The sequence below is a fragment of the Spermophilus citellus genome, assembly GCF_964194105.1.
Source record: "Spermophilus citellus genome assembly, chromosome: 15".
NCBI classification, from domain to species: Eukaryota; Metazoa; Chordata; class Mammalia; order Rodentia; family Sciuridae; genus Spermophilus; species Spermophilus citellus.
In genome coordinates, this window is record NC_138195.1 from 54414847 (window position 1) to 54486935 (window position 72089).

A 72089-nucleotide genomic window follows, 5' to 3' on the forward strand; every position below is an offset into this window, starting at 1 on the left:
ATTGATATATTTAAAATAGTTATTTTAACATTCTCCTTTGTAAACTTCTATATCTGAATCTCTTTTGGAATTTTTTCTCTTGTTGATTTCCAGTCAGCAAGCCCTGTGTATTTTATTGTGCTTTATCATTTCTTATGGAATGTCAAATATGTGAAATCATGAATAAAAATTATAGAGATTATGAAATATTCTATTCTCCAAAGTAAGATCTTCTTCATTTTTTCGAGAGTTTTTTTTTTCAGGCTTCAGTAGAGCTGATATATTAATATTGCCGGTAGTCTTAGGGCTGAGGCTGAGTTTTCAATAAAAACTTGAGTTGTTTCAAAGCCTACCAACTTTGTAGGCTTTGAACTCTCAACATTTCCTTTCCCATGCTGAGCAGAATTAGAAATCTCCATTGTGCTTCTTAGCTTTCCAGCTGTGACTTTCCATTGAATTTTTAGAGCTGTACCTTGCACTTGCATAGCTTATGGATCGGACAGGAAGGGACAAGAATTTTCATGCACACTTTGGGTTTCCCTTTTGTGACTCCCTCCATTTCAATATTTAACTCCATTCTCACCCCTACTCCTCTCAAGTTCCTGCTTCTCTTGCACTCCTGACATCTGACTTCTTTCTCCTCAGTTTAGTAAAACCATCAGTTTCTACCCAGACTTTATTATTCTGAACACAGAGTACACAATCCAAATACACGTGAAACACACCATGGGAAGTTTTTGTGTTTAGAGGATCATATTACCTACAGTTTTGTCTATTTTGATTGGACTCCATGTCTTTAATTTGGGCTTTTAGTTTTTTTCTCCATAATTTGTTAGCTTTCATTATTATCACCATCAGGATTTCTCCAAAAGCCTCTATTTCTAATTAGTTGACATGTTTGATTTATCATGCTTGTGTAATATCTTCCAAAAGATCTTTGGAATCTCATCCATCTCACTCAATTCACTGTCACTCTCCTCATCAATACTTTTGATCATCAGCTCCTGTCTCCACTGATGCTTCTCTTTTTTTGCAGCAGATACCATCCTACAATTCACTGGACAATCAATTTGGAAATGATTTTTATCCACAGTGTACATTGTAATCAAATTCATTTAACTCAATTTTAGGACACATGATATCCAATAACCTGGATATTTTAGATATTTCTGGGATACATGATAAATAAGATCAAATTAGGGGACAGAATCATCTGGCAGATGTTTAACCCAGCCCGAGTGGTGCTCCTAAGTAGGAAATGAGTAACTATCCCAAGGAAGTGATACCAAATACCATTTAGCTAGAAGGAGCAGCAGTTGAGCTGAGAAATGAAAGTTAAAACTGGAAAGAATGAAAACAGGTTGGGAAACCATATTCTGCTACCTATATACCTGCTGGAAATCAGAATAGTGTAAGAAGGTAAACATGGATAATCTCTTTATGATGGTCTTCATTCAACCAATGAAGAAGAGTTGCAGAACTCAGTTTACTTCCTTCAACAAAGATGCAGAAAATGTATGCATTTTGCCAAATGGTACACCTCTACATGATTTTCAGCTTTCTCCACAGTAGCATTTATGACGGACACAGTTTAATTCTCATAATCACTAGGGTTGCAAGAATGTGTGGCTGAGAAGACAGGTGATGCTGAGAAATAATTACTACATATTATAGAAATAGCATTGGTTGGAGTACTACACTAGACAAAATTTTAAGCTTTTTTTCCTTGTTAGTGCATTAAGAAAATCTGATATCTGAAGACCAGCCATATCTTCTTATCAGGCAATTAATACTTCAGACTATAAAATGTTCCTTTTATATGTATGGTCTTGAAAAATACAAAATCTTTGAAATAATCTGCCTGATGTGACTATAACCAAAAAAAAAAAACCACTTAAAAATATGTATTAGAGAGACATACTACCCAGTTGCTAAGAGCATTACTGTATTTGATGTCTTGTCTTAACTTAAAATAAGCATGACATCTTCAAACCAGAGAACTTGCTGAATCTGTAGAAAATATTCATAAGGTATTGTTTCATTGAAACTGAAATTTTGTCAATATTTGATCCTATAACAACAAAGTGACTTTTAAAAATATATTTTGTATTTTTAGGGGAGTTTTTCCTTCACAGAAATAGTGAGCAGAAGGTACAGAAATCCCTCAAATCCTCCTGGCTTCCATATATGTACAACACCTCCCTCCTGCCCCCTTAACAATAGCCTGCATCAGGGTGGTTGTGTATTTGTTACAATCAAAAAACATAGAGTGGTATATTTGTTTTATAAATATACTAACTGGCATATTTGTACAATTATTACTGACACATCATCATCACTTGAAGAACATATTTATATTAGAATTCACTACAGTTAGTATGCATTCTATGGGTTTGGACAAATGTATGACATAGATCCACCATTGTGAAATCATACAAAGTGGATCTTCTTCCTTAAACTTCTCTGTGATCCTCTGATTCATCCCTCTCATATCCAATCCCTAGCATCACTGATCCTTGTACTGTCTCCATAGTTTTATCTTTTCCAGAATGTAGTATATCATATTTAACATTTTGAGATTGGCTTATTTTACTTATTAATATGCATTCAAATTCCTCAATGTCTTTTCATGACTTGATCACTCTTTAAAAATAATTTCAGAATAATATTCCATTATTTGGATATACCACAGTTTACTATTATAGGAGATCTTGGTTCCTTCAAATTTTGCAATTATGAGTAAAATTGTAATAAACGTTCATGTGCAGGTTTAAGTGTGAAAATAAATTTTCAAATCTTATGGGTAAATACCAAGAAGTTATTGCAGAATCATATGGTTAAGAGTATGTTTAGTTTCATAAGAAAATGAAAAACTTTCTTCCAAAATGTTCGTACCATTTTGCATTCCCACCATCTGTGGTTGAGAGTTCTTAATGCTCCACATCTTTGTCAGAATTTTTTTTTATGTCATTGTTGCTGTGGCTATACCACAGTTCATTTAAGCATTCACCTGTTGAAGAATATGTGGACTTTGTATAGATTTTAGTTATTGGAAATAAAGCTCCTTTAAGCTGATTTATTTTTATTTTTCAAATAACACCGAGCCTACTGTCTATTGTGCATAAATAAAATTGTTTCATTTATATATATTATTTGTAGAAAATTAAAACAATACAGATATTTGATGAAGACTTTTGGTTCTCAATAATTGCATTATAATTTACTAGGCTCCCCAACCCTCAAAATGAAGTTCTCGGTTCCATCTACATTTTGAATGTAAAAAGTTATATCATGAAATATTTTTAAAAAATCTTAAGGGGAGCTGAGAACAGGCAGAGATGATGATTGCCCAACTATGGCTGACTGATCCATTTGCAAATGAAACTTTTAATATCTTGACCATCTCAAATTTATAGAATCCACTTAGTGCTGGACATTTTCTCAACAAGCGTGTGAAAAGAACTACCTCTTATTTTCCTCCTCAGGGGCTCAGAAAGATTGATCATCACTTGTGCTCTTTACCATGTGAGCATGGCCAAGCAGTGTGACATATGAAATTTAAATAGGGCAAGAGTCCCTTAAGTTCACACCGCCCACCATATCCACATTCCACTTGGTGAAACACACTGACAATAAGATCAAGAATAGAGACTAGCATGCTGCGTATACTTTTATAGCTGATGCACCTAGGCCCATTTTCAATAGAAATGCCTGCTGGTAACCTTGTTTGAACTCCACTTCTTTTCACTGCCCTCTATAAACTGATTGAGATTTACATGTGAGCATAAATTTTCACTCTGGGATAAAAATCCAAAAGCTACATCCTTATATCATATGATAATTACATGTTCAGTTTTACAACAAACTGCCAAAGAGTTTTTTAGAGTGGTTGTACTATTTTATACTCCCAATAGTAATGTTGGAGTCATTCAGCTTTTTCACAATCTTATCAGCATTCAATGTTGTCAGATTTTTAAGCTATTCTGATCCATGCATAATGATATCTCACAGTGGCACTAATTATATTTTTCCTGGTCAATAGTGATACAAAAATATTTTTTTGGCTTACTTTGCCATCTACATATCCTTTTAAGTGAACTATCTCTTCATGTTTCCCCCGCTTTAAAGGGATTGATTCTTTTTACAGTTGAGATTTGAGAATTCTTTATGTATTCAGTATGATCTGAGTGTGTTCCCCCCACCAAATTCATATGTTGAAACTTAATTACATGGATCAATGGTATTAAGAGGTGGGGCTTTGGAAAATTTGTTAGGTCATGGAAATGGTGCCTTCATAAAAGGGATCAGTGATCTTTTATAAAAGAGGCCTAAGAAAACTTCCCTCCCCATGTACCATGTGGGTACAAGGCAAGAAGACATTGTCTGTGAACTGAAAAGGGGTTCCCCATTAGACTATGAATTTGCTGGTTCCTTGATCTTGGGCTTCTTCATATATAGAATTGGTATAAGTAAATTTCTTCAGTTTAGGGGCTGTGGCTGTGGCTCAGTGGTAGCGCACTTACCTGGCATATGTGAGGCACTGAGTTCATTTCTAAACACCACATATAAATAAACCATAAATGAATAAATAAAATAAAGGACTATCAACAACTAAAAAAAAATTTCATCAGATTATAAGCCACCAGTTTACGGCATTTTGAAAGAATAACAGCGCAAATGGACCACAGCATATATTCTGTTTACTAGCTCTTGTTTGGATGTGGTTTGATAACATTTTCTCCCAGTTTGTAATTTGTTTTTAAATCCTCTTAACAGCATTTTTCTCAAAGAATAAATTTTTAATTTTTATGTACTCTAATTTATTAAAATTCCCTTATCAATTGTGCCTCAGGTTCCAAAAGTTTTCTTTTATGTTTAATTCTAAAATCTTGTAGTTTTACATCTTACATTCAAATTTATGATCATTTGAGTTAATATATGCATGTGGAGTAAAGTTCAAGGGTTATTTTTTCTACCATAGATGTTGAATTATGCCAGAATTATTTGGTGAACTTCTGTGGCATCTTTGTCAAAACTCAAATGGATATGTTTGTGTCTTTTTTTTTAGGTTTTATATTCCTTTCCATTAATTTTTGTTTTTTCCACTGAAAACATATAGTGAACCTTAATATAAATGGATTATTATTGTATTCTTTTTATCAAGATTGTTTACACTATACTTGGTCTTCAGTATTTCCAAATAAATTTCAGAATCAGGTTATCTATGTCTACAAAAAAACATTCTATGATCTTGATACAAATTAAAATAACTCTACAGATGAATTTGGACAACAGAATTGACACAGTTGCTCTTGAGTTATTCAATCTATTAACATGGTAGTTCACTCCATTAATTCACATTTATTTTAATTACTTTCAACCACATTTTGTAATTTTTGGCAGATATATTCTATCCTTGATTTTAAATTTAAACCTATTTCATTTTGTTTGGCTAATTGTTAATGATAATGTGCTTTAAATTTTTGTTTCTGCATTTCATTGTTAGTATGTAGAAATGTGATATTTGTGTGTTGAAATTGGATTCTACAGCCTCACAGAACTCACTTATTATTTTTGCATATTTCTTAAAATATACTAATTTTAACTTACAACCTATTGAAAATGATAATACTCTATTGTTTATAGTTTTAGATGATAATTGCTGGCATTTCATTTCTATGTTTAGTCACTTTTACAAAATACATTGACACAGGGGAGTGGGGTTGTGGCTCAATTGGTAGAACACTGACCTAGCACACAAGCAGCACTGGGTTCAATCCTCAGAACCACATAAAAATAAAATAAAGGTATTGTGTATATCTACAACTAAAAAAATAAATGTTAAAAAATACATTGGCATGCTTTAAAATACTTTCTACACTCCAGAAAAGTTTACAAACAATAGGAATTAACTTTGTAATTAATATATTACTCTAAAAAGTTTTGAAACTGAAACTTTGGGAAATGGTATTTCTTATTCTATTGTAACCACTTTTTTGTGTTGTCATTCTATTTCATTTGTTGACTATTGGAAACTGTTAGGATTTTATAATTCCTAGGTTGGTGATTTTTGTTTTTGTTGTTGTAGTTTTTCATTTTGGTCTTTCAAATGGCAACCATTCAAATAGTTGTACATATTGTGGTACAATTTTAAATTTAATGCATATGTTTATACTCTTTTTAACTTACAGAATTATTGTTATTTTTTTAATCTATAGAGTTTGTTCATTCCAAACCCACTAAAAAAGCTATGAGTCATTTACCAAAGAGATGACAAGCTGGTAAACACTCCACTAACAGTTCATATGTAATTGCTAAAGAAATATTTTATTTTTTTTATTTATTTTTTTATCTTTTTAATATCTTTTATTTTTTATTTTTTTTAAATTGCTTTTATTTTTTAAATACACGACAGCAGAATGCATCACAATTCTTATTACACATATAGAACACAATTTTTCATATCTCTGTTTGTATATAAAATATGCTCACACCAATTCATGTCTTCATAAATGTAAAGCTGCTTTTTCCTTTTTTTTTTTTGATAGAATGCTAGAATTCAATCTATATTAAGAAAAATCTGGATTACAGAGGTAACTTTCATCCTCTTAAATCAATAACTTATCATTATTTTGTTGTTGTTGTTGGTCATTCAAAACATTACATAGTTCTTGATATATCATATTTCACAGTTTGATTCAAGTGGGTTATGAACTCCCATTTTTACCCCATATACAGATTGCTGAATCACATCATTTAACTTCCATTGATCTACACATTGCCATTCTAGTGTCTGTTGTATTCTGCTGCCTTTCCTATCCTCTACTATCCCCCCTCCCCTCCCCTCCCCTCCCCTCTTCTCTCTCTACCCCCTCTACTGTAAATCATTTCTTCCACTTGTATTACTCTTCCCTTACCCCTCACTTCCTCTTGTATGTAATTTTGTATAACCCTGAGGATCACCTTCCATTTCCATACAATTTCCCTTTTCTCTCCCTTTCCCTCCCACCTCTCATCCCTGTTTAATGTTAATCTTCTTCTCATGCTCTTCGTCCCTACTCTGTCCTTAGTTACTCCCTTTATATCAAAGAAGACATTTGGCATTTGTTTTTTAGGGATCGGCTAGCTTCACTTAGCATAATCTGCTCTAATGCCATCCATTTCCCTCCAAATTCTATGATTTTGTCATTTCTTAGTGCTGCATAATACTCCATTGTGTATAGATGCCACATTTTTTTTTTTATCCATTCGTCTATTGAAGGGCATCTAGGTTGGTTCCACAATCTTGCTATCGTGAACTGTGCTGCTATGAACATCGATGTGGCATTATCCCTGTAGTATGCTCTTTTAAGGTCTTCAGGGAATAGTCCTAGAAGGGCAATAGCTGGGTCAAATGGTGGTTCCATTCCCAGCTTTCCAAGAAATCTCCATACTGCTTTCCAAATTGGCTGCACCAATTTGCAGTCCCACCAACAATGAACAAGTGTACCCTTTTCCCCACATCCTTGACAGTACTTGTTGTTGTTTGAATTCGTAATGGCTGCCAATCTTACTGGAGTGAGATGGTATCTTAGGGTGGTTTTGATTTGCATTTCTCTGACTGCTAGTGATGGTGAGCATTTTTTCATGTACTTGTTGATTGATTGTATGTCCTCCTCTGAGAAGTGTCTGTTCAGGTCCTTGTCCCATTTGTTGATTGGGTTATTTGTTATCTTATTGTCTAATTTTTTGAGTTCTTTGTATATTCTGGATATTAGGGCTCTATCTGAAGTGTGAGGAACAAAGATTTGTTCCCAGGATGTAGGCTCCCTATTTACCTCTCTTATTCTTTCTTTTGCTGAGAAAAAGCTTTTTAGTTTGAGTAAGTCCTATTTGTTGATTCTAGTTATTAACTCTTGCACTATGGGAGTCCTATTGAGGAATTTGGAGCCTGACCCCACAGTATGTAGATCATAGCCTACTTTTTCTTCTATCAGACGCCATGTCTCTGATTTGATATCAAGCTCCTTGATCCATTTTGAGTTAACTTTTGTGCATGGTGAGAGAAGGGGATTCAGTTTCATTTTGATGCAAATGGATTTCCAGTTTTCCCAGCACCATTTGTTGAAGATGCTATCCTTCCTCCATTGAATGCTTTTAGCCCCTTTATCAAATATAAGATAGTTGTAGATTTGTGGATTGGTTTTTGTGTCCTCTATTCTACACCATTGGTCCACCCGCCTGTTTTGGTACCAGTACCATGCTTTTTTTGTTACTATTGCTCTGTAATATAGTTTGAAGTCTGGTATCACTATACCGCCTGATTCACACTTACTGCTTAGCATTGTTTTTGCTATTCTAGGTCTTTTATTTTTCCATATGAATTTCATGATTGCTTTATCTATTTCTACAAGAAATGCCGTTGGGATTTTGATTGGGATTGCATTGAACTTATAGAGAACTTTTGGTAATATCGCCATTTTGATTATGTTACTTCTGCCTATCCATGAACAGGGTATATTTTTCCATCTTCTAAGATCTTCTTCTATATCTCTCTTTAGGGTTCTGTAGTTTTCATTGTATAAGTCTTTATTCTCTTTTGTTAGGTTGATTCCCAAGTATTTTATTTTTTTTTTTGAGGATATTGTGAATGGAATAGTTGTCCTCATTTCCATTTCAGAGGATTTGTCCCTGATATACAGGAATGCCTTTGATTTATGCATGTTGATTTTATATCCTGCCACTTTGCTGAATTCATTTATTAGCTCTAATAGTTTCTTTGTAGACCCTTTTGGGTCTGTTAGTTATAGAATTATGTCATCTGAAAATAGTGATAATTTAAGTTCTTCTTTTCCTATTTTTATGCCTTTAATTTCTTTCGTCTGTCTAATTGCTCTGGCCAGTGTTTCGAGGACTATGTTGAACACAAGTGGTGAGAGAGGGCATCCCTGTCTTGTTCCAGATTTTAGAGGGAATGCTTTCAATTTTTCTCCATGCAGAATGATGCTAGCCTGTGGCTTAGCATAGATTGCTTTTACTATGTTGAGGTATGATCCTGTTATCCCTAATTTTTCTAGAGTTTTGAACATAAAGGGATGCTGTACTTTGTCAAATGCTTTTTCCGCATCTATCGAGATGATCATATGGTTCTTATTTTTAAGTCTATTGATGTGGTGAATAACATTTATTGATTTCCATATATTGAACCAGCCTTGCATCCCAGGGATGAATCCTACTTGATCATGGTGCACAATTTTTTTTGATATGTTTTTTAATCCGATTCACAGAATTTTATTGAGGATTTTTGCATCTAGGTTCATTAGAGATATTGGTCTGTAGTTTTCTTTCTTTGAAGTGTCTTTGTCTGGTTTAGGCATCAGGGTGATGTTGGCCTCTTACAATGAATTTGGAAGTTCTCCCTCTTTTTCTATTTCCTGAAATAGCTTGAAAAGTATTGGTATTAGTTCCTCTTTAAAGGTTTTGTAAAACTCTGCTGTATACACATCCGGTCCTGGGCTTTTCTTAGTTGGTAGTCTATTGATGGTTTCTTCTATTTCCTCAATTGTTATTGGTCTGTTTAGGTTGTCTATATCCTCCTGACTCAATCTGGGCAGATCATATGACTTAAGAAATTTATAGATGCCTTCACTATCTTCTATTTTATTGGAGTATAAGGATTCAAAATAATTTCTGATTATCTTCTGTATTTCTGAAGTGTCTGTTGTGATATTGCCTTTTTCATCCCATATGCTAGTAATTTGAGTTCTCTCTCTTCTTCTCTTCGTTAGCATGGCTAAGGGTCTGTCTATTTTATTTATTTTTTCAAAGAACCAACTTTTAGTTTTGTCAATTTTTTCAATTGTTTCTTTTGTTTCGATTTCATTAATTTAAGCTCTGATTTTAATTATTTCTTGCCTTCTACTTCTTTTGCTGTTGTTTTGCTCTTCTTTTTCTAGGATTTTGAGATGAAGTATGAGATCATTTATTTGTTGTTGTGTTTTTTTTTTAAGTAATGAACTCCAAGCAATGAATTTTCCTCTTAGAACTGCTTTCAATGTGTCCCATAGATTCCGATATGTTGTGTCTGTGTTTTCATTTAACTCTAAGAAGTTTTTAATTTCCTCATTGATGTCTTCTAAAACCCATTGATCATTCAGTAACCTATTTTTCATTCTCCAAGTGATGCATGATTTTTCCTTCCTTCTTTTATCTTTGATTTTCAGTTTCATTCCGTTATGATCAGATAAGATGCATGGTATTATCTCTACTCCTTTATATTGTCTAAGAGTTGCCCTGTGACATAATATATGATCTATTTTTGAGAAGGATCCATGTGCTGCTGAGAAAAAAGTGTAACTGCTTGATGTTGGGTGGTATATTCTATATATGTCAATTAAGTCTATGTTGTTAATTGTGTTATTGAGTTCTACAGTTTCCTTATTCAACTTTTGTTTGGAATATCTGTCCAGTGGTGAGAGAGATGTGTTGAAGTCTCCCATGATTATTGTATGGTGGTCTATTAGACTCTTGAACTTGAGAAGAGTTTGCTTGATGAACATAGGTGCTCCATTGTTTGGGGCATATATATTTATGATTGTTATGTCTTGTTGGTCTATGGTTCCCTTGAGCAGTATGTAGTGTCCCTCTTTATCCCTTTTGATTAACTTTGGCTTGAAATCTATTTTATTTGATATGAGTATGGACACTCCTGCTTGTTTCCGCAGTCCATATGAGTGATATGATTTTTCCCAACCTTTCACCTTCAGTCTATGTATATCTTTTCCTATCAAATGCGTCTCCTGTAGGCAGAATATTGTTGGGTCTTGTTTTGTGATCCATTCTACTAGCCTGTGTCTCTTAATTGGTGAGTTTAAGCCATTAACATTTAGGGTTATTATTGAGATATGGGTTGTTCTTCCAGCCATATTTGTTTATTAATGTTACTAAACCTGATTTGTTTTCTTCTTTGATTATTTTCCTCCCTTTATTGTCCTACCTCCCACTGTTGGTTTTCATTGTTATTTTCCATTTCCTCTTCCTGTAATGTTTTGCCAAGGATGTTTTGACGAGATCATTTTCTAGCTGCAAATTCTTTTAACTTTTGTTTATCGTGGAAGGTTTTAATTTCATCTTCTATCCTGAAGCTTAATTTCGTCGGATACACGATTCTTGGCTGGAACCCATTTTCTTTCAGTGTTTGAAATATGTTATTCCAGGATCTTCTAGCTTTCAGAGTCTGTGTTGAGAGATCAGCTGTTATCCTGATTGGTTTACCCCTAAATATAATCTGCTTCCTTTCTCTTGTAGCTTTTAAAATTCTCTCCTTATTCTGTATGTTGGGCATCTTCATTATAATGTGTCTAGGTGTGGATCTCTTATGATTTTGCACATTCAGCGTCCTGTAGGCTTCTGGATTTGGGATTCTGTCTCATTCTTCAAGTCTGGGAAGTTTTCTCATATTATTTCATTGAATAGATTGTTTATTCCTTTGGTATGGAGCTCTGTGCCTTCCTGTGTCCCGATGACTCTTAAGTTTGGTCTTTTAATGTTATCCCATATCGCTTGGATGTTCTGCTCATCGTTTCTTAACTGTCTTGCTGAGCTGCCTATGTTCTTTTCAAGTTGAAATACTTTGTCTTTATTGTCTGATGTTCTATCTTCTAAGTGTTCTACTCTGCTGGTAGTATTCTCAATTGAGTTTTTAAGTTGGTTTATTGCTTCCTGCATTTCTAGGATTTCTATTTGTTTGTTTTTTATTACCTCTATCTCCCTGTATAATTGATCCTTTGCTTCTTGGGTTTGTTTATGTAAATCCTTGTCAAAGTGATCTTTCATTGTCTGATTTTGCTGTCTCATGTCTTCCTTGAGACTCCAGATTATCTGAAGCATGTATATCCTGAATTCTTTATCTGACATTCCAACTGTTGCAGCTATTACCTCTTCTAAAGTTGAGTTGAACTGCATTGCTTGTGGTCCTTTCTTGCCTTGTCTTTTCATACTTCTAGCGTTTCTTTCTGCTTGGTAAAACTGTTGTGTTTTTTAAATTTTCCCCCTATTTATTTATATTGGTCTTGTATAGTTGAAAAATCTCCCTTACAGAGCGGGTAGTGGCTGTGCTCCTCCTCCAATTGGGGTGATCTGTCTACTATGCTGGCGGGCCGCTAGGCCTGCTCTGCCGGTCGGTCGCAGATCTGCCCACCCTGCGGGCGCGGGTGGTGGCTCTGCTCTGGCCCCACACCAATTGTGGTGACCTGACTACCACACCCATGGGTCGTTGGGCCTGATCTGGATGCGGGCGGCGGCTCTGCTCGGCCCCTACTCCAATTGGTGTGAAGTGTCTACCACGCTGGCAGGCCTCTGGGCCTGTTCCGCCGGTGGGTCGCAGGTCTGCCCACCCTGCGGGCTCGTGCGGCAGCTCTGCTGGGCCCCCACTCCAAATGGGGCTACCTGACTGTCACTCCGGCGGGTCGCTGGGCCTTTTCCGGACACGGGCGGCGGCTCTGCTCCGCCTCCACTCCGACCAGTGTGACGTGTCTATCTCGCCGGCAGGCCGCTGGGCCCGTTCCGCCTGTGGGCCGCCGGTCTGCCTACCTTGAGAGCTCAGGTGGCAGCTCTGCTCGGCCCACACTCCAAATGGGGTGACTTGACTGCCACGCCCGGTGGGTCGCTGGGCCTTTTCCGGGCACAGGCAGTGGCCCCGCTCAGCCCCCACTCCAATCTGTGTGACGTGTCCACGACGCTGGCTGCCCACCAGGCCTGTCCCGCCGGTGGGTCGCAGGTCTGCCTACCTTGCTGGCTTGGGTGGCGGCTCTGCTCGGCCCCTACTCCAAATGGGGTGACTTGACTACCACGCCATCGGGTCGCTGGACCTGATCCAGGCGTGGGCGGCTGCTCTCTTCGGCCCCAGCTGCAGTTGGGGTGACGTGATACCACGCCGGTGGGTTGCTTGGCCTGTTCTGGGCGCAGGAGGCAGTTCCACTCTGCCCCTCTGGCCCCCACAGCACCCAGCAGGACCCGGACCGAGAAGCAGTTTCCGAGGGTTCCCCCAGCCCTGGGCCAAAGCAGCTCCGGGAGCCAGAACCTGGCCGCCCCAAGCTCGGTGCACGCTCTGCTAGGAGCAGGCTCCAAGAAGCAGTCTCTGTGGGTTCCCCAGCCCTGGAGCAAAGCAGCTCCAGGAACCAGAACCCGGCTGCTCAGAGCTCGGAGCATGCTCTGCTAGGGGCGAGCTCCAAGAAGCCGTCTCCGCGGGTTCTCTAGCCCTGAGCCTGAGCTATCTGTCTGCGAGACGCAGGCAAATAACAGCCTGAAATCACCTGTTCCGTAGCTGAATGAGCTGAGATCAGTAGAAAACAGGGAAGATTACATCAGCTCTCCAAGATGGCGGCCGCTGGCCTCCTCCGTGGACTGACCGGTGTGGAGAACCGAACTGGACTGCTTCCCTCCTCCGTCTCAAACCCAGAACTAAGCACTGAGCACAGCCATTCCACCGCTGGCAGAAGCCCACAGAATCCGCAGCACTGCACCTCCTCGCCGCCACCTCTCCGCTTCCCAGCGTGCTCCGCAGACTCTGGCTGCGGGCCAATCCGCCGAACAAGCCGTGCCACCCTCCGTGCGGAGAAATCGCCCGCGACTGAGCCCCCGCCGCCAATCCTCATGCGACGCTGGAAATTCCCAACAAGAGAGCCTTCAGCTGTTTTAACTCGTCATTCTCCTGCACAGTGACGCGGCACACAGGGGTGATGCACTCCCTTCACCGCCATCTTCCCCTCCCCGCTAAAGAAATATTTTAAAAGGATGGAATTCAGAATGTCTTTACTGCTTTCTGACAGACTTTATAATTTAATATATAGACAGAGAAGTAGGTCTGAGATCTTGCAAAGGTAAAACATGAAAACCCCACCTGATTATTCGTAAGTTCATTTGGAATGATGCTCTCTGTGAGCAAAGATGCTCCTGAGCATAGTAAACTATGCTGTGTTGTCAAATTACCCCTTTGTGATGAAGAAATATGTAATAAAATATGCAAACCCTCTGTAGCTAACCTTTTCATTCCCAATAGAGCATAGGGACTTGGGCTTTAGTTTGAAGGAAAATTTTCACCAAGTTGGGGTTATATAAAAAGCATATCAAATTTCCCATAGAAGAAAACTGAATGGTGGTTAATAGAGCGAAGGATTTGGATTCAGCCAAGCCTAGCTTCATTCCACTCTATGAGTATTTTAGTTTTATAACTAGTTCAACTTCAAATTGGAATTTTAAAATGTTCCTCACATGGTTATTTTGAGAGTTAAATATAGCATACCATATTTGAGGCTCTAGTGCATGGCACATATAGGTACTCAATGAATAGCCAACTTGCTATTCTTTTCAAAATTATTGGTATATAGTGGATTGGACAAAAATTAACTCTACTATCAATTGCCTGCTTATATGAAACAACTTACATACATTATCTCTGATAGTATGTGGCTATATACAAAACATTTGCCTTACAAAAACAACCTGGATATCTCACATATTGGAAAATTTCCTCATTCCAAAATGATCAAAATTTTTTGAAATTTATTTTTAAAGCATATCAAATAAATTTACTTAAAAACATTTAAATTAATACTTTCATTTGCATCTAACAAATTGTTTTAATTTTTATGTTATTTATAATAATTTTTTATATGTGACAGCAGAATGCATTTCAATTCATATTGCATATATGGGGCACAATTTTTCATGTCTCTGGTTGTACACAAAATAGAGTCACACCATTTCTGCCTTCATACATGTACTTAGGGTATGATGTCCATCTCATTCCACCGTCTTTCCTGTACTCAAGCCCCCTCCCTTCCTCTCTCTCTCCTTTGTCCTAACTAAAGTTTGTCTTTTCCTCCCATGCTACTCCCCCCTCCATTCCCATTATGACTTAGCATGCTTATATCAGAGAAAACTTCAACATTTGGTTTTTGGGAATTGCTTACTTCACTTAGCATTATATTCTCCAAATCTATCCATTTACCTGCAAATGCCATGATTTTATTCTCTCTTATTGCTGAATAATATTCTACTGTGTGTGTGTGTGTGTGTGTGTGTGTGTGTGTGTGTATATATATACACATTTTCTTTATCCATTCATCTACTGAAGGGCATCTCAGTTGGTTCCACAGTTTAGCTATTGTGAATTGTGCTGCTATAAACATTAATGTGGTGTGTCCCTGTAGTATGCTGTTTTTAAGCCCTTTCAGTATAAAACCAGGAGTGAGATGGCTGGGTCAAATAGTGGTTCCAGTCCCAGTTTTCCAAGGAATTTTATACTGCTTTCCATGTTGGCTGCACCACTTTGTAGACCCACCAGCAATATGAGTGTGCTTTTTTCTGCACATCCTTACCAACACTTATTGTTATTTGTATTCTTAATAGCTGCCATTTTGACTGGAGTGAGATGAAATCTTAGAGTAGTTTTGATTGGCATTTCTCTAATTGCTAGAGATATTGAGCATCTTCTCATATATTTGTTGATCAGTTGTATATTATCTTTTTTCTTTTTTATTGACTTAAAAAATGATACTGGAGTGCATTACAATTCTTATTACATGTACACAGCACAATTTTTTTATATCTCTGTTTGTATATAAAGTATGTTGACACCAATTCGTGTCTTTATACATGTATTTTGGATGATGATGTCTATCACATTTCACCATCCTTGCTAATCCCCTGCACCCTCCCTTTCCCTTCCACTCCTCTGCCCTATCTAGAATAGTGTCTGTTCAATTTCTTTGCCCATTTATGGATTGGGCTATTTGTTTTTTTGATGTTAAGATTTTTGGGTTCTTTATATAGCCTAGAGATTAGTGTTCTATCAGGTGTGCATGTGGTAAAAATCTGCTCCCATTCTGTAGGCTCTCTATTCACATCACTGATTACTTCTTTTGATGAAAAACTTTTTAGTTTGAATCCAATAATTGATTCTTGTTAATTCTTGCCCTATAGAAGGCTTAGTAAGGAAGTTGGGGCCTAATCCCACATGATGAAAGTTAGGGCCTACTTTTTCTTCTTTAGATGCAGGGTCTCTGGTTTAATTCCTAGGTCCTTGATCCACTTTGAGTTGAGTTTTGTGCATGGTGAGAGATAGGGATTTAATTTTGTTTGGCTGCATATGGATTTCCAGTTTTCCCAGCACCATTTTTTGAAGAGGCTATCTTTTCTCCAATATATGTTTTTGACAACTTTGTCTAATATGATATAAGTGTATTGGGGTTTATCTCTGTGTCCGCTATTTTGTACCATTGGTCTATAACTCTTTTTTGGTGCCAATACCATGCTGTTTTTGTTACTATTTATCTGTAGTATAATTTAAGGTTTGGTATAGTGATGCCACCTGCTTCACTCACTTTTTCTTGGTTTTGTTTATGCAGCTTTTTGTTGTTTTTGATAAATTTGAATCTAATCTTAATTTTCATATTCTTGAAATCTCCTACTTCTGAAATGGATTAGTATACCTTGGAGCATTGTCCTCAGAAATAAATTTAATAAGTGAAAATTCAAAAAGAAATGAAAATTAATGTTTACTTATTTACCACTGAAACCATGTAAGGCTCAAGTTTCTGGAAGCAACTCATCTAATTATGTATTTCATTATAGCAAGAAAAATTCAATAATTCAAATTTCTCTATTTTGCTTAGGAGCAATTTTAGTAACTTGTCTTTAAAATAATTTTAAAAATTTAATCTAATTTTTTGTATTTCTTTCTTTGAAATTATTCAAAATAATTATCCCATAGTACCTATAGGGCTTGGTTCCAGGACCACAACCACCCTCACTCAGATTCCAAAATCCTTGTATGTTCAAGTCATTATATAAAATGGTGGATATAGGATTTGCAGATCACCTACGCCCTCATTTACTCTAAATCTTCTTTTTATTACTTGTAATACCTAGCCTAATGCAAGTGCTATTTAAATAGTTGTTATAGTCTATTGTTCAGAAAATAATATAAGAAAATGGCTCTGTACATATTCAGTAGAGGAAATAAAAACATTTTTCTTTTTGTTTTTGATTCATGGTTGACTGAATTCACAGATGTAGAATCATGGATCCAGAGGGCTAATGGTATTCCTGTTAGTTATTTGTATTTATCAAGTTTACATTGATGCTCCCGTTTTATGGGTAATTGTTAATTTTATCTGTATCCAAGTATTTCTTAGATTTTGGATTTCTCTAGCTCTACGTGTCACTTTCCCATATAATTATTGACATGTATTGTTACTTCTCTTTTAGTCACAGAATAATATTTTCAATTTTTGTACAGTCTATATTCATATCTTACATAACTTACATAACTTTATTTACATGTCACGCTTTCGGTTAGTCTTCACTTCTCTCTACTTTAAAGAGGTGCAATCTGCAATCTTGGTTCATTAATAATATTGTAGTAACTGAATTACATTGCCATTAATATTTGATTCAAATCTATTGCAGCTATACAGGTGATAATCTCTCCCTTTAAAACATTTCTTTTGTTAGTTCCTGAGAGAAATTTTAATTCGATTTTGGAGGACATTTTCATTGACCACAGGATTCTAGATTTAAACTTAAATGCTTTCATCCTCTTAAAGTTATTTTCCCATTATATTATTTTCCTTTCTTTCTATTGACAACAGCTTTTAGTTGAATTTCAATGGATACATTAATTATAAGTATTTTAAAGCCAATATCTAATATCTCCAATATTTGCACCATCTAAAGGTATGGTTCTATTGTCTGTTTTTTCTCTTACTTTATTAATGAGTAGTTTTTAATTAGCTCATGCCACATTGCAGGCAACACCAGAACTGATATGCTTACTATTGTTCTTGAGTCTATCAATCATCTCATTTGTAGTTCTTATTTCAGATGGGCTCATGCTCCCACCAGCAGTCATCTGGGTGTAAGGCTGGTGTATCTGATGATTATGGCTTGATTCTTTCATATATTTATGGTAAACTTAAAACTTCTCTCACCTGTCCTTAACCAAAACATATGGACTGTCTTCCATGTGGTGTCTCATTCTCAACATTGTAGCTCAGGTCATTCATTTGGTGCTAAGAAGAATCACAGAGAGAAAAAGATAGAAAGAGGCCTAAATATTCTGAATCCTAAACTTTGAATTGATGCACTATCACACCTAATATATTTTTATCAATCTCAGCCAAACTAATCTCAAAGTCTACCATGATTCAATGGTGTGGAAATTTACTCAACCTCCATATCAAATTGCAAAGTAATATTGCAAGAAACATGGATTTAAGCTGAAATATAATTGGGGTGATTTTTGTAACCATAAATCTCAATATTTATGTTAATTTTATTGAATGCTAATCATTATATATCAAATATTGTAGGGCCATGGGTGTTATCTTCCCACAGAAAGTTTTAACCCTATGTTCTCAATGGCAGTAGAGCAGTGGATTATATCTCAATCCAATTCAGATTTTAGTTCACTCATGGTTGCTTTTCAGCCTTTGAAAGGACATGCTTACTTCTGTTTTTTTTTTTTTTTTTTCCTACTGATAATAGATATATGGCTTTCTGGGATTCTGAGTTGATAACCTGGAGCAGTTCTTGGAGCCAATCTTTTTGGTTGAGTCTGAACTAAAATTTTTGTCTCACTAAAAGATAAAGATTATTAAAAAATTTTTTTTTCAGCACCTTTGTGTTTGACTAGTTAGCTTCAAATCCTTTGGACTTTAATTGCAAATGACTAAAGTTGAAAACCTATGTTGAGTATCACTCTCATTTCTCTGCAATTGCATTCTCTTTCAGATCTTGGCCTCCTAAATCTTGACTGTTTTGGCAGCCCCTAAAATGTAATTTTGGTCTCATAATGCCATAAAATTGTCCCAAACTCTAGTGTCTTTCTCTACTTATTTCTATTGCCCTTAACTCTCTTGCCCAGCTCCTACTCTCATGAGTATACCAAGACTTGAAAAATGTCTTGAAGTATTTTCAGTGGTATATAGGATGTTTACTTATTTTAATGTGCTTCTCTCCAGCATAAGGCATCTAAGGTCCAGGCTGCCTTGCCAGTTCAAAGCTGATGACTTCAAACAGATTATAAAAAATAAATAAAATAAAACCTGTTTTATGCAGCTTTTCTAACTTTCTTCAATAGGAATATTGGCCACCTCCAATCAAACAAACCATAATTTAAAATAATGTATTTTCTAAAAACTATGTTATTACATATAGGGAGAAGCTATAAAATATATTAACATTAATATAGGTTACTCTAATAGATTAGAAAGAATAAAATACAATTATTCTGGAAGAGTTATAGAGAAATAAAGAGAAACACTATAAAACTACAAAGAAAATGGGGTCAAGGACAGTAATGGAAGGTCTCTCTACAATTCTTGAAATTATTCTGTGTGAGATTCTATTCTAAGATTCTTAAGTTTTTAATGTAAACAAATAACTTACTGGAGGCAAGGTTTCATATCAAAGCAAATTAATGGAATTAGTTCATTAAGAAATTAATTTAATTAAGATATTTTCTGGATTAAAACAGTAATCCTAGACATAACACTAAAAACATAAAGGAAAAAAATAGTTTAGAATGCATCTAAGTTTAAAAGTTCTGTTCTAGAAATTAGATCTATTAGAAAAAAAAAAGAGAAGCTAGAGGTCAGGATAAAGTATTTGCAATCACATTCCTTGCAAAAAACTTGTATTCAGAATATAAGAATCCTCAAAACTTAACTCTAATGAAGATAGTTTTTTGTTGTTGTTGTTGTTGTTGTTGTTTTTTTAATGAGTGAAAGACTTAAGCAGATACTTCCTCACCAAAAAAGATACACCTTTTGTAGGCAAATAAGCACTTCAAAAGATGCTAATCCCTGCAAGGATAATCCTCCCCTGCTGAAGAACTGACTCCAAGTTAAATTCCCAAGGTTAAGCGAACCTGATGCAATCCAAGATGCCAAGGCCCACATTCTTCTTGTCTCAAATAGTTATTTCCATCCAAGGCACTCAGGAGGAATCAGTTAACAAGAAATTCAAGGCGCTGAAGCCATTTACAGGTCCTTGAGGGTGAAAGCAATGATTCCCAAATTGACCAATCACCTGAAAGAGTAGAGCCATTCCATTAATTAGCAGCCATTGTAGGAGTAGAAATACAGGATGAGAGGCAATTCCTGTCTGGTCTCCATGGCAATTCCTGGTTGGTGGTGTTTGCTGGGAATCCAGGTGTCAGTCATACTGGTAATGCTAGAGGTGGGCAGGGAGTAGGAGGAAGAGGGGTAGAGGGGAAGAGGTGGGGCATGTAGGGTATCATGAGGGGCAGAGAGGACACTAATAAGTGGACAGAGAAGTATTTAGAGGGAAACGTTTTTAGGAGAACAGGGAGAGTATTCCAAGTGGATGAAGTTGAAAGGGTCAGCAAGCTGGTTTGGGCTAGAAAGAAGGGTTTGAGGAAGTCAAGACACAGATTTATAAGGAGATAGGGAAGAAGTTATGGGTAGAAAGGGAGAGGAGTCAGAGTTTATAGGTGGTTGAAGAATGTCTTAGAGAAGCCAAGTGAGGGGCTTGATGGGGAGTTTAGGAGTTTATGGATGAAGAGTAAAAGGTACAAGACCATGATGGATTCACAGGAAAAAAGTGTATGTGGGGGGGTGTATTCTAAAAGGGGATAGTAGAGCTAATGTGAACTTCAAAGTTTTTTGAGAATTTCAAAGAATAATGTTTATAATGAAAGCATTACAGATGAAAAGTGATAATGTAAGCATCTTATATATGGGGCAAAGAGAAGGCTACTCTGGCGACAATAGCAGTGTTATAGTAACAAATTATTTTGAGAGGTCAATAGAGGTTTTAGGGAGTTTAAGAGTCTTCAGAGTTAGGAATTGTTGGGGGGGTGGCGGGCGGGGCAGTGCTGCAGTAGAAAAGGCCAAGTAAAACATGCTGGAGGAGATCTTCGAAGCAGTTGTAGAGGACAGGGCACAGAAAAGGGTTCTAGGAAAAGAGGGATTATAGGACTCAGAAGGTGGGGAGTTATATAGACAGGGAAGTACTAAAGAAAGGGATAGAGAAAAGTTAGAGATGACATGGTGACAACGAGAGTTTTAAAGGGAGTTCTGAAGATTTTATGTGAAGCAAGAAGAAATGTGTTAGGGTGAATTGTCCAGGTATAGACAGACACCCTTTGTAACTGGAATAGAAAGAGGTGGTAGAGTCCAGAAGCCATACTCAAGTCTAACCCATTCTCTGCTCCCAGGTGTTTGGATAAATGTCTAAATATAAGATCATGGAGGACAAGGGTGAGGAACAGGAAGACTCCAACCCCTATTTGTGGATGTCCCTCCTTGCCCTCTGTATTTGCTGTTCCTTTGACTTCCCAGCCTTAATCTTTATCTTACAAGGTATGACTTTGCAAATGGCAATCCTTACCCTCCCTCTCCATCCTGTCCCTGAGTCTGACTCAGCTTCTTCCTTATTCTCTTCTTGTGATAGGAGTCTGAGAGGTGGCACCTTCTGTAGGTTCAGACCCCTAGGCTCACTCCATACAATAATTCCCTGAAGCTCATCTTTTCCTGTTTCCTGTCTCAGGCGAGAAGCTACAATGAAGAAAAATGCTACAACAAGGCAGCCAAGATCTCTGAACAAGCCTACTGTTTGGCCCTCACAGGCATTATTTTGGGACTTTTCCCAATCCCATTAATACTCCTTAAACTGCATTTTCTAAGGTAACCTCTGTCCTAGCACAGGAAAAAAAAAAAAAAACACCAAATATATGAAACAATGAAACTTTACTCTGGCTGCAGAATCTACTTCAATGTCTACAATTCCAGGTTACCTGAAATCAGGAAAAAAATAAGATTTTGAGATTCCTGTTTTAGTCAGCTGTTCATTACGTGGTGGAAAGACCTGACGAGAACAACTTAGAGGGGGAAAAGTATGTATGTTTTGTGTCATGGTTTCAGCGGTTCAGTCCATGTTCAGCTGACTCCATCGCTCTGGGCAGGAGGTGAGGCAATATATCATGGTGGAATGGTGTGGTGGAGGAAAGCAGCTCAGGTCATGGCAACTAGGAAGCAGAAACAGACTTGTGTTTATCGAGGATAAAATACAAACTCCCAAGGCATTCCCCTAATGACCCATGCCATCCAGCCACACTGTACCTGCCTAGAGTTACCAGTCGGTTAATCCATTCAAATAGTCTTATATCGTCTCACATGTGAGATTTGGGGGAATACCACATATGGAAACCATACATTTTCTTAACTGTTAATGAGGGCTTAAAAATAACAAACAGATGGCTTAAATTATTTTCAATTTGATGAAATTACTCACTCTTTTTGCCTTCAATTGTTTTTATTTCTCTAAATAGCTAATGTTTCTTCATTAATACATTATAGACATAACATATGAAATCAGGCCTGGTGTCCACTCAGGCCAAGACAGTTCATACTCAGCTTGGAATTAACATGTTCTGGCTCATTATGTCTATTCACAGACTTAGTGGACATGTTTGTTTTTCACAAATAATTTTTAAGCCAGTTTGGTTTCATTTTCTTAATGTTCGATTATTAATTCCTAAAACAACATAGCACAATAATAAAATGAAAAAAAAATTCTCTAACCCCCTCTAAAGAAAAACCTTTTCATATCTTCATTTCATTTTTTATAGAGTCTTCAAAATATTCACTGTTTATTGATACATAATGTTCCATCAGGTTGATGCCCCATGGTTTACTTAATAACTGCTTTTGCTGGGCAATAGGTTACTTACAATTTTTAACAATCATGAATAATACCTCACTGATTTCAATGCAACTTACGTGAATAAATATAATTTTAAGTCTTTATAAATGTGCCTCTGCTTGGAGAAAGCACATATTCTTCTTCCCGTATTATTCTTGTAACATAGAAATGGTGGATGAACAATTTGGCTGTACCTCAGAAAAGCTCTCAGCATACAGAAGAGAGTGTCACAAAAATATAAACTGCTAATCTAGTCTTCATTTTGTTGACAAAATGTGTTGAATTTTAAGTAACTGAAATGTGATCGAACACGTGAAATTATATATGCATTTCCAATCTGATAGGCCTCACATTTATTACTTTTTTGTTTTATTATGGAAAAATATACAAAACAAAAATGTCCAATTTATAGGGTACACTTCTATGGCATTCAGTATATTCATGAAGTTGTGCAACCCTCACAGCTATCTATTTCCACAACTTTTTTCAACATCCCAAACAGAAACTGCACAAACACACATGATTCTACTTTTGGTCTTGATGGATTTGCTTAGTCTAAGTAGCTTACATAAGCAGAATCATACACTATTTGTTCTTTCGTGTCTTACTTCTTTCACTTGGAATATTCTTTTTAGGGTTCATTCATGTGTCTCAAAATTTCATTCAATCCTTTGTTCAAGGATTTAGAGTATTCATTGTGTGGATATGCTACATTTTGGTTTGTCCATTCATTTATCACTTGGGTTGTTTCCACCTTGGTTGTTGTATATAATGCTCCCATGAATATTGTTAAAGTCCATGCTTTCCAATCTATTGGGAATAGATCTAGGAGTGAAATAGTTAGATTTTGTGGTAATCATCAGTTTAACCATTGAAGGAAATGCCAAAGTGTTTTCCATAGGGTTGTACTATTTCCCATACAATGAGAAAGTTTTCTAATTTCTTCACATCCTTGCAAACACTTATTACTTTCAGTTTTTTTTAAAAATAGCTATCTTAATGGGTATGAAGTAGTATATTATTTAAAATTTTAATTTGCATTTCTATAATGAATAATAATGTAGAGCATATTTTCATATGCTTCCTGGCCATTTGTATGTCTTTGGGTTGATACCTATTCAAATCCTTTGGAGGACAGAAATTTTTGAAGTTTTGTTTTCAACAGTGAACCTCTGGTGTTTGTGACAATGCTGGTACATATTAAATGCTCAATACCATCTGATAAATGAGTCTTTTAAAAAATGGCTGATCTCTCTCTTCCATTTAAAACTATGCAGTGAACACACACACACACACACACACACACACACACACACACACACTCACACACACTCACACACACCTTGGTGAAATTTAAGACTAAGATGGAAAAATAATCAAGATTTAGATAGCCAGATCTGGTGAGAGAGGTAGCATTTCAGGAGAAGGTTCTATATAGTCAGTCTCAGAGACAAAATAGGGCTTCTTCCTGGCTTGAGATATTGAATAATGCAAGGAGATGGAGGGATCTGGGACAAGAGGCCAGTAAGACACAGGCCATGCAAGGCCAACCAGTATAGGATGCAGTATCTGCACTTCCTTCTTTGGCAAAGGAGAACAAATGTGACTGTTCAGTCTGTGGAGGAACTGGACAGAATTTTATTTGGAAGCACAGTCTGAAAATCTAAAATATATAGCTCATATTTAGTGATTTTGCACACATTAAAAAATAACCCCAAGCATTGTTTTATAAAATGTAAATGAATGTAGCTTGGTAAAAATAACTCATATCCCCATCACAGACACAGCAAAACACTACCCAATGAGGAGGTGTGTGACCCTCAGCAAATCCCTAAAAAAAATTAGTCTATCATCTTTCTAAGGTGTGTGCCTATGTATATCCTGCTTCAAAATTATCAAGAATAAGTGATGCTTCCTTAGTAAAGAGACCTGAGAGCTTTCCATCTCCTACTTCTCATCTTTGTCCTTCTCTAAAAGATCCCTCATTGGGTCCTTAGGGTCTGGCCTTTACACTCACACATTTCTTCACATTATTTCGAGTATTTGCCTCGATATTCTATGTTACATGACTAGCAGAACCCCTTTTCTCCCCTATACTGGGGTACTGAATTCAGTATTATTTCTTATTACTCCTGGGCTTCATGTAGTTGCTGTGTTGCTTTCTGACATCTTTAACCCAATTGTGAATAAAGAGAACACTTACCCACCCCCCTATGAGCTCCAAACTTGGTAAATAATAAGACTCAGGAATAACAAAATAAGATTTCTCACAGTAATTAACTGAAAATCATCTACTAATCAGGATGCCTTTTGATGTCCATAGGATCCTGAAATCCTTCAAAGTTATCCCCTGTCCTGACTGTAGGATGTCTTGATTGGGTAGAGGGCATTTATTTTCAGCATCAAGGAATGCTGAGTGTCCTCCAGCATCCCTAGACTTTTTGGAATATAGATCAAAGATAAATAATTTAAAAAGAGTAAGTTGTTTATCTGGGATTGTATCCTGATGTGAGTAAATCAGGTATCTCTTAAATGAAATAATAAGGTAAATTTGAAAACTGATCATGTATTTAATGACTTCAAAATTTGTTCTCATTTATTTTAGGTATAAGGATGGTATTTTGTTAAGTTTAAAAAATAACATTTATTTTATAGTGGTATATATTGAAATTTTTTATGAAATTATGTTACATTTGGGAATTGCTTTAATATATTCTAATCAGAGATTGGGGGAGAATCAATCAATTGTATATACAGGTGAAACTAGATTGGTGAATATTGATAATATTTGAAATTGGAGGAAGAATACATGAGACCTATTTTATTTTATAAATGTTTATATAAAATTATTTTCTGAATGACTATCATCTCTTTTCAACAGTCTTTGTCACATATGGTAGACACCACATAACCAACCCTTAATATCTACTAATTTCAGCTATGCAAAATGAGAGTAAATTCTTCTATTACTACCTCCATTACACAAAAAGACATATACATTAAAACGTGGGCATCACACTGTCCTCATTCTCCATTATATTGCAAGCTGGCAGTAATAAGATATGCATACAGTATTAAGAAATGTAACTAAATTCAGGATGAATCAACGGTTACACACAGATCATAATATTCTGTAACTACATTTGCCACTGCACAAATTGACAAACTTTGCTTTTCATGCTGTATAACACTTTAGAATTTTTTGTTATATGGGACTTTTTTCAGGTGACCATTGATAATCTAATTAGATAATATGACAGCTTCAAAGTTTACAGGAATAATTGTATTTAATTATCAAAATAGCCTTGAAACAAGTGGAAAAGGTAAATAAAATAGAGACAAGAGGTGAAAACCGGACAAGGTCACTGAGCCAGCTCACAGAGATGAGAGACCATCTTAACAAAGTGAGTTCCTGCTATTCCTGACAACAGTTACTTACAGTTACATTTTACTTCTTCCTACCTTCATCCTCCCACCAAACCTACTCTCCTTTTTTAAATTAACAAATTCTTGTAGATCTGCAGGGCTCAGTTAGAATTTTCTGATTCTCATGGTTTCTTTCTCCTCTATTAGTTTGGAATTGTGAAACTGCCTATTGGTAATAAATAGGCTACCATTTGATTTTTCATAGATTGCAAATCTTCAAGTAGAGTCATCTAGAGTCTAAGTTTGTATAAAATATTAACAAGCTTGTTTTTTTGATTCATTTTTTATCCAGATTAATTTGGAAAATTGTTGTCTATGAGCTTGCGGGGGCACCTGGAGGAGCTAGGCAGATCAGGATCCAGGTGAAACAAATTTCAATAAATTTGTCTCTGGTGTGATTCCTTTGCTTTTCTTTCTCAGGACTCCATCTCTATTTGTGTTGTGTGCTTTAATTTTGTTTGCTACTGGGTCCTAAATTTCTTTTCTTTCTCTTATAAAAAATAAGTTGATATATTTGATGTTAAGAAAATGCTTCACATCTTTAATTAGAAAGTGTTATATATATCCTTTCATATATTTAATTGGCATGTAAATTTTTCTCATGAATTCATATTCATGTGTCCATCCATTTTTACGTTTGAATTTTAAATAATATATTTCTACAGATTTGCAAAAACACCTAATGAAACTTCAAATTCCAAAACTCCCTATTTCCTTAGTCAACAAACACAAATAAAACAACTACACTTATCTAAAGCAGGAATCTGACATTTGCCTCTACACTGTTTTGTATATACCATGTATATGTATGTATGTATGTGTGTGTGTATGTATATATATATATATATACATACACACACATGTATGTATACAATATTTATCTTTATTTCTCTAATATAAATAGAATTATGAAGTTGTTGCTTTTTTTTCAAATGTGCTTTGGAGAATGACATCTTAAATGCTATTGGTACTTCAAAATATGGTTTGTCTCTCAGTTTCTCTAGGGTTTTACACTGTTTGTTAGTGATGTTGTAAAGTGTTCTACTTCTGCATTTCTTATTCCCAAGTTACTAACCACTATGAGTCCCATTACTTTTTAAAGTAGAAATAACTCTTTTCTATTTTTTGTTATTTACTATTGTTATTACTTTGACCTAAAATTCTAATTGATTTATAAATATTCCTCAAACATAAAATAATAAACTGTCCCAAGAATTACTGCAACTGGCTTGCTTAATTAACAAATTTAATTTGAACATTTAACATTGTTTCTGTTTAATGTAAAGATGTTTAACCCATTGAATGTCTGATTTTCCCTATGTATTTATTCTGTATTTTCATTCTTATACAGTATAACATGAAAAAGCAAAGTGAGCAAATCATAAGGATATAAGTTTCAGAACAACCTATAGAACTTGCTGGAATTGGAAAAGAACTTGTAATTTTATCCTCTCAGGTACCAATATCCTAAAAAAAAATGCTATTCAAAGTTTTAAATTCATAAATATTTATAACAGTGTATGAATATTATATGAATGACTTTTTGTTGTATGTACTCTATTGTGGATTTTATGTTTGTTTGTTTTCATTTTTCTTAAGGTTTAATAGTGATATTTGTCCCTGAATATGCATATTACAAATTTGTTTTCTTTTACAACTGTATAATAATCCATTTTATAACATAAAAATAAAATATTTTATATCTTCTGTTAATGCATGTTTGAGTTGTTTGCTTCCATTTAGTCAGTATTAAAATTTTTACTGCTCCAGATGTTCTCTTACATGCATTTAGGTATATATGTCTCTGAATTTCTCTTGATAACTATCTGGTAGTGAAACTGCACCACACCCTCATCAATATTTTTAATATTTTTCATCTTGACCTTCCTAACAGATGTGTCAAATTATTTAATAATGGCTTTAATTTTAATTTTCTGATGACTAAAGAGGATAAGCAAATTTCTTAATTTTGGTAAAATCTTATTTATTAATATTATATTTTCCTTTACAAGTTCATATAGATATTTTCTAAGGTATTCGTTGTTGCTGTTATTTTGTTTGCTTTACTTTTATGCTTTTATGACTTACTTATTATTTTGTCTTTCATATGTAGATTTGCATGCCATGTGGAATTTATTTTGATGTATGGCATGAGATAAGGTCAGGATTATTTTCTATATCAATATACAATTGACCGAATACATTATCAAAAGAGCAACCCATCTTCCCTGCAAATCAGTGTCATTTTTACCATAAATCAAGTGAATATATTTGTGTGAGCATCTTCTTGATCAGTGTTATGCCAATGCCTCTGTAGTTATATTAAATTCATTCTATCTTAATTACTCTAATTTATATTAAGCCATGGCTTCTGATAATTTAAGTCACTATTTTGCTCTTCATGCGAATAGAATATACCAGCTATTTCTCATCCTTTATATTTTCAAATAAATTTTAGAATAAATCTATTTCATTTTTAAAAAAATCTACTAGTTAATTGACTGTTTTTTTTTAATACTTTAGATTAGTTTTAGGAGATGTCACAATTTTACAAAATTGAGTCTTCCACTCCATGAGCATATTTTATCTTCCTATTTATTTATGTATTCTTTACTTTTCTCAGTAATGTTTAATATTTTCACCACAGATGTATTGGCAGATATTTCATAACATTTAGTCTTTGATATTTATTATTTGATGCTATCATAATAGTATCTTTCTTTAAATTCTATCTTCTTTTTATTGATGAGACAAAAACATCAATTTATTTTTTATAGTCATATCTTGTGAAACATTACCAAGTTCATTTATTAATTCCATGTTTGACCTATAGTCTTTTATATTTTCTATCTAAACAATTGTCATCAGCAAATATTGATATCATTTGTTTAACTTTCAATTTTTTTCTTATCTCTCTTTTTATTACTAGATTTACTATTTTTGTTGGATTCCTTAAATACGACAATGACATTATAATTTACTGTTATTATTTTTTCATTTTCTTACAAGCAATGACTTTGAAATTCATTAGCTTCATTTACCCCTTTACCATTGCTGTCATACATATTAAAATATGTATATTATATTTCAATCTTATTAAATGATTATTATAACTTTAATTATTATTGTTTCATATAATGAATTATTATTTTTATACAGTTGATATTCATATTTACCATATGCTCTGATCTTCAATTTTTTATTTTTGTGTTTTCTTTGGGATTTTTTTTAATGAAAAATTCCCTTTGTCATTTTTTTGAGTGCAAATATCTTGTTCAATAACACATCTTAGTGAATAAGATATTTCCCCAGAAGAAAATTTTTTAGAAATTTAAACACATGAAACATGTTAGCCCCTTGTCATTTTGCTTCCAATTTTTCTTTTGGAAGCCTAACATCAATATTATTAAAATTTCTATTTCTTTTTAGTTGTCACCAGTTTATATAATATACACTTAAATGTAATTGATTATTTTCTGCAGTCACCTTGCTTGGTTCATAGAATTTTTTGGATATATGGCTTGTTCTTTTTTAACAATTTTAGAAAGTGTTTGGTTATTAATTCTTAAAATGTATCTTCTCTTTTCAGAAGATACATATACATATCCCATATGCTCTTTTCTAGATTATTTCAGCCAATGTATGGTTTAGTATGAAAATTGGTGCTGATCCCTCTTCCAGTTTTCTACTGACCCATGAAAGTTAATCACTTATCTCTTAATTTCTTTATTGTAGCTATTGTATTTTTTGTATTAGAAGTCTGGTTTCATATTTTTATGGATTCCAGTTTTCTGTTAACATTTTTCATCTTTTTATCCATTGACTTATGCTGAATTTTCTTGAATACATTATACATAACAAATACAAACTCCTTATCAGATATCTCCAAAATTTTGATCATCTGCGATTGTGTCCCTAACATTTGTTTTGATCATGAAGTCTTTGGCAATGTTAGTGTCCTTTCAAACTGAATGTTGAACATTGTAAACTGAAATTGTCTGCTGTAATGTTGTTATATTCTTGCAGGGACAGCTCATTCCTCCCTTTGATAGGCAGATAAAATAGAAGTTAATCATTTTAATTTAGTCCGAGGCTGAGCTGACATGAAGCTGGGTTTTAGAAAAGCTTGTCTAAGCTTAATTTGCCTGTTGTTTGCTTTTCATCTTGGGTCATGAGGTTTTCAGAAGGAAAGCCAAAGACAATCCCCTGAGTTTTCCTCCTGAACTTGAATTTGTATCTCTCATTGTAAGACTTTTGAAACCTTATTCAATGCATAAAGATACACTATTGAATCATGTGATATATGTTTTAAAAATATAGCGTCAAGTTATTAGGATTCTTATTAACACAAAAATAGCAATAGCAGTATGTTCTTAATGTGTAAAAATGTGCATTAGCTGATAAATGGTTAAGTGAATTGTGATGCATTCATACCATGGAACCCTACTCAATAATAAAAAGGAATAAAATAATGATTTGTGTAATAAGTTGGGCAAATTTTATTGAAATTTTACTGAATCAAGAAATCACAACCCAAAAGGCTTATTTATTTCATGATGACACTCATACAATATTTTGAAATGAAGAAAGAACAGTAATTGCCATGTGTTGGCAATAAAGTGGGTGGAGTCAGGACAGAGTTGGGTGCAGTGATGGAAGGATGACACCAGAGATCTTTATAGTGATGGAACTACACAGCACCTTGACATTGAATAATCAAATCTGCAAGTGATAAAAATTTACAGAACACAGACACACACAAACATGCACACAATGAATAAACTAAAACTGGGAAACTGAATCCTATTGGTTTATTGTATCAATGTCAGTATTGTGATTGTGATGTTGAATTATACTTTTGCAAAATGTTACCACAGGGATAACTGGAAAGAGGGTACACAGGATTTCTGTGTATTTGCTACAGTATCTGCAAGCACATCTACAATTAGCTCCATATATTTTCAATTTAAAAAGCTGAAATGAGAATTTTTTTTGAATTTTACCTCTTGAAAGGGCCAGACAAATCCATTAGGTGGAAGAGATTGAAGAAGGTTATTACACAGAGATTGGGAGAGAGCAGTGGCATAGAGCAAGGTATAAGATCTTGATCAGAGTGCAAAGCATTCCCTTGGTGAGAAGTTTGAAATAAATTGGTGTCAGAGAGTGAGCAAAATGTGGAGGGCTTCCACACAGGGAATAGCTAGTGTGGTGAGCAAAGCTGAGGGGCATAAGCCATGGGTGGGTTCACAGGCAGGGATGGCCTGGTGTGTGGTGTCAGAGCACAGAAGGTTGAGGAGGTCATACACATTGAAGCATGCCTAGAATGGTGAATCAGAGGTCACAAGAGGTATAAGAAAATTGTTACATATTAGGAATTTAAAAGAATAGAATTTAAATAAAAGTTCTATCTTCATCTGTTGTAAAACATGCAACAAATATGAAAAAGAAAATGTAGAAATGGAAAAAATATATATCTAAATGATGCCCTAAGGAATGGACTTTGAACTGAAGTTCTCACTGGAAACTCATAACTTTTAATGTGCATATAGAAAGAGAAATAACTATAAATGAAAATGACTTTGTCAGGACACGGAAGCAGTGACACTTAAATAGTGATACCATACAGTGTTCAGATATTGGCTTCTAAGCATCATTCATCATTTAAAGGTACCAGGGCTCTGGAGAAATGCCTAATTCCATAAAGGAAAACTACAAGATGTGCTTGGAACACTTTTCATGCTAGAAAGTAAGAATGTGATCAATGAGCAATTGAAATACTTCAAAAGGACAGAAGAGCCACTTTATTTAACCTCCTCCTAGACAAATCATAGTCAATATGTCTATCAAAATAATGATAGTAATGAATTATGGTTTATTAACTAAAAGAGTAATCCACGAGGACACACACACATATGTAAATATATGTCAAATGTTTGCAAGAAATAAAATATTATCATCGTTTAAATTATCTTCCCCAAAATATCCAACTAATTACAAAGTACAAAAGCTTAACTTTTATAGTGAAGAATTCTGGAAAATATCAGTTGATCCAAGTGGAAATAACCAGTAATTGGGAAGATTTAAATCTTTTTTTTTTTACTAGATAGGCATTAATGTAAAGAACATCACATCATACTTGTGGAATCCTTGCCAAATAGATAGAACTTGAGTTTTATCAGAAGATAACCCATGAATAGAATGAAAACTGAGGGCCATTCTAAAAATACCTAACCTGTAATCTCTCAGGTGTTAAGGTATGGAAACTGAAGACTGAGGGATTGTTCCAGATGGAAGAGAATAAAAGAGACATATCAAGTAAATTAAACCAGTCATTCATAATTATAAAAAGTTATTGATATAAATTATTGGACAAGTGTAAAACTTGTTTGGGGTATGAGGTTTGGATAGTACAATGGCTAATTTCCTAATATCATTTGTTTATCTTGGTTATGTAGGAGGACATTCTTACTTGTAAAATATTGGGGGATGATTAGTTATCAGATTATAAACACATACCCAAATATTTCAGAAGAAAGAGTTCTTCATACTAAAATTATAAAGTTTTTGAAGCAATCAAAAACTTGTAAGATAAAATATAATGTGTAATGTCCAAATTAACAAAAATTGCAAGTGAAATCATTGAAGTGTGGTAACAAGTTTATAAAGAGAGAATGCGTGTTCAAGGAACTCAATGAAGAATGGCCTCTTTTCACTATTACATGGTTAATTAATGTAAAATGAGTCAAAAAGTTTTATGCATCCACCATTCCTTACTTGCTCTGCCTGACACCCTGATGCTTAAAAGAAAATCCTAGATCTGGAAGGAGGCAAAGCTCCTCATGATTGGTTGCTTTTGAAAGCTAACTTGAGTCTTGATAGGGTGCAATCATGATAGCATCAGCCCTGATTGATCTCTCCTATTCCTGCCGCCACCACCACTGAGAACAGATGGCCAAAATATTTACACAAAACAGGAAATCAACAGAGGTAAATAAGCAAAAGCCCATCCTGAAAATAGGCAGGATTAGTTATTTGATATTGTAACATCTTGCCTTTGTTAGACTGATCATTTAATCATTTTTTCTTTGTAAAATTTGTAAAAAAAAATGTGGCATTTATACACCATGGAGTATTACGCAGCACTAAAAAATGACAAAATCACGGAATCTGCAGGGAAATGGATGGCACTAGAGCAGATTATGCTTAGTGAAGCTAGCCAATCCCTAAAAAACAAATACCAAATGTCTTCTTTGATATAATGAGAGCAACTAAGAACAGAACAGGGAGGAAGAGCAGGAAGAAAAGTTTAACATTAAACAGAGACATGAGGCGGGAGGGAAAGGGAGAAAAAAAAGGAAATCACATGGAAATGGAGGGAGACCCTCATTGTTATACAAAATTATATATAAGAGGTTATGAGGGGAATGGGATAACAAACATGGAGGGAAATGAATTACAGTAGATGGGGTAGAGAGAGAAGATGGGAGGGGAGGGGAGGGGGGATAGTAGAGGATAGGAAAGGTAGCAGAATACAACAGTCACTAATATGGCAGTATGTAAAAATGTGATGTGTAACCGATGTGATTCTGCAATCTGTATTTGGGGTAAAAATGGGAGTTCATAACCCACTTGATTCTAATGTATGAAATATGATTTGTCAAGAGCTTTGTAATGTTGTGAACATCCAATAAATAAAAAAAAATTATATATATATATATATGTGTGTGTGTGTGTGTATATATATATATATATATATATATATATATTACAAATATAAATACTTGCCATAATATATCAAAATATTTCTATTATTCTGGTAACTTATTCTTTAATTTTAACACACAATAGTTTGTGTTTATATTTTCTCAATATGTAGACCCAGACAGGAATGGAAAACAAAAACATTTACCACATTTTAATTTTCCTTCTCCCAAACATTTCTCGACAGAAAATTAATATCTTTTCTTATTCTCATGAGGATATTAATCATTACGTCTATAAATCTCTTGTGTGTTCTGCTAAGTCTGTTTCTTTAGATGTTATTATGATAAATGATGTATTTTAACTTATTTCTAACACGGCAATTTTTGCTTTGTGTTTACTCACTGTTTCATGATGAAATAATCACTCTTTCTTTCTAACTTCTTTGTCAAAAATTATTGAGCCACCTAAAATCAATGCCGATTTTTTTCTCATTACTGATTTTGTGTCTCATATACAGTATTTGTATTTCTGAACACTTTATTTTGCAAATAGGTTTTGTTTGTTTGTTTCTGCTTTCTTTCTTTTTTTTTAATTCACAAAGGCAGAGAGAGATTCTTGCTGCAAAAAATAGTCTTTAAGTGTTCTAAAACTGTTTACTTTGACCTCTTACTTCAGTTCTCTTACCTATATAAAATGCCAGATTCAAAATGTTTCCTCTATTGTCTTCCATACTTTCTTCTAATTTTCTTGCTGCTAAGAGGTCTAATGCCAATGTGATTTTACTTTCTTTCTACATCGTATTTTTTTTCCTTTGGGGTATTTAAGAATATCCTCTTTACCTTTGTAATTCTAAAATTTTACCCAGCTTTTCTCAATGTTAAGTCACTTTACTCATCTACATCAGATATAAGTGGGACTCTTCAATCCAGAACATGTGTCTTCAATTGATGGAGAATGTTTCTTTAAATTCTTGATAGTTTCTTTCCCTCTCTGTTCTGCATACATATTTTCCTTAATTCACACTTTCATTTGACAGTATTCTCTTTGGCCTTCAAATCTCTTCATTTTATCACTTTCCATTTTTGACATCTTAGTTCAGACTTCCGGATCTATTAATTACCTCCTCAACAAAAGCCATCCTAATATTTATCTACTATGATGACTTTAAAACATGTTACAACCGTATTTTAATTTATATGGTTATGAATATTTTTCTTTCTTCATATCAACTTGCTCTGCTTTTGTGATTATGATCTTCTTTGTTTTTCCCAAGAATATACCCATCATGCCTGGTTTTAATCTTCCTATTGTGCATCTACTAATGTTGACTATTTGAAATTATTAGGATTATGACATATACTGTCTTAGTTTTCTTTATTTTTTTATTTTCTAATTATTTTGCATTTACAAAGAGTTTCCATTATCCTTCAAACACTGTTAATGTTTGACATAGCAATAGAAAAATGACCAACACCAGAAAATTGTCACAATATTGATCTAATGCTATTATTATGACAAACTTCATTCAAACTCTACTAATATCCATAGTAATTATTTTGTCTTAAATTGATTTAGCTGAGTGCAGTGGTGCCATTTTCTGTAATCCCAGTGGCTCTGGAGGCTGAGGCAGGAAGATCACCAGCAGGAGGATTGTTCAAAGCCAGTCTCAGCAAGTTAAGGAGGTCCTAACCAATTTAGTGAGACCCTGTCTCAAAATAAAAAAAATAAAAAAGGCTAGGGATGTGGCTCAGTGGTACCAAAAATAAATAAAAAATAAACAAATCGATTTGATAGTACCTTGCATTTAAATCTCCCAACCTGTGGTGATTCCTCAGTCTTTGGCTTTCAGGACTTAATAATTGCAGTTTATTTTGTTTGTTTTCTCTCTCAATTGCTAATTGTCTAATGTTTTTACAATACATTAAAGTTATCTATTTTGGTAATATTACAACAAAAGTGATGATTTTCCCTTCTCAGTGTAATGTATGAAGGTGAACATGACAGCCCTCTGGCTCATTACTTCTGGTAGAAACTTTGATCACTTAATTTAGTTGCATCCTCTGTGAAGTCGTGACCTTTTCCTTTATGGCTAAAAAGTGTCTAATGGGAAAATTATTTGAAACTATGTAAATATCCTGTGTGGTAGTTTTGCCCACTAATTTTAGCATCCATTTATGAATTTAACCAGAAATAATTTTAACTGTGGCATTTGCTTAATGGTTATTTTCTATTTTCACCATCCTTCTTACATCTATTGTTTGGAATTCTATCAGGAAGAGCTGTCTCTTCCCTTACTCATTTATTTTTTTATTTATTTACTGGATTTCCTGTACCATTGAATTAGTTTTATTGTTGCTGGGTAACAAATTAGCACAAATTTGGTGGTTTTCAGATAACACCGGTAATCCCACCCACTCAGAAGGCTGAGGCAGAAGGGTAGAAAGGTTTGAGGCCAGCCTCAGGAATTTAGTGAGGCACTAAGCAGCTTAGTGAGAACCTATCTCAAAATAAAATATAAAAGGTACTGGGAATGTGGCTCAGTAGTACAGCATTTCTGGTTTCAATCCACAATAACAAAACAAAACTTACAATAACCAGAAGTTATATCTCACAGTTAGTTGCCAGAGGTCAGAATAAGGTTTCACAAGGCTATAGGCAAGTTTCAGGCTACCTTCTAATTTTCACCTGGAGATTTAGTAGCAGAATAATCCATTTCTAAACTCATTCCAGTTATTAGAAAAATCCATTTATTTGCACATGTCATTCCAACTCTCAGTCTATGGTCAGCTCTTTCTTACTCTTGGCTGCAAACCACCCTTAGCTCCCAAAGACTGCTGGATATCACTGTATATTAGTTTAAAGATATCTTCCTCATTTTTTACAGCTGCATTCTATTTCAGTGTATGGGCTAACTATATTTTATTAGTTAGTTATCCTTCCATGGACATTCAGGTAATTTCCATTATTTTACAACAACAAAGAGTGCTGCAATCCTTAAATGTGCATATGTATTTCTTATTATTGGCGGTCCAGCTCCAGAAAGGATACTTAGAAATAGGATTAGAGGGCCAAAAGAAAGCAAAATGTGTAGTTTTGATGGGTATTTCCAAATTTTCCTAATGCAGTGTTGTTATATTCCCACCAGAATTCTATGAAAAGCTTCTGTTTCTCACAGCTTTGACAGCAGAATCTGTTACAAATATTTTTTGAAATTTGTCAATCTGGTGTATGAGATACAGTATCAGTATTTTAATTTGCATTTCTCTAAACTGTAAAAGTCTGTGGACATTTTCTATATGTTTAAGATTTTAAGATGTAATTTTATACTTTTCTGAGAATTTTTTCTATCGTATTTTTTATTAAATATCTCAATTTTAAGAGTTTTTAAATATTAGGAATATTAGCACTTCATAAGTATTTTATCCAAGTATGTCAATTCTTTTACTTTGTTCTTGGAGATTTTTATCTTGAATTCTAAAAAAGTTTATGCATTTTAAATTGTTTCTTTAAACACTGCCTTTGAACTTTGAATCACAGCTAGAAAACTTTTCCTCACATCAAATTTAAAGAGTAAGCAATCCATGTTTACTTCTACTATTTGTTAAACTAGGTATGTTGTATCTATTTATTTTAATTTTTTAGTTTTAATTTGTTATATATGACAGCAGAATGCATTAAAATTCATATTACACATATAGAGCATAATTTTTCATATCTCTGGTTGTATACAAAGTAGAGTCATACCATTCCTATCTTCATACATGTACTTAGGGTAATGATGTCCATTTCATTACACCATGTTTCCTACCCCCGTACCCCCTCCTTTCCCCTCCCTCCCCTTTGCCCTATCTAGATTTAATCTAATTCTCCCATCCCTCCCAACCCCATTTTTAATCATCATCCTTAAGTAAGAGAAAACATTCGGCATTTTTTTTTTGGGGGGGGATTGGCTAACTTCACTTAGCATTATATTCTCCAACTTCGTCCATTTACCTGCAAATGCCATGATTTTATTCTTTTTTAATGCTGAAGAATATTCCATTGTGCATATACACCACATTTCCTTTATATATTCATCTACTGAAGAGCATCTAGGTTGGTTCCACAGTTTAGCTATTTGGAATTGTGCTGTATAAACATTGATGTGGCTGTGTCCCTGTAGTTTGCTATTTTTAAGTCCCTTGGGTATAGGCCGAGGAGTAGGACATCTGGGTCAAATGGTGGTCCCAGTCCAAGTTTTCCAAGAAATCTCCATACTGATTTCCATATTAGTTGCTCCAATTTGCAATCCCACCAGCAATGTATGAAAGTACCTTTTCTCCACATCCTCACCAAAACATTGTTGTTTGTATTGTTAATAGCTGCCATTCTGAATAGAGAAAGATGGAATCTTAGAGAAGTTTTTATTGCCATTTCTCTAATTGCTAGACATGTTGAACATCTTTTCATATATTTGTTGGTTGATTTACTATCATTTTCTGAGAATTGTCTGTTGGGTTCCTTGGCCCATTTATTGATTGGGTTATCTGGTTTTCTGGTGTTAATATTTTTGAGTTCTTTGTATATCTTTGAGATTAGAGCTCTATCTGATGTGCATGTAGTGAAAATTTGCTCCCAAAATGTAGGCTTTCTATTCACCTCACTGGTTGTTTCTCTTGCTGAGAAGAAGCTTTTTTAGTTTGAATCCATCCATTTATTGATTCTTGATTTTCATTCTTGTGCTATAGTACACTTATTAAGGAAGCAGGGGCCTAATTTGACATGATGGAGATTTGGGCCTACTTTTATTTCTATTATGCATAGGGTCTCTGGTTTAATCCTAGGACTTTGATTCATGTTGAGTTGAGTTTTGTGCATGATGAGAAATAGGGACTTAATTTCATTTTGTTGCTTATGGATTTCCAGTTTTCCCAGCACCATTTGTTGAAGAGGCTATCTTTTCTACAATGTATGTTTTTGTAACCTTTGTCAAATATAAGATAATTGTAGTTTTGTGGGTTATCTGTGCCCCCTATTCTGTGCCATTGGTCTACAAGTCTATTTTGGTTCCAATAACATACTATTTTTGTTATAATTTCTCTGTAGTATAGATTAAGGTCTGGTATAGCGATGCCACTTGCTTCACTCCCTTTGCTAAGGATTGCTTTAGCTATTCTAGTCCTCTTATTTTCCCCAATGAATTTAATGACTGCTTTTTCTATTTCTATGAGGAATGTTATTGTGATTTCGATTGGAATTGCATCAAATCTGTATAGTGCTTTTGGGAGTATACTCATTTTGACAATATTAATTCTGCCTACCCAATAACAAGGGAGATCTTTACATCTCCTAAGGTCTTCTTTAATTTCTTTATTTAGCATTCTGTAGTTTTCATTGTAGAGATCTTTCACTGATTCTCAAGTATTTAATTTTTTATGCTATTTAAATGGGGTAGTTTTCCTCATTTCCCTTTCACTGAATTTGTCACTGATACACAGAAATGCCTTTGATTTATGGGTGCTGATTTCATATTCTGCTACTTTGCTGAATTTATTTATTAGTTCTAGAAGATTTCTGGTGAATTTTTTTGGATCTTGTAGGTGTTGAATCATATTGTTAGCAACTAGTGCTAATTTGAGTTCTTTTCCTATCCATATCACTATAATTTCTTTTTTAAATGCTTTTATTTTTTAAATACATGACAGTCAAATACATCACAATTCTTATTACACATATAGAACACATTTTTGTACCTCTGTTTGTATATAAAGTATGTTCACACCAATTCATGTCTTTATACATGTACATTGGATAATGATGTCCATCACATTCCTCCACCATTTCTAACCCCCTGCCCCCTCCTTTCCCCTCCCACCCCTCTGCCCTACCTAGAGTTTGTCAATTCCTCCCATGTTCCCTCTCCCTACCCAACTATGAGTCAGTCACCTTATATCAGAGAAAACATTGGCCATTTTTTGGGGGGGATTGGCAAACTTCACTTAGAATTATCTTCTCCAACGGCATCCATTTACCTGCAAATGCCATGATTTTATTTTCTTTTATTGCGAGTAATATTCCATTGTCCATATCAGTATAATTTCTTTCATCTAATTGCTCTGGCTAGTGTTTCATGTTAAATTGAAATGTTGAAAGAGGGTATCCCTGTCTTGTTCAAGTTTTTACAGAGAATGCTTTCAATTTTTCTACATTTAGAATGATGTTGGCCTGGGGCTTAGCATAGATAGCTTTTAGGATATTGATATATGTTTCTGTTATCCCTAGTTTTTATAGTGTTTTGAACATGAAGGGGTACTGTATTTTGTTAAATGAATTTTTTAAGCATCTATTGAGATGATCATATTGTTCTTATCTTTAAGTCTATTGATGTGATGAATTACATTTATTGATTTCTGTATGTTGAACCATACTTGCATCCCTGGGATGAACCCTACTTTTTTGTGGCACACTATCTTTTTGATATTTTGTATTTGATTTGCCAGAATTTTTGCATTGATGTTCATTAGATATATTGGTCTGAAATTTTCTTTCTTTGATGTTTCTTTGTCTAGTTTTGGAATCAGCGAATGAGTTTGAAAGTGCTCCCTCTTTTTCTATTTCACAAAATAATTTAAAGAATATTGGTATTATTTCTTCTTTAAAGTTCTTGTAGAACTCAGCTGTATATTCATCCTGTCCTGGGCTTCTCTTAGTTGGTAGCTTCTGATGGTGTCTTCTATTTCATCATGTGAAATTGATCTGTTTAAATTGTGCATATCATCCTGATTCAATTTGGGTAAATCATATGACTCTAGAAATCTGTCAATGCCTTTGATATTTTCTATTTTATTGGAATACAAGTTTTCAAAATAATTTCTAATTATCTTTTGTATTTCTGTAGTGTCTTGTGATATTTCTTTTTTCATCACATATGTTAGTAATTTTAGTTCTCTCTGTCCTTCTCTTTTTTTAGCATGGATAATTTTATTTATTTATGTCAATTTATATATAATTTTATTTCATATATATATATATATATCAATTTATGTATAATTTATTTATGTCAATTTTATTTATTTTTTCAAAGAAGAAACTTTTTGTCAATTTTTTTGTTTTTTTTGTTTCAATTTTATTGATTTCAGCTTTGATTTTAATTTTTTCCTGTCTTGTACTGCTTTTGGCTTTGATTTGTTCTTCTTTTTCTAGGGCTTTGAGATGTAATGTTAAGTCATTTATTTGGTTGACTTTTTCTTCTTTTAAGGAATGAATTCCATGCAATGAACTTTCCTCTTAGAATTGATTTTATAGTGTCCCAGAGATTTTGCTATGCTGTATCTGTGCTCTCATTCAACTCTAAAAATTTTATAGTCTCCTCCTTGATGTCTTCTGCAACCCATTGTTCATTCAGTAGCATATTATTTAGTCTCCAAGTGTTGGAGTAGCTTTTATTTCTTATTTTATCATTGATTTCAAATTTCATTCCATTATGATCTGATAGAAGGCAGGCAGTATGGCAGTATCCCTGATTTTTTATATTGCTAAGAGTTGCTTTGTGACATAATATATGCTCTTTTTAGAGAAGGATCCATGTGCTGCTGAGAAGAAAGTGAATTTTCTCATTAAAGGATGAATTATTCTATGTATGTCAGTTAAGTTATTAATTGTATTATTGAGTTTTATTGTTTCTTTGTTCAACTTTTGTCTGGAATATCTATTCAGTTAGGGTTAGGGTTAGGGTTAGGGAAATAAAGTCATTTAGAATTATTGTGTTGTGGTCTATTTGACTCTTGAACTTGGGAAGAATTTGTTTGATGAACAGAGATGCTCAATTGTTTGGGGCATATATATTTATAATTGTTATGTGTTGTTGGTGTATACTTACCTTGAGCAGTATGTAGTGTCCTTCTTTATTCCTTTTGATTAACTTTAGCTTGAAGTCTACTTTATTTGAAGTGAGAATGGAAACCCCTGCTTGCTTCTGAAGTCCATGGGAGTGGTATGATTTTTCTAACCTTTCACCTTCAGTCTGTGGATGTCTTTTTCTATGAGATGAGTTTCTTGGAGGCAACATATTGTTGGGTCTTCTTTTTTAATCCAATCTGCCAGTCTATGTGTTTTGATGGTGAGTTTAGTCCATTAACATTCAGGGTTATTATTGAAACATGATTTGTTCCCAGCCATTTTTTTTTCACTTTCGGTATTTAATGTGACTTGGTTTCTCCTTTGATTAATTTATCCTTTAGTGTAATGCCTCCCTCTGATGATTTTCACTGTTGTTTTTCATTTTTTTTCATGGAATATTTTGCCAAGGTTGTTCTTTAGTGCAGGTTTTCTAGTGGTACTTTTTTTTAACTTTTGCTTATCGAAGAAGGTTTTTATTTCATCATCAAATTTTTAATCCAGCTTAATTTCGCTGGATATGAGATCCCTGGTTGTTGTTCCAGGATCTATTGACTTTGAGGGTCTGTAATTGAAAACTATGCTGAGATACAAATTGGTCTCCATCTGTATGTGATCTGATTTCTCTCTCTTGCAGCCTTTATGATTCTATCTTTATTCAATATGCTAGGCATTTTCATTATAATGTGCCTTGGTGTAGATCATTTATAATTTTGTACATTTGCTGTCCTATAAGCCTCTTGTATTTGATTTTTCTATTCTTTATATTTGGTAAATTTTCTGATATTATCTCATTGAAAATATTGAGCATTCCTTTGGTTTGAAACTCTGTGCCTTCCTCTATCCCAATAATTCTTGATCTTTTAATGCTATCTCATAATTCTTGGATGTTCTGATCATGGTTTCTTATAATATTCACTGTGTGGTAAACTTTATTTTCTAAATTATATACTTTTTCTTCATTATCTGATGTACTGTCTTCCAAGTGATCTAATCTGTTGGTGATGCTTTCTATTGAGTTTTTTTTTTTTTATTTAACTTGACTTGGTTTCTCCTTTGATTAGTTTATTTCCTTCATTTCAAGTATTATAATTTCCTTCATTTCAAGGATTTCTGATTTTTTTCAGAATATCTCTTTCTTGAAGTAATATTTGGCTACCTTTGTGTGTTCCCTTATCTCTTTATTGATGTCATCAATTGTTGGCTGTATTTGCTCACTTATCTCTTTATTGGAGTGATCAATTTTTGCCTGTATTTGCTCATTTAGGTCACTATTTAATTCAGATGTCCTTTTAATTATGAACCTTCTGAATTTCTTCTTTGACATTTCATCAACTGTATTGTCCATCCATTTTTATTGGTACATTATAATGCTACATGGTGGTCAGATTTATTGTAATATTCATACATGGGCACAGTATAACAATGAAATTTGGCCAATATCATTCCTCAATTCTCCTTTTCCTCCCAGCCTCCTTTCTCTTGGTCTCTTTCTTCTACTCTCCTGACCTCCCTTTGATTTTCATAAGATTCTCCCTCATCTTTCTTTTCCTTTTTCCTCTCTAGCTTCCACACATGAGAGAAAACACAGGGCCCTTGACTATCTGAGTTTGGCTTATTTTACTTAACATAATCTTCTTAAGTTCCATCCATTTTCCTATAAATAACATAAATTCATTCTTCCTTATGCCTGAATAAGGAACTCCGCTTTGTATATATAGCACATTTTCTGTATCTATCAATCCACTGACTGACACCTAAGTTGATTCCACAGTTTAGCTATTGTAAATGTTGCTGCTATAAACATGAATATATATAAATTACTATGGTATATTGACTTGAATTCTTTTGGATAGATACCAAAGAGTAGTATAGCAGAGTCATATTCCACCAAAAAAGAAATCATATATAATTTGTGGTCTTCTGTGGCTGTATAGTATTTATTTAACATGTTTTTAAGTTTTATCAATGTTATAAAATGTTCAGTATTTCATCCCTGATATGGCCACATATTTCACTGTATGAATGCACCATATTTTGTTTATGCATATTTCCAGTGATGGACATTTGGTTGGTTTCCACATTTTGGCACTTGTGAATTATGCTGCTATAATATTTATGTATAAATTTGTGTGCACATATATATTTTCAATTCTCTTGACCATATGTATAGTTTTTGGAAAACTTCCATTAGGATAGTTTGACCATTTTAAACTAGGTATTTCATGTTTTTATTATTGAGCTGTAAATGTTTTCTATTCTAGAAACAAATATTTTATTAGAAACATGATTCATAAATATCTTATCCCATTCTATGATTTGTCTTTTCATGCTCTTAATGGTGTCCTTTGAAGTACATTTTTCTTTATTTTGCTGAAGTAGAGTTTATCAGTTGTTTTTGTTTTCTGGGCATGATGTGTTACATCTGAGAATCCTTTGCCAAATCCAAAAATATGAAGATTTACCTCATGCTCTCTTCTAAGATTTTATAGTTTTATCTTTTATATTTAATCCATTGTAGTTAATTATTACATACAGCATGGTATGAGGGGATTTAACTTCATTCTTTTGCATGGGAACAACTAATTGTCCACAACAACATTTTTTGAAAAGATGACCTTTTGTATTCTTGATATATTTACACATATGGTTATATTTTACATATTATAAAATATTTATTATATATTTATGTGAATATATATATATAATGCAATATTATATATGTGCATATTTTTTACACAAGCTGTATGTGTGTATATGAACATTCCATTGTTTTTATTTTTCTGGGAAATTACAATTAAAATGTCTTCTTTTCCTAGTTTCTTCAGTGTTTTTACTGTAAAAGCACTCTATTAATCTGAATCTTCTACTTTGTTTTCTTGTGATGATGGTAAAGACTTGTAAATGTGATTGAGTTTTTAATTTTCTGTTATCTATTTTATTAACAACCAGTGTAATCTTTATTAATTTCCTTCATTTTTATTCCTTTAGGATTATTTCCCCCATCTTTATACACTACCTAATGTAGAAGGTATATTTATTGATCTCTTTGTCACTAAGCATTTATAGCTATGAATCTTCCCCTAAACACTGCTTTTGCTGTATCCCATAAGTTTTGATATCATATCTATTTTTTTATTAATCTCAGAAATAATTCAAAGTTCTTTTTTTTTAAATACATGAGGGATTCCAGTATTTAGACTGAGGAGAAGTGAAGATTAGTGACAGAGGCAGTGAGTAGCTGGGAGGTAGAAAGGTAACTGAAAATGACCTGTCTCACAGAAGTCTAGCAATGCTCATCATAAAAATTTGTTGGCTTTACTTTATCCAGATTAAGAAATAGTAAGTTTATGACCATCTGACATCCTTCATACTTCATAAAGATGGATTTTCTGCCGCTCAATTTATAAAAAATTATTTTCTTTAAAAGAAAGAAATTCATAATCTTTTGATGGAATAAAACAAAATAAATAACTGTGTAGAAAACTGATTGATTAGATGTTAATTGCTTACTAGACATGATCTTAAAAATGTTTCTGTATGTGAAATTTACTGACAAATTTTGGTAAAATATTTAAAAATAAAAATCTTGAAGACAATGCTTTTTTGCCCACATTTAAAACTGAAAATCAATTTACTATTGACAGGAAGAGAAGTTCTGTGGAGTGTATGAATTCCTTTTATTTAAAGATCAAATGGCCATCCAGGATGGATGTCATGTTCCACAGCATTATGTTTTAATCACCCTAAAGTTTTAATGTTGGAACCAAACTTTAATGTTCTGTGCCATGTAGTAATAGGGTCATTGGTTTCACACCATGGCTTAAGAAAATACTGGCATTTTGATTTTTGTGAAGTAAGTTCCATTTTGTGCATACAAGTTAACAGGAAATTAGGGGAATGCTTACAAGCTTTTTAAATTTGTTTTGAAGACAATATATTGAAGGTAAAAATATGGAGCTTCAATAAACTCAAAGAAATATATTTGCTGGCTAATCACTGATTAATACATGCTATAAAACAATTCTATAAATAAAATCAATATGTCACTTCTCAATCATAACCCCATTAAAAACAAGCATTTTATAATTATTTTTTCAATATCAAATGTATACCCTAGAGTTAACATTTCACTTTCATTTTATAGAGTTACTGCTACCTCTTAGGAGCCAAATTAGATGTACTCTTGTCATTTCTCTGAAGTGTAACAGTATACCACTACACAAGAGTGTCCATTTTAATCATTAATGATAATGGAAATCCTTTAGGGAAAAAAAAATCAAACTCAAAATCTAAAAATATTTCTACTTTCTAATAAAAAACACATAAAATTACAGTTTATTGCATGTATTTCAGCAATTTTCATATCCACCTCAAACATCATGCTGTTTATTGTTTACCTATAAACTGTGTCTGTGAGAGACTGAATATCATAGGTGAGATGAACAGTGAGACTTTCAGAGTTTTCTATTTTTTTAAACCCTAACTCAATTACTCACATAATGGGAAATTTATCCTTGTCAGGATTTTCTGTGGGTGCTGGAGATGATTGGGGATTCACATGAGCCAAGTGTAATAAATGCATTCTTCTCCAAACTTCAAACCAGGATTCAGATTTTTTATTCCACCAAGCTCACCAATTCTAGGTATTTTTTTTTCTGTTGGTGCATTTGCTAAAAATAAAGTATAATGCTTGTAATTTTGAAAGACATTTGGAGCTTCAAATAGTTTGGACTACTCTATAACATACAAAATTTCATCTGTGATAGAAAGACATTTTTTAAAATTCTCAACTGTGATCCACCATGTTGAAATGGACACGTTGTATGTGAAGCTTTGTTGTGAGTAGCTGGTGTAATTAGAGACATAAGATGGTACTTATTACTGGCATTTATCCTAGTGTCCCATATAGGTATAAATTTAAGATTGCATTCTTCAGGCTTTTTGAATAGCACTGGATTTGGACATTCCAATTTAGAAAATACCAAGAAAATGTTTTTTTGCAACAGTTGATGCTAGTATATTTGGATGAAGCTGGCAAGTTCTTGCTACTAGTACAGCCCGGAAAATACCACCAAGGATATATATATATATATATATATATATATATATATATATATATATACATACATACATACACACACACACACACACACACACATAGTTGCATTTGGCCCATAGTTTGATAACTGTCAGAACTAACCTGAAGCTGTCAAAATCTGGTACTAGAGTTAAATTTCATCAGTTACCCTGCCACCATTAAGACTCCTTAATGGTGGCAGGGTAACTGCAACCATTGTCATTTCTCTGAAGTGTAACAGTATACCACTACACAAGAGTGTCCATTTTAATAATTAATGATAATGAAAATCCTTTAGGAAAAAAATCAAACTCAATATCTAAAAATATTTCTACTTTCTAATAAAGCATTGTATATCTATAATTTTTAAGTAGACTGTCATCTCACAGGTCCATGTCTTCTGGAATAATCTGCAGGGATAATCTTGTAAATAAAGTATTTATCTCTATCCCATTGAAACAGAGTTTAATAACTGGTAGAAATGCTTCTTTGAAAGCTTTTAAATCTTTTGCTTCTTCCTGTAATTTTAATTTATCATAGAATGGGGTAAAAATAAAACCACTCCAATTAAGAAGTCTTGGTGCAACACACAATGTATCAATATCAGTATCTTTTGTATGTACTCCTAATCTGTAAGATCCAAAAGTAAACGTTTTTTTTTTTCCTCCAACATTTTCATTTACCGATCACAGAAGATTAAAAGCCAATAAACTCAGTTCACTTTTTCTTGTTTCAAAATAACTTTCTTTCACTGATCTCTCTTACTCTTTCACCAGCTTCTTTAATTTACCTCAAAATTGAAATTCTGTGCTGCAGCCCCTTCCTTGTCTTAAAAAAACCTCAAAGTAGTTTCTGTGTAAGGATGCAATCAGTCTTCTTGGGGGCTGCTAAACTGTTAGAAGTAATACCATAGTACTTCTGTGGCCGCTGTTTGTTGTGATCTTACCCAGTTACCCCTAACCCCTGCTTGACCCTACATAAAGCCTGGGCTACCATCCTGGGTATAATTTCTTGAGGCTGAAGAGTCAGCTTTGGGTCCAACCCATTCCTGCCTTTGCTCAGGAATGGGTTTTTCCTCTTCCCTCTTTGTCTGAACCCAGTGCCTGAGCAATACCACAGCAACATTCTAACGGTATTTTAATTCATTGAAGTTTGTTTTATGTAATTAGTAAATGTTCTATCACTGAGATTGTGCACTGATTGATAGTAGATAGCCCTCTACTTTGTAATTCTTTCATTTTTTTTTAAATTCATCATTGAAACTGGCATATCAAAGCCTCAACCTCATGACTTGTCTATTCCTCCCTTCATTTCTGTTAGAATGTTCTATGGATTTGGGGTTTGTGTTATTGAGTTCATATGTGTTTATAGTTGTTTTATCTTCCTAATAGATTAAATATTTTAAAAAATAAATTTCATTGTGAAAGATGTTAGGTATACAGCAAATTAAAAAGTTACTATAGTAAAGCAAATAAACATACCCATCATTTCACATAGCTACCTTAGTGTTGTTGTTTGTTTATTTTTAAGAACTAAAATTTACCAATCTAGCATGAATCCTGTATACTCTACAATTTAATTAGCTTTATCAATGTTTTTGCTTTCATGTGGATTCAAATGATCCTCTGTTGTCACTTGTTTTCAGCCTTAAAAAATCCCTTCATTTTTTTTTAAAGTAAGTCAGGCCTACTAGAATTCTCTTAATTTAATTCTGGGAAAATCTTCATTGTCTCTTTATTGTGAACAATAGCTTTGTTTGACACAGAGTTGTTGATTATACTTTTCTCTTTGAGCACTTTAAATATGCTGTACTGTTACTTTTGGCATGCACTGTTTCTATGGAGAAGTTAGATATTAATCTTATTGGGATTTCCTTGTAAATAAAACATGACTTTCCTCTTGTTTTCAAGATTTTCTCCTTGTCTTTAATTTTCATTGTTATTTTCATTGGTTTCACTTTGGCATGTCTGTGGGTCTTTTTGAAGTTTATCAAGATTCCTATATTTAATCATATTATATACCATGTACACAAATTTGTTATTTCTCAATAAATTTGACAGAGTTTCAGTTATTTCTTTCAATACTTTTTGTGCTTTCTCTCCACTCCCCTGGTATTCTCATTATGTGTATGTTGGTGTGTTTGATGTTATCTATATCCCCCATGTTCCTCTCAAGTTGTCTTTATTTTCTTTATTTTTCCCTGTATCTTCAGTTTGCATAATATGTTTTAATCTATATTCACGAATGCTAATTCTTCATTTGCTAGTTCATGTACTCTTCAGTCACTCTGGTATTTATTTTTCTTTATTCATTACATTTTTTCCTATCTATTGATATTCTCTATTCAACATGACATTATAATGACACATTATTTCTTTAATCAATCTTTCCTTTTGTTCTGTAAACACAATTTAATAGCTATTTTGAAATGTTTTCCTGTTAAAAACCAACATCTGTTCTTCAAGACAATTTCTGTTGCCTACTCCGGTGCATGGACCATGCTTTTTCAAATGTGCATGCCTCATTGTGGGTGGTTGAACATTATAAACACTATATCATAGCATCTCTGGATATTCCTCTCAACCAGGGCTTGTTGTTGTTATGTGATTTTTAAGTTTTTAGAGACTGACTGGATTCTTTTAATGAAAGTATTTCCTTCCCCAGTGCTGTGTCTCTAATGTTGTTCCTTAAGGAGGTATACCGTTAGGATAGTAAAAATTTACTTAGGGTTGTGTGTTCATTAAATCCATGAATTTTCTTTCAATTTTCTACATCATAAGTTCCAAGTTTTTGCCAGTTGTTTTTTTTTTTAGCATTATAATGTTCTACACTTTCTGTCAAATGAAATATCTTCTTTAAATTAGTTCTTAAAAGAACTATCTGTCTTACAGCCTGCTTCTTACTCCACCTGAGGAAAAGTCACTGACCAGGGTCCTCGCCTAGGGAGTAGGTATGAGGACAATGGCACCTTTCTCTTGGAGTGGCACTCCATTCTAATAACTTAGTGGTAGGGTGTTCTTGGCTAGATTCTCTTGGCATGGAACTGTAGGAAGGCCTTTGTGGTTCCAGTATTGTCAGTGGGCCAATACCAGGAAAGAGTAGAGATGGAAGTAGACTGGGCCAAAGTAACCTACCAATTATTGACCACACATTCCTAGGACTTAACCTAATAAAACGTCAGGGTGAGAAACGCTTAAGAACAACTCACCGCAGTAAGGAAATCCTCTGGTCAGGCATGATGGCATATGCCTGTAATCCCATCAATTTTAAAGACTGAGGTAAATTTAAAGGATCATAAGTTCAAAGCCAGCCTCAGCAACATAGTAAAGGCCTAAACAACTTAGCAAGTCACTGTTTTGAAATAAAACATTAAAAATGGCTGTGGATGTGCCTCAGTTAAGCACCTCTGGGATCAATTTCTGATGCCAAAAAAAGAAAAAAAAAGACCTATGTACATATATAAATATACCACAGTGTATCTCACCATCATGTACATCCATAAGAAACTGATTTTTTTTTAAAAATGGGTCAATTGCAGAAAGATCAATAGAGGGATGAGAGCAGTAGCTTGGGAGAAGGATAGACAAGGAGAGGTACTGCGGTTTGAATTAGAACAAGAAATATTCCATGCTTGTATTATTATGTCAAAATGGATTACTATCATCTTAAACCAAAAAGAACCTAAAAATGGAAGAACAAAAGAAAGTCCTCTGATTGAGATCCATGAGTAGAAAGTGTTCTGTGTTCTATGTCATACCAATCTGGAGTTGATTTTCTGTCTTACTGAACTAGGATAGGGACGGGAAGGAGAGGTCTTGGTTCAAATGCCACAGACTCACTTTCTCCCAAATTTTCTAAATCTTCATGATTAGATGTTTCTTTGCTATTTGCCCAAAGGGCCATTTTCAGAGGCTTCTGTATACTTCAAGATAATTTTTATCAGTTTTAGTAGGGAGTAGTCAGTAGAGCTCTTCACACTGTCGTGCAGGAAATTGATCTGTAGTCATTTATTTTTGATAGTGTTTTTATATCCTGCAATCTTACACACTGCTTTTATCACTTAAACTTTTTTATGGTTTATTTAGGATTTTCAGGGTAATATAGTTTACTTTATTCATTGTTTATCATTATTATGTATCTAATTTTTCTTGTCTAATTGCATTGACTATTACCATTGGTAAAATGTTGAAGAATGGCAGACAGTAGATGTCTTTGCATTGTTTCTGATCATTATATAAGTAACTGCAGTGTTTGTGCATTAAGTAAGATACTGGGTTAATGATGAATATATAGCAAATTTTATCATTCCATCAGATTTTAAAAGCATACAGTTTCCCACTGAATTTACAAAATATTAAAGACGATGGTGATTTGATGACATTAACAATGATTTAGTGATTTAATGATTTTTTATTTATTCTATTTTGCTCAAAAATATTTTATATGTGATGTGAATGCATTGATGTTTATTGGCATATGTTTGATAGACTTTATGTAACCTCTTGATAAGTTTTCATCATGCACTTGAGAAGAATGTATTTTCTGTTTTTGTTATGGAAAGTGTTTTGCAAATATTGGTTGATATTTTTGTTCAAGCATTCTGTGTTCTCATTTATTTACTCATTTTTTTTTTGTCTAGGAGGTATTTAGAATGTTGGCAGTATTTATACCTTATTGTATAATACTGAAATTTTCTATTTCTCCTTTCCATTTACTAGTGTTTTCCTCATGTATACTTTGTATTTATATTCATAGAGTTTTAAGGTTGTTTTGTTTTGTGACAGTGAAAGGATTATGATTTATTTAAGTAAGAAGAAAAACAGCAGACAGGAAACCAAAGAGTAGGTTATCCAAGATTTAGGATTTTTATGACCACTCCTTAAGTGATTTTTTATTATTTAAAAAATGACTAATTTTTTACTGGCAATAATTTGGCTCTGAAATTTACTTTGTCTTATATGAATGTAGCTATTCCATCAATCTTTTGATTTTTGTTGGCATAGTATACTTTTAGCATTAATTTACATGGTGCCTGTATATTATTATATAAATAACATATATAGCAAGCTGATATTTGCCTTTTAAATTAGGTGTTTAGGCCATTGATCTTTAGTGTGGTTATTGATTTAGTTTTAATTAAACATACCACATTATTACATTTTTTTTTACTTTTCTGATCTACCATTGCTTCCCTTTATTTTTTTCTGCCACATTCTATCATCTCTGTTTTTTAACACATATTCATTGTATTATCACCATTCTCTGCCACCACCCTAGATACAAGTTTCAACATATTTCTCCTGTACTCTTTCTTATCCTCTTAACATGAAACTCTTATGTATAAGAACTTTTGCCCTGTGCACAGCCATATATCTCATCACATCATTCATTCAGCAAAATCATTATATGGCCTTCTATCACAATCATATTGGAAGTCATTATTTACTTTAAAAAGCCATACATGATCTTGTCCCTATCTCTGCAACCTCATTTTGCATAAATATTCTTATTTGTTCTGCTTCAACCACACTTTCATCTTTCTCATCTACAAAAATGTAAATTCTTTATTTCAAGTTTTTACATCCATAATTCCTTCTGCCTTTCCCCAGATGTTTTTCTTGCTTACTCTCTTATTTTGTTTATATATTTTCTCAGATGTCTTTTCTTCAGGAAATCTTTCTCTGATTATGCTTTCCAAGCTACTTTGCCCCAATTTATATTCCATCTTCCATTTAGTTTAGAAAAACAATATTTATCTCAAGCTGACCTCAAATTATGTAGTTATTTATTATCTCTTTCCCCTACTAGAAAGTTAGATTTTAAGGGGTATAGATTTCATCTCTTTTATTTATTTTAACATCCCCTAGAACTATAGGAGTATCTAGCAAAAACTTATCATTCAAAATGTGTTCATTAAATGAATAAATAAGTGAATGTAGACTTTTACTACATAACTGGCAAGATAGCTGCATGCAGGTAAAGTAGGTCAAATAGGTCTAAGTCAACAACCTTAATGTGATCACCATGTCTGTTTTTTAACATGCTAAGGCTGTGATAGTGCATTTTCCCCCATCAGCTATCCATCCCATGAACTCATTATTTCTAAGTTGTGATTGATAAATCCTGTATTAGTTTTCCTCCTCCTATCCTAAAGGATTGATCACATATATTATGCTAAGAGAATAGAGACTTTCATACTGATTATTCATACTCTCTTTCTCTCTCTCTCTCTCTCTCTTTCTCTCTCTCACACACACACACACACACACACACACACAAACACACACACACGCGATCTATCCTTTGTATTTCCTCTCTCTTTAATGATTTACTTTATCTCCTTATGCATTTTATTGAATATAGATTTATGCTAGAATAGTATTTTTACCCCAAATCAATGAATATATATTATTTTTATTTATTTTCACTCTTAAGATGGAACCCATCAGAAAATTTTTCTCAGATATTCAATTGCAGGGATGTTTTCTGTACATTTCAATTACTTAGTCATTGATCCAGCAGCCAGGTAACTGAGCAGTCTCAGCAGGTAAACCACATCTCAGAATATTTACTTATTTTACTTAGGGAATCCTCTACATGAAATACAATATTTTGATATTTCATTTTCTGTTTATTCTGGCTATTTGCCATCACCCCATGTGAAGCTTGGATATATTATAGATCCTTCCTATAATCACTTGAATTTCTGCATAATATATCTCTCATTAATGTTGAGCTGCCAAGGGCAGTTGACACTATAATTAGATGATACAGAGAGGAAAACTTAAGTGAAATGTACCACATTTGTGAGACCTCTTTTTCCTTTCATAGCTTTCATAGGAGAGACAATTGTAATATAGTATTTAAGACATGGATTTGGTAGTCAGATTGTCCAGTTTTATCATTTATAACCTCTGTGAACCTGGTCAGTTTAGGTGAGCTTTCTGTATCTTCCTCATTTGCAGAAAGGAATATAAAAGTACTAGTATTTATATATACTATACAAGGAGAAAGTCATGGAAGAACAATAAACCACCCCTCTTTTTAACCTTATACTTTGAGATGGTGCCTCATACCAGCTATTATTCTAGTGTTTTGTAAATAAAAGAATTTAATCTTCTAATCAATCATATGGGGTAGATATAAATTAAACATTTGAACAAAATATTTAACATTTTCAATATATTATATAATATTTAAAAAGAACCAAATGTTAGTCCTAATATAATAATTATTTGTGCCTCAGATTTACTACCTAATGAAAGTGGGTAGAGGGACTAGTCCATATAGTCAAGCAATTACCCAGATGCCCTTTATATAGAACAGGATTTTTTGATATTAGCATAATTGACATTATAGGCTGGATAAATCTTTTCTGGGGATAGCTGTCCTGGGCATTATATGATCTTCATGATCATCCCAAACTTCTCCAACTAGAAATTAGTAGCATCATATCAGTTTTGACAAAACTTTCTCTAGATATTGCCAAGTGTTCCCAGTCATGGAGATAATTAACCACCTGTGTACCATTGATCACATTTAGTCTCTTCAAGAAAAAAAAATCCTCAATTTGCTTAATATATATTTTTTTTGAGAGAGAGGAGAGAGGGAGAGAGAGAGAGAGAATTTTTTTTAATATTTATTTTTTTTTTTTAGTTCCCGGCGGACACAACATCTTTGTTGGTATGTGGTGCTGAGGATCGAACCCGGGCCGCACGCATGCCAGGAGAGCGAGCTACTGCTTGAGCCACATCCCCAACCCCTGCTTAATATATTTGATTCTTTACCTTGTTTTATTGCATTTTAAAGCTTTTCTAAATTGGAATTTTTTTTTTGTTTGGTCAGGCCACTCCCATGGTCTAATATTTCATGATACATGAGTTTCAACTTTTTAGAAAACAACACAAGAAAACAAAGGCATTTCATAATTGGAAATTATCACACACACAGACTATTAGACAATTATATATGGAGTAGTCGGGGTGGTAAAGTTTTTAGAGATATCAAACTGTCACACTTCAGATACCAAAATTAAATAGGACTGAAGTATTAACACTAGTACTTACAATGGTTGAAATTGACATCACTGACCTAGAAATAATACAAAGAAGGTTCCATAGATATAATGTGACATGATTAAAAGAATATTAAAAGAATGACTGAACTGAAATTCAGTTACTAAAAATCAATAATCGAAGATGGCAGAGGAAGCTCAAACTAGAGCAATATCTGATACAGAAATATGGTAAGCCAGGAATGGATGTATTTGGAGTCCACTTTCACAAGAAAGAAAAAAAATCGAATAAAATATACATGCTGAGAGATGGTATTTCTATTTTAACTATGGAAATAGTTCCCTAGAAGAGGAATGAACAGGAGAAAACATATTCATTGTATTGTTTTTCAAATGAAAGGTAATGATAGATTTGTGGGAAGTTTATCAGGAGTGGTCATCTCATACCATATACAGTGAAAGACAGTTTTGTTCTTAGAAATCTATTTTGGCTCAAATGGATGTTTTTATAAAATATATAAATTATTAAAATTGAAATAAAGCCTTGTTTCCAAAGTTTATTCAAAATAAAAACTGTATTGTCAAATTATAATGTTTTAAATGCATTTTCTAGTTTCTACATTGATGATATGTATGCCACCAATGATGTTTTGGATTGGCATGGGTTTCTAGGCTGAACTATTTTAGAAAAACATTAGTTTTGGTGATATTCACCCAAAGTGTGGTTTACAGCATTTGGCTAAGTTCTATTTAATATTTACAGGGTGAAGTTATTTCTGAACTCTTAAATGAATATTTTTACAGAAAATCCAGACAACAAACCAACTAAAATTTTAGTAAAGCATTTTCTCTCATTATAGAATCAGATAGAACTAAAAGACATTTAATAATCAAAGTCACTGGACCAGGAATCATAGGAGAATCTTGGAAAGCAGTGCCTCCTTGACCTATTCATTTTAGAATAGAAAAAATTCATATTTATTTCCTTCAAATTATGGAAATATTATAATCTAAGAATAGCTATCAGTGAAAGTGGACTTTAAATTCTTAAATATATGTTAAGATTGAAAGTGAGGACATCACTATACACTTTGCAAATGTTGAAGTATAATAAGAAAACAAACCAGTCAACCCTAAGAAACATTTCAACAACTTCAATGAAAAGAACCATTTCTTGGAAACCAAAACTACCTCGACTCATCCATGATAGAATAAATAAACGGAACCATCCCCCAACTCTTAAAGAAATTGAATTTTCAGTAAAACTATTTCAAATAGTTTTAATAAAACTATTATTTCTTATGGGCCAGTAAAATTTGTCTTGCCCATAAGAAATAATAAAATTTATGAAACATTTTCTAGAAAACAGAAGATAAAATATTTCCTAACTCATTTATGAGGCTAGCATTACTTATAGCAAAATCAGGCAAAAACTGTATAAGAAAAATTAATTCTATCAAAAAAGGCCAAGCAGAGATTATTCTGGGAATCTAAGACTGATTCTATATTTGAAAACAAATCAATACATTTGGCCATAATAATGGTATAAAGAAGGAAAAAAAAAAACCCTGCAATCATGTCTATTGTCTCAGAAAAAAAAATTGGTAGATTCAATGCCCAATCAATAAAATTACTAGCAAACTAGGAAGAAAGGACAACTTGCTTAACAGAAGAAAAGGGTATCTAAAATAATCTAAAGCTAATATCATACTTAATGATGAAAAGAGAATATTCTGATCCTAAGACATGGAACAAAAGCAAGGATGCCACTCTCCATACTCCAATTCAGTGTTGGGAAGTGGAACCAGTACAATTATGGAAAGGAAAAAAACTAACATATGGATCAAAAAAAAATCTGTATTTGCAAAAAGAGTAATTGCACTAAGAAGCGAGTTTAGCAATGCAAAGAGAACACATAAAAATTCATCAAGCTTATGTATATTAGCAATAAAAAATTACAAATGGAATCTAAGAAAAAATATAGTTTGCAACAGTGCTAAAAAAGACAATTATTTAGGTGTAAATCTACTGAAACATGTATAGGATTTATAATATATTTGTAAGACTTTTTTATTGATTTTATTCCTTTTTAAATACATGACAACAGTGGAATGCATTACTAAGATTTTTTTAAAAGACAAATAAATGAAGTGATACACTATGTTCATCATTTGAAAGATAATATAGTATATACACTAATTCTCCTCAGATGTATCTGTGTATTCAACAAAGATCAATCAAAATAGAAGCAGAATAGTTTGTAGACATGGAAAACATGATTTGTATAGAAAAACAAAATAACTAAAGTACCCAAAAAATTTTGAAAAAATGAATAAAGTTGAAGAACTCACATTTATTATAAGGCTGCAGTAATCAAGATGCATGATTGGGGGGGCTGGAGATATGGCTGAAGTGGTAGCACGCTCGCCTGGCATGGGTGCTGGGTTTGATCCTCAGGGCCTCATAAAAATAAAATAAAGATGTGTGTCCACCGAAAACTAAAAAAATAAATATTAAAAAAATTCTCTCTCTCTCTCTCTCTCTTTAAAAAAAATAGTATGATTTTAGTGATATGAAAGACACATGAATTAATAGAATAATTATGAAACATTTTATGAAACATTTTCTAGAAAACAGAAGATTTAGATTTTTTTTTACATTTTCTAGAAAACAGAAGATAATAGAATAGAATATAAATTACAAAAACAAACTCACACAAAAATGGCTAATTTTTTATAAAGTTTCAAAGACAATTGGGTGACATCAGCTTTCTTTTTGAGAAATGTCATTGTAAACTTGGCATCTGCATGCAAGAAGCAAAAAAACAATAGATAAGCATCTCCCTCTTTATAAAATATTAACTCAAAATGGATCTGAATATAAGTGCAAAGCACAAAACTACAAAAGTCATACAAGAAAACAGAATAAAAGCTTTGTGAGTTAGGATTAAGCCAAGAACTATCAGACATGACACCAAACGAATAATCCATAAAGAGTGATAAATTTGATTTCACTGGCATTTCACAACAGACACATGTTAAAAAAATGAAAAATCTAGGCTGCAGACTGAGGGAAAATATTTTTAAATCATATGTCTGATAAAGAATCTGTTTTCAGTTTATTCATATATATGTATGTGTATATACACATGCACATCTGATGAATGTCAATATTTAATATTTAAATAAATATTTCAGATATAAAGAACTGTTAAAATGCAATACTAAGAAAACAATAAATAAAAATTTGGCCACAAAGTTGGAAAGTTTAGAAAATAATAAATATCTCAATAGTTATCAAAATTTGTTAATCATCCAAAAGTCCTTCAATGGTTTAAAGGATAAATGAACTTGGCACAGCCATACAGTAGAACACTATTCAACAATAAACACAATGAAAAATTGATAAACTCAACCACTGCGATGAATCCTGCTAAAATTTTCATGTACATCTCTTGTATGTTGAAATTTAATTTTGGGGTTATCCAGAAGTGTGGCCTTTTGGGATGTAAGTCACCAGGGTTTTATCCTCATGAAAGGATCAGTGCCTTACAAAAGGGTCAGAGGAGACAAGCTTTCACCCTTTTTGCCTTTCTTACTGGCTGCCATGTGGAAGCATAGCATTCTTCCTCTCAGTTGGATGCAGCCACAAGGTGTGCATGCAGAAGCAGAGAACAGCCCTCTCTAGACACATCCTGGCAGTGCCTTGAAGTTAGACTTTCCATCCTCCAAAACAATGAAAATTGAATTTCTATCATGATAAGTTATTCACTCCCAGGTATTTTGTTACAGCAATACTAAGGGACTCGGAAAAAAAATTCTCAAATGCATTATTTTACTGAGTGAAAGAAACCAATATGAAAAGGCTACACCCGGTATGATTCCATTTCTATAACTTTTTTCTTTTTTTTTCTTTTTTTTTTTGAAAAACAAAATACTGATAAGTGTTTACCAGAAGTTTGGGGAAGATCCTTTTAAAAGGATTCTCACAAGATATAGGTTTTGTTTTGTTTTGTTTTGTTTTGTTTTGTTTTGTTTTTAGAGAGAGAGACAAATTTTTTAATATTTATTTTTTTTATTTTTTAGTTTTCAGTGGAGACACATCTTTATTTTTATGTGGTACTGAGGATCGAACCCAGCACCTTGCACATGCCAGGCAAGCGCGTTTCTGCTTGCGCCACATCCCCAGCCCAAGATATAGTTTTTTTTTTTTTAATATTTATTTTTTAGGTGTAGATGGACACAACACAATGCCTTTATTTATTTTATTTTTTTTAATGTGGTGTTGAGGATCAAACTCAGGTCCCGCCCATGCTAGGAGAGCGCTCTACTGCTGAGCCACAAACCCAGCCCCAAGATATAGTTTTGAGTGATGGAAAAATTCTATTCTAATTGTACTGGATGTTGCATATATATACAAATATGGTAAAACTTATACCACCCATATTTGCCAAAAAAATGAAAGAAAAAGTTAATTTTGGGGTATGTTACTATGAAAAAAAATAAAATTTAATAATGACCCTTTATTATTAAGGCTGTTGTGTTACATAAAATCTAACTCTGGTAAGGAAAAATTGTGACAAAGGTATTTAGTTTATCCTACTAGGAAACTATTACATAGTTGAAATATGTGACTCCCAATATCATTTGACATATTTAGATACAGATCAATATTGAGATTCCTGAAGAAGTCTTGAAAGGATAACAGCACATATGATTTTTGATGATTTTGAGCATTTTAAAGACCCAGAAGACCTTTGACAAATATTTGCTATTTAATGCCCAAAGAGATATCAGTTGTGAGCTTAGTGTATCCTTGGAGGTAATGAACAAACCTTATATGTTATCCTGGGCAGTAATGAATGGAGCTGAAATCTTGTGTTAGATAATGCCAATGAATGCCATGGAGATAATTTATTATTTAATTAACTTCGCTTATTCACACTTTACCTAAAGCCATCTTATTGGGTGGAAATTTTTTACATCTTCAGAAGGACTCTAATGTTGAGGATTTAAAGTTTTTATGGGAAAAGCAGAATTTTGGTCAGGTTGACCTTTTGGCTTCCTCAAACCATATTTCATATTTATTTTACATAATAAATACTGACCTTTTTGATAGTGTACAATCAAGCTCATCTAGACGCATCTTATTAAAAGGATCAGAATTTAACACAGCAGGATTTCACTTCCAAATTACATGCTGCCTGATTGCTAATTGGTCCCAAATGTTAGTCAGCAACTTTTTAAAATTGAAAACTCTATGCCAACTTTAAAAATAAAATGCAGTCAACATTTTTAAAGCCCTTATTTTAGAACATTTTATTTAAAATGTTCTGACTATATGCCAATTGAAAGCAATAAAAAGTGTCTATTGTTTTTAAGAAACATTATTTCATTACTATTATAATATTAACATGTATTCATTAGTTTATATAAAATATTTCAAACAGAAAACTACAGAGAAAAAAGAACTTCATGGAAACAACCAAAATACACACATGATGGTATATGCATATATCCATTTAGAGAGGATACTAGAAGGATTACACAAGCACTCTTCACAAAAGATCAAAACCCAGTTTAATCCAAGACTTGGTTCAAGTGATTTTACCAGACACACGAGCTTCCTTCTTGTATCAGATAGGCCCCTCCTAAAATCTAAAAATGCCAACAATAAAAATAGGTAAGATAGAATTCAACAATATGAGTAATGACTCAGAGAATGTCAAAACAGTTCTTTCAACCATTAAAAAGGTGATAAATGGATTTGGGGTAGTGGCTCAGTGGTAGAGCACTTGCCTAGCATGCATGAGGCACTGGGTTAGATCCCCTGCACCACATATAAATAAACAAATAAAATAAAGGTATTGTGTCCATCTACAACTAATATATATATATATATATATATATTAAAAAGATGATTAAGAAATTCTACATACAAAATTACATTTTAAAATACTATAGCTTAGAAGAATTAAACTTAAAAAAGCCATGATATCAAAAGTCAGCTAAAATGTAATAAATTGAATAGTCCTATAACTATTAGAGCAATTGAATTTTTAATTAAAAGCTCTAAAAAAAGAAAATCTCCATGTCAAGATAATTTCAAAGGATAATTTTACTAGACATTTTAGGAAAGAAATTAGCACTAATTTTACACAACCTTTTCTAAACAAAGAAGAAAGATTACTTTGCAACTCATTTTATGAGGCCAGCATTATCTTAACACCAAAATTAAAACCAGCTTCTCTTATTAACTTAAAAACGAAACCCCTCCAAAATTTTAGCAAATTGAATATAATAACCTATAAAACATTAATATACTATAAATACATTGGATCATTTATTCCAAGAATGCAAGGCTATATTCAATAATGTACTTCACCATTACAACAAGGCACAGTAAGTCAGGTATGGTGGCACATGCCTATAATCCTGGTGACTCTGGAGGTTGAGACAATGGGATTGCAAATTAGGAACCAGCCTCATCAATTTAGCAAGTCCCTGTCCCCTGTCTCAAAATAAAAACTTTTTAGAAAAGGAGGATGTAGTTCAAAAGTAGAGTGCTCTTGGGTTCAAATCCCAGTACCAAAAACAAACTAATAAAAGGTGTTGTTGATACCCACCCCCCACCACACACTTTCCCACACTTCTTTTCCCACACAGGGCCAAATAAAAGAAGTCTCATTGTCACACTAACTGAAGCAGCAAAGATATTTCATCAAATTCTACACTTATTTAAAAACTTATACTGGAATAAAGAAAAACAATATTGAAAGACACCAGTGCATTCCTTTATGATTAGGAACAGTTATAGATATCTTTCCTCACCAACCTTTTTTGAACAGTATTAGCAATTCTAAACATAACAACAGGATATAATCAATAAAATGTATAGAAATTTAAAAGGGAGAATAAAAATCTCTCTCAGTATAAAATATGATTGTCTATATAGGAAACCCAAGATAGCTACAAAAATAAAAATCACTTAGGCTCAAGTAGTGAGCAAAATAAGGTCACAGGACATGTGATGTACTATTTGTAGATACCATTAACAAACAAGTATAAACAGAAATCAAAATCACAATGCAATTTACAGGTTTAATTCTGTATGATAAAAATTTTTAAATGCTGATAAAAGAATTCAAATATCTATATATTTAGATACCACATTCATGAAATGGAAGACTCAACATAATGAAGATGTCACTTTTTCCTAAATCAATCTATTAATTACTTACAAAAAAATCATGTTTGTTGTAGACATAGGTAAGTTTAATATATATATATATATATATATATATATATATATATATGAAGGCAAAGTCCAATGTGAGCAAAAATAATTGTAATTCTAAAAAATTTTCATCATTGTGACCAAAATACTTGACATGAACAACTTACAGAAGAAAAGATTTACTTTGGCTCCCAACGTCAGAGGTTTCAGTCCAGGATGAGCTGGTTTCATTGCTTTGGGCCTGAGGTGAGGACAAACATGGTTGAAGGACCTAGCAGACGAAAGCTGCTCAGCACGCAGCAACAAAGAAGTGTGGGAAAGTGGGTGATGGGGGTGGGTATCAACAACAAGGTACGGTTCACAGGGGCATGCCCCTGTGTACCCATTTCCTTCAACTAGATCCCACCACCCACCTTCCACAACTTCCACCACTTCTCAGTATTTCATTCAGCTATCAATGCATAAACACAGTGATGAGTTCAAACTCTCATGATCCAATCACTTCCCAAAAGCCCCACCTCTGAACAGTTTTGAGTTGTAGAACATATCTTTAACACATGAGCCCTTGGGAAACATTCCAGATCCAAAATATGATAGGTGCTAAGCAAAACCGGAACTTAGATTAAAATGTGAAAACTAGGGCTGGGGTTGTGACTCAGAGGTAGAGTACTCGCCTAGCACAGGCGAGGTCCTGGGTTCGATCCTCAGCACCACATAAAAACAAATAAATAAAACAAAGGTATTGTGTGAAACCTAAAACTATAAAATTTCTAGGGAAAGTACAAAGTGAAAATAATTTGGACCTAAGGCTTACCAAAAAGTTGTTATTTTTGATATCAAAAGCAAGATCTGTGCTATAGCTTGGATCTTATGTTAGTCAGCTTTTCATCACTATAACCAAAATACCTAACAAGAACAAGTTGGAGGAGGAAAGTTTATTTGGGGCTCCTTCAGTCCATGGACAGCTGTTGCTCTGGGACCAAGGAGAAGCAGACTATCATGGCAAAGGGCCCAGCAGGGGAAAGATGCTCAGGTCACTCTGCTGGGAAGTAGAGTGAATCAGAAGCCAGAGACAAGATGTGATCATCAAGGGCATGTCCTGGGTGTCCTACTTCCTCCAGCCACACTCACCTTTATAGTCATCACCCAGGAATCCCTTCAAAGTATTAATTCATCAAATGGATTAATAAGCTGATGAGGTTTCAGGTCTCATTATAGCCTAAAAGCCCCACCTCTGAACATTGCTGCCTTTGGGATCATGCTTTCAAAACATGAGCTTCTGGTGGGACATTTCTAGATTCAAACCATAACAGCTATAAAATGTCCCCCAACAGTCTCTGTGTTAAAGTTTTTGTCCTTGGGCCATGTGGCATTATTGGGAGTGGTAGAACCTTTAAGAGGTAGAGCCTAGGGTTGGGATATAACTCAATGGTAGAGTGGTTCCCCAGAGAGTGCAAGGTCCTGGGTTCAATACATAGTAACACACATACACACAAGAAAAAAAGAAAAAGAGAAAGAAAAGAAAAAAAGAGAGAGAAAAGAAAAAACAAAAGGTGGGGCCTAGTGAAAGATCATGGGTCATTGTGGTTTTGACCTTGCCCTTGCAGGGGATCATGGGTCACCGATCTCTTCCTCTTTCTGTTTCTTATCTGCCCTGGGGTAAACAGTGCTGCATGCTTCTGTCATGTTATGCTGCCTTGTCCTTGGCCTTGAAGCAATGGAGCTAACCAACCATGGACTGAAACCTCCCAAACTGTGAGTCATAATAAATCTTTTCTCTTTTAATATTACTTATCTTAGATGTTTTGTAAGAGTGAGAAGGTAGATAAACATAATCCATTAGTAAAAAAAAATTGCTAAATTAGAACTTATCTACATTAAAAACTTGCTCTGAGAGAATAATGAAAGATAAGCTGCATGTTAGAGGAAATATTTCCGAATGACATATCTGACAAAAATGTTATATTTAAATCATATAGATTACTCTTAAAAGTCCACACTCAAACAAAGAAAAAGACAAAACCATCCAAACAGAAATAGGCAAATGACTTGCACAGATAGTTTACTGAAGAATATATGGCAAATAAGTTTTTTTTTGAAAATTCAATATTTTTAGCAATTATAGAAATACAAATAATAATCACAATATTAGTCAAAACCTATCAAAATGACTAAAATAAAAAAGTAATAATGTAATAAACAATAAACAGAATCACACACACACTTTCTGTTTATGGGAAGAAAAAGGAAAAAGAAGAAAAGAAAGCATCAAATAATAGCTTCACTCATAAATTACAAAAAGAAGAAAACTAATTAGTTTGCATAAAGAAATTATATTAGCTATATTCTGCTTGATCCAATACAAATGCTGTGCATTGCTATTTTACATTTTTATTCATATATTTCATGCATAATTTATTACATTTCCCTCTTTATGACATCTTTGCATGCTGTCTCAAATATTATCATTTTTAAACTGCATTTTCTGTCTTGAGTAGATAGAAATGCAATTTATATTGTATGAAACTTGTAACCTGCAATTAAAAAACATATTCTTAGGGTAGTTTTCATTTGCATTTCTCTGATTGCTAGAGATGGTGAGCATTTTTTCATGTACTTCTTGATTGATTGTATGTCCTCCTCTGAGAAGTGTCTATTCAGGTCCTTGGCCCATTTGTTGATTGGGTTATTTGTTATCTTATTGTTTAATTTTTTGAGTTCTTTGTATATTCTGGATATTAGGGCTCTATCTGAGGTGTGAGGGGTAAAAATTTGTTCCCAGGATGTAGGCTCTCTATTTACCTCTCGTATTGTTTCTCTTGCTGAGAAGAAACTTTTTAGTTTAAGTAAGTCCCATTTGTTTATTCTTGTTATTAACTCTTTGGCTATGGGCATCCTATTAAGGAATTTGGAGCCCTACCCCACAATATGTAGATCATAGCCAACTTTTTCTTCTATCAGACGCAGTGTCTCTGATTTGAAATCTAGCTCCTTGATCCATTTTGAGTTAACTTTTGTGCATGGCGAGAGAAAGGGATTCAGTTTCATTTTGTTGCATATGAACTTCCAATTTTCCCAGCACCATTTGTTGAAGATGCTATCCTTCCTCCATTGCATGTTTTTAGCCCCTTTATCAAATATAAGATAGTTGTAACTTTGTGGATTAGTCTCTGTGTCCTCTATTCTGTACCATTGGTCCACCTGCCTGTTTTGGTACCAGTACCATGCTGTTTTTGTTACTATTGCTTTGTAGTACAGTTTGAACTCTGGTATGGCTATACCTCCAAATTCACACTTCCTGCTAAGAATTGCTTTTGCTGTTCTGGGTCTTTTGTTTTTCCATATGAATTTCATGATTGCTTTATCTATTTCTACAAGAAATGCCTTTGGGATTTTGATTGGCATCGCATTAAACCTGTAGAGAACTTTGGGTAATATCGCCATTTTGATGATGTTAGTTCTGCCTATCCATGAACAGGGTACATTTTTTCATCTTCTGAGATCTTCTTCTATCTCTCTCTTTAGGGTTCTGTAGTTTTCATTGTATAAATCTTTCACCTCTTTTGTTAGGTTGATTCCCAAGTATCTTATTTTCTTTGAGGATATTGTGAATGGAGTGGTTTTCCTTATTTCCATTTCAGAGGTTTTGTTGCTGATATACAGGAATGCCTTTGATTTATGCGTGTTGATTTTATAACCTGCCACTTTGCTGAATTCATTTGTTAACTCTAGCAGCTTCTTTGTAGACCCTTTTGGGTCTGTTAAATATATTATCATGTCATCCGCAAATAGCGATAAGTTAATTTCTTCTTTTCCTATTTTTATGCCTTTAATTTCTTTTGTCTGTCTAATTGCTCTGGCTAGTACTTCTAGAGCTAAATTGAATAGAAGTGGTGATAGAGGGCATCCCTGTCTTGTTCCAGATTTGAGAAGGAATGCCTTCAGTTTTTCTCCGTTTAGGATGATGCTAGCCTGAGGTTTAGCATATATAGCTTTTACAATGTTGAGGTAAGTTCCTGTTATCCCTAGTTTTTCTAGTGTTTTGAACATAAAGGGATGCTGTACTTTGTCAAATGCTTTTTCTGCATCTATCGAGATGATCATATGGTTCTTGTCTTTAAGTCTATTGATGTGGTGAATAGCATTTATTGATTTCCGTATATTGAACCAGCCTTGCATCCCAGGGATGAATCCTACTTGATCATGGTGCACAAGTTTTTTGATATGCTTTTGTATTCGATTCACCAGAATTTTATTGAGAATTTTTGCATCCAAGTTCATTAGAGATATTGGTCTGTAGTTTTCTTTCTTTGAAGTGTCTTTGTCTGGTTTCGGGATCAGAGTGATGTTGGCCTCATAGAATGAATTTGGAAGAGCTCCTTCTTTTTCTATTTCTTGAAATAGCTTGAAAATTATTGGTATTAATTCTTCTTTGAAGGTTTTGTAGAACTCCGCTGTATACCCATCTGGTCCAGGGCTTTTCTTGGTTGGTCGTCTTTTGATGGCTTCTTCTATTTCTTCCTTGGCAGCCATTATGAAGTCAAACAACAATAAGGGTTGGCAAGGATGTGGGGAAAAGGGTACACTTGAACACTGCTGGTGGGACTTCAAATTGGTGAGGCCAATTTGGAAAGCAGTATGGAGATTCCTGGGAAAGCTGGGAATGGATTTACCATTTGACCCAGCTATCGCCCTTCTCGGACTATTCCCTGAGTACCTTAAAAGAGCGTACTATAGGGATACTGCCACATCAATGATTATAGCGGCACAATTCACAATAGCTAGACTGTGGAACCAACCTAGATTCCCTTCAATAGATGAATGGATTAAAAAATGTGGCATCTATACACAATGGAGTATTATTCAGCACTAAGAAATGACAAAATCATAGAATTTGCAGGGAAATTGATGGCATTAGAGCAGATTATTCTAAGTGAAGCTAGCCAATCCCTAAAAACAAATGCCAAATGTCTTCTTTGATATAAAGAGAGCAACTAAGAACAGAACAGGAAGGAAGAGCATGAGGGAAAGACTAACAGTAAACAAAGACGAATGGGGGGAGAGAAAGGGAGAGAGAAGGGAAAGCATATGGAAGTGGTAGGAGACCTTCAATGATACACAAAATTATAAGAGGTTGTGAGGGGCAAGGGGGAGGGAAAAAATAAGGGAAGAGAATCGAACAACAGCAGATGAGGTAGAGAGGGAAGGTGGGAGGGGAGGGGAGGGGGGATAGTAGGGGATAGGAATGGTAGCAGAATACAACAGTCACTAATATGCCATTATGTAAAAATGTGAGTGTGTAACCGATGTGATTCTGCAATTTGTATTTGGGGTAAAAATGGGAGTTCAAAACCCAATTGAGTCAAATTTATGAAAGATGATATAGCATGAGCTCTGTAATGTTTTGAACAATCAATAAAAAAAACATATTCTTTCATTAAAAAAAAAAGTAGTAATAATGCCAAATGCTGGTGAGGACTTTAAGCAAGCACACATTCCTTTCCTTACAATAACTGCTTCAAGTGAACTTTCATGTAGGTAACTTGGACTCAAATAGGTAAAAAGGTCTTTTTAAAATTTTTTTCCCATAATTTTATTGGTAAATTATATTTGTACATAATAGTGAGCTTTGTTGTTACATTTTTGTACATTCACACAATGTAACAATATAATTTGGTCTATCTCATTCAGTGTTCTTTGGATCTTCTAAGTATAGGATCATATCATCTGCAGTGATAATTTGACTTACTCCTTTCTTTTTTTCATCTCTTTTATTTTCTTCTCTTGCCTAATTGCTTTGGCTAGAATTTCTATATTAAACAGGAATGGTGAGAGTGGACATTTTTGTCTTATCCAAGATTTTAAAGGTAGTGCTTTTAATTTTTCTCTATTTACTAGGAGGTTTGTTTTTTTGTTGTTGTTTTTTATATACAGCTTTTATAACATTGAAGTAGGTTACTTCCAGCCCTAGATTCTTCAGTGTTTTTATCATGAATGGGTGCTGAATTTTGTCAAAGATCTTCTTCGAATCTATGGAGATGATTAAGTGATTTTTGTCTTTAATTATATGATGAATTACAGTTACTGATTTGTGTATATTAAACCAACTTTCCATCTCTAGAATAAAACCAACTTGGTTGCAGTGTGTGATCACCTTAATATGTTGTTGAACACTATTTGGTAATATTTTATTAAGGATTTTGTATCTATGTGATTAGGGGTATTTGTATATAGTTTTCTTTCCTTGATGTGCTCTGATCTGGTTTTGGTATGAATGTGATACTGACTTCACAGAATTAATTTGGAAGTGTTACATCCCTTTTTATTTCATGGAATAATTTGAGGAGTATTGGCATTAGTTCTTTTTTTAAAGTTTGGTAGAATTCAGCTGATAATCATCTGGTCCTGGGCTTTTCTTTGTTAGAAGGCTTTTTATTACCGCTCCTATCTCATTGCTAGTTATTAGTCTATTTAAGTTTTCTACATCCTCTTGATTAAGTTTTGGCATATCATATTCTTCTGAATGTTCAACACTGGCCACTTTGTCTTCCAGCTCTGAGGTTCTGTCTTCAGCATGGTTTGCTCTATTAGACTTTCACTTGAATTTTGATTACTGTGTCTTTCATTTTCAAGATTTGTTTGGTTATTCCTCAATATTTCTATTTCCTTATTGAATTTTTTATTCATATCCTGTACTGACTTCCTGAATTTAGTTGTTTCTCTGGGTTCTCTTGGAATTCATTTATCATTTTTATAATAATTCTTTTAAATGTTTTATCTCCTGTTTCATTCACTTCAATATCTTTGGGGTTAGTTTCTGGTGAATTATAAAATTATGAGCTGTTGTATTACCTTGCTTTTTCATATTTCTTGTGTTTATGTGTTGACTTTTATGCAACTGTTGGGAAGTATTTCTCTTCTGCTTTAATGTCTGGTCCTTTGTAGGGCACAGTCTTCACTTCTCAAAATATCCTAGAGTTATCTAGATTGAGACCCCCCCCCCCCCCCGCCGCATGTGTGGTATCCACAGCTTTTGTGTTAATTCTCAGTTTTTGCTTAGTAGTGGTTGTCCATAGTTGGGATCTGGTGGCCTGATTCTCTTAGTGCCTGGTTATTAGTTTGTGTTTTTGTCTCTTCCATTCTTTGTATTAAAGTATAGCTGAAGGCTGAGTACCATTAATTTGTGTGTGGAGTAAGATGTGCTGTCTTTTGATTGAGTTCAACAGAAGAGTCTCTATTCTGTGAACTTGTAGTCTTTCTATAGGTTCCCCAGCACCTCAGAGAATATGGTAAAACAAACTGAAGCAAACAGTATATAGCATTACAATAAACACCAGTTTCTACTATGACATCTACAACATTAATTACTAAAATAAACAGGAATGATAAGGTCAACAATTGTCAACTATGAAAAGAATAATCATGAACTATATCTGATTTTAAAGCAAACAGGAAGTGTCATCTGTGTCATTCAATGAAGTAATAATTTTGTCAGCACTAATTGTAGGGGCAGGGATTATATAAACTAAATACAATTAATTAAGAGAAAAGAAAATGTGCTAAGAAGACAGAAAAGAGTTTCACAATTCCAAAAAGTGGCTGGAAAGAATGCAGAAGAGATGGAGCAGGTGATGGTTAAAAGGAAGAGGAAAAATAGGAGAAACAAAATAAAGGGAGAGGGAAAGAGAGAACAATAAAATGTGTCTGTTAGCAAGAGAAGAGAGAAAAAAAGAAATAAATAAATGAAAACAATACAAAACAAATACAAAATTTACTAACCTTCAAAAGACAAAGCAAAGAATAATAACTACATTTTAAAAATAACTACATTTAAAAAACAAACAAATATGAATATGTATATATATCCCTGAACGAGACAATCATCAATCACATCAAAAACTCACACACAAATACACATTCAAAACATTTTTTTTTAAATGAAATGAAAAAGGTTCTTGAGGAAAAAAGATGGAATCATCTCCACTGATGTGTTCAAAAGAGTCAATGAGAATAGATGGTCATTGTCTATGCCCAGCTGTCTTTCTTTTGTTTTCTTCTTGAACTATGCACTGAGGGCTGGGATTGTTAATCTCCTTCTCTTTTTGTGATGCACTCTGAGCTGCCATTTAGAGTGACCTAAGACTGAAGTTATTTTAAATAATTCTCAGCTTCCCTTCTCACCAGTATGAGGTGGGATGCAGTGGAATGATCTTTAGGTTAGAGTTTCGTCAGCACAGACCAGATCAGTGCCCTCTCAGGGTCAGGATGCTGCAGATTTCTGAGTGGGGTTCTGGTGGGTGGGGCTTAGGACTAACCAGGCCTCCATGGTTTTGTTGGATGGTACTTACTCTGGAGTGGTTAGAGCAACACACCCTTGTAGCCTGGCAGTTGCTCATCTCTGTCAGGGGTCAGGATCATTGGAGCCTTCCTAAAATTCATCTCCTGGGGGAGGGAAGCCAGTCCTCCACAGGCTGTGCTGCCTGGGAACACAGTCTTCCCAGACTTAGTTCCTGAGAGTATCCACTCTCACCTTTTCCAATTCCCAACCTGCTTCAGCTGATCACCAGAGCCACCAGACACAAAGGAGAAGCAGACTGGATTCCCCTTCACTTTTCTGACTTGAATCCTCTTGGGTACAATTTTCTCTGTGCCTGTTTCATTCCTGTTCTGCTGAGTACACACTAGGCCACATGGCAAGTGCTTGCCGGGGCAGTGTGGCAGGGTTCACTATGATTGACTGTCTCCATAACAGGAGCTGCAGCATGGGTGACTCAAGATACCTCTGCCTCCGGTCTCCGTGTCCCATTGGGAAACACAGAGCACTTTTCAAGCATCAGTTAAAGTGCACCCTCTGTATCAGCTAATTTCAGGCCTCTTTCTGGTCTTGGGTTTTTCCAGTACCAAATCTATATTACTCTCTGTGTCCTTCCTCCCTTTGTGGTGAACTAGCTCCACTACAGCTGCTACTGCCATAAGGGGCTCAGCTCCACCAAACTATTTTGTCTTTATTTAATGTGCTCAACTTTCTGAGTCTCTAAGACACTCTGTTCAATATTGACTCTTCCTGAAATCCCCTCTTTCACACACCTCACTGAGGAGAAGTACTTCTACTGCTGGTCTTGAGCCAGGGAGCAACTAGGAATGCAGCCTTCCTTTCAACCACCATCTTGATTTTCCCCAGTTGTATAGTCTTAGGCTTCAAAATTACCTAGGGTTGATGGGTCAAAGTGCATAGGACTTCCCTGTACTTTCATTAGCTAAGTCCTGTGAATCTACAATTATTTCAAAACAAATATCTAAAAAGCCAACAGAGCCAAAAATATTTTCCTTTCTTAAGTGTCAATGTCAAGGGCTTTAATCAAAGCTTGATTCAACACTGGGGTAGACCTCAAGTTATTCCATCTTTCTAAAACTTGGTTCCATCATTTCTAAAATAAAAATGATTATATTTATTTCAAAAGGTTGACACCAAGTTTAAATGGAATAATATATGTGAAACATTTACAAAATACCTGGGACAACAAGTGCTACAGATGCTGAATCACAGACAAGTTGCCATCACTTATATGATGTGTTGATTTGTCTCTGAGGTCCCTTGCTCTCCAACTTAAAGCAGAATTTGGATTTTTTTTTTCCTGCAAAGGGCCAGATAATAAATGTTTCAGACTTTGTGGTTCATGCAATCTCAGCAGCAGATCCTCAACTCTGTTGTGGTAGCTCAAAACCAATCATAGACAATATGTAAATGAGAAAGCATGACCATTTTTTCAATCAATCTTTATTTACAGATATTTAGCTTGCTGGGCATATACTGATGTTATAATGGGAGAAGGCTTGAGAGTATAAAATGAAAGCAGTTCTGTATCATCCAAACTGAAAGCAAAAGGCAGAGAGTAGCAAAAGTGGAAGCTGCGAAATAGGCAGAGGCCAGATCATCGGTAATCTTATGTGTTACTTTAAGTTTAGAATATTTCCTACAATTAGTGTTGGCAGTCATTAAAGGCCTTTAAATTTGCTAGCCTCCAATTTAAAGATATATATTAGTGCCGCAGTCTGGCTGGGCAC

The 72089-nt window shown here is 33.9% G+C and overlaps 1 pseudogene across 1 annotated transcript; it reads right to left on the reverse strand.

The window, feature by feature from the left end:
- Positions 1-19959: 19959 nt before the first annotated feature.
- On the reverse strand, positions 19960-50677 carry LOC308634397 (poly(A) polymerase alpha-like; annotated as a pseudogene). The gene is made up of 5 exons: positions 50614-50677; positions 47110-47715; positions 46851-46959; positions 21376-21542; positions 19960-20052 (listed from the first exon to the last, which is right to left on the reverse strand). The product of its transcript is annotated as a poly(A) polymerase alpha-like (transcript).
- Between the last annotated feature and the right edge of the window lie 21412 nt (positions 50678-72089).